Source organism: Motacilla alba, chromosome 5 (assembly GCF_015832195.1).
Source record: "Motacilla alba alba isolate MOTALB_02 chromosome 5, Motacilla_alba_V1.0_pri, whole genome shotgun sequence".
Lineage (NCBI taxonomy): Eukaryota > Metazoa > Chordata > Aves > Passeriformes > Motacillidae > Motacilla > Motacilla alba.
In genome coordinates, this window is record NC_052020.1 from 24145367 (window position 1) to 24216148 (window position 70782).

General features: G+C 48.8%; 2 protein-coding genes across 3 annotated transcripts; both read right to left on the bottom strand.

Annotated features, from left to right (window-relative positions):
• Nucleotides 1–2235: 2235 nt before the first annotated feature.
• Nucleotides 2236–25085, bottom strand: CRY2 (cryptochrome circadian regulator 2). 2 transcript variants are annotated; one of them, XM_038137876.1, is made up of 12 exons: nucleotides 24849–25085; nucleotides 21920–22028; nucleotides 18259–18401; nucleotides 11171–11355; nucleotides 9773–9861; nucleotides 8576–8716; nucleotides 7767–8078; nucleotides 6556–6707; nucleotides 6226–6428; nucleotides 5659–5748; nucleotides 5017–5155; nucleotides 2236–4527 (listed from the first exon to the last, which is right to left on the bottom strand). In XM_038137876.1, the coding sequence occupies exons 1-11, from the start codon at nucleotides 25037–25039 to the stop codon at nucleotides 5019–5021; spliced, it is 1752 nt and encodes a 583-aa protein (XP_037993804.1). In that variant the 5' UTR covers nucleotides 25040–25085; the 3' UTR covers nucleotides 2236–4527; nucleotides 5017–5018. The 2 variants fall into 2 exon arrangements, with proteins under 2 accessions (XP_037993804.1, XP_037993803.1); XM_038137875.1 differs by having other exon boundaries at nucleotides 5017–5158; nucleotides 24849–25084.
• A 130-nt stretch (nucleotides 25086–25215) lies between these two features.
• Nucleotides 25216–29674, bottom strand: SLC35C1 (solute carrier family 35 member C1). Its single transcript, XM_038137877.1, has 2 exons — nucleotides 29030–29674; nucleotides 25216–27290 (listed from the first exon to the last, which is right to left on the bottom strand). Exons 1-2 carry the CDS (start codon nucleotides 29571–29573, stop codon nucleotides 26731–26733), a joined length of 1104 nt encoding a protein of 367 aa, XP_037993805.1. The 5' UTR covers nucleotides 29574–29674; the 3' UTR covers nucleotides 25216–26730.
• Nucleotides 29675–70782: the final 41108 nt, after the last annotated feature.

Consider the following 70782-nt stretch of genomic DNA (forward strand, 5'->3'; position numbering starts at 1 on the left):
AGCACAAACTCCACCTACCAAAATGTGATTTCTCTGCAGCATGGCTGTTATTTGCCCTCTGACCTGGGGCAGAAGGTAAGGATGCTGCCTTGTCCCACAGCCAGATCACCGCCACTGCAGCTCACCTTCTGCTTGAATGCCAAGCACCAAAAGCTCACCCCTTAGTGACCTGACCTTTAGTCAGGTCACCAGCCCTGGCTCAGGCTGGCCTGGTAGAAGACCTAATTTGACCTTCCTACCTGCACTACGGTCAGTCAGGTCTATTCCTGAGATTCACAGTAGAGCACAGGGCCCCTGGGACAGTGCACGCACATCTGCTGCAAATTAAGAGACAGCACTTCTGTCCCAGCCAACATCTCTGCTCACAAGGCATCTGCTGATTTTTCTCTTTCAAATTGTCCAACTGACTGTCAGGTTCACTTCAGACCAACTCAGCCTTAAACAAAACCTGAGGAGAGGTTATGTGCTCAGAGAAGTTCTCCTGCTCCTCGCCCCCAGCTGAACCACCTGGTCCCCACCCAGATGCAGCTGTGATACCAGACTGCTCTCTTTCCATCAGCCATCCTTCTCACTGCTCTTTCCCCCCCGTGCCTCAAATGGCCACATTTCCAGCTGCATTTCTTCATATCAAGGTGTGTTTTCTATTTTCAGACCTTTCAGCCAGCTCCTCTTGAAGCCACTTGCGCAGAAAGAAGAGACATGGAGGAAGGGAATTTTCTCAAGCACCAGCACATGGAGCAGGCAGTTCTGCTAAAAATCCAAAGTTAGCCATTTCCAATCCTGAGTCACATCACCATCATTCCTGTGACACGTGAAACAGATATCCTGGCCAGCACAGAGGAGGAGCCTCAAACCCAGTCTCTACAGCTTTAATTTACATTATTCTACTCGGGCTAGAAAAAGCTGGACTGAGTTTACTGTCATTCTGGCTCGTCATCTTCTAAGGCACAGGCTGCTATTTTCAAAAGGTTTTTGCCAAGTGTGAGCCACCCCAAGGACTGGAGTTTTATTTTTTTCAAGACTAGAAGGTCCTTGCCATAAACAAGAGAACAATTCGGCAATACCATGAGCTGAGGCACTTCTGTCCCAGATCAGCCCCACTACTGAACCTCAACAAGGAACTGCATGGCTTTGTGCACGTCCTAAGTCCTGCTGGTTACTAAGAAAAGTAATGTATCTCATGGAACTCTGCAAAGATAGAGGTTCCAGTAAGTGGGTCTACACAGGAGCACCAAGGAGGATGGCAGGAAGCACAAGAACTTGACTCTGTGTCCTTGCTAGTTATTAGATTGCTAAGTCTAGTGTATTGAATACAAGCTCATGACTTAGCTTGGAAGTCATTAGCCAAGGGTCCGCCACTGACAGGAGACCCAAGTTGAACAATTGTTCACAGCTCTGTAGGACTTTCTACCCCAGTATCCACCCTCAGTTGAAAGGAGCCTTCACGCCACCGTGGGGAGCACCCCAAAGCCACTGCTCTCAGAGCATCAAAAGGCAACTGCTCCCTCTGCCCAAGCAAAGAGCTCACACTATGCCCGTGTTGGGGGTGCCTGTGTCAGGTCAGGTTGCCCTGAGACACAGAAACCAGGAAACAGAAACCCCCAAACTGGCATCCATTTCATGCTACTTTCTTTACAACAGACTCCAGCAGTCCTCTGCTGCTTCTGAAACAAAGATGGTATCTTTACTAATGGTTACTGATAGCTGCTTCTTTCCCCACAAACTGGCCAAATCTTTTTGAACTCAATTGTTAGCACCCACAACTGAGGAAGAACTTGTCACGAAGCTAGGCAAGGCATAGACTCGTTCAATCTGCTATCTTGCACTTTAACCAAGCATGCCCAATTCTAAATATTAATGAAAACAATGAACAGTCATTCCCTACTTGTCACACAGTTTTACTCACCTGTATCATTTCAGCTGGGAAAAGAGTGGATGAATCCCAGCCTACTAACAAGGTTTCTTAAAGGAAGCTTTTCCCTTATCTTTCTTTGGCTGGCCTGATGTGTGTGTGTGTCATTCTCAGTGCTACTATCTGAGCGGCAGCCCTTCCAAATAGCACCATCCATATCCCAGATACTGACAGAAACCTTGCAAATGTGATCCCCCTCGCCTCCACAAAGCCTTCTAGATCACTTAGGAGATGCAGCCTCCCCTCCCTTTGAATCTTTACCCCTGGAGATCCAGCCCCAAAAATTCCATTTACCAAGTGAAATAATTGGATGACATCAAAAAGAGGGTTAAAGACATTTATAAAAAGTTTTATTTACAGACCATTGCCTAAGCATGAAACTCTCCAAATGACAGAAGTCACAATTTCTGTAACCTATGTGTACAAAGTACATGTCTTTCCCCTTTCTTCTCTCTGTAGCAGAAGATGGGGGTAGGGCAGCATCTCCTTTTGTTTATACCTTTCTGCCGCCAAGACAATGGGAGTAACAGCTGGGTCAGACTGAAGGGGACAAGACCTGTTGATGACTGGGCTATCCACCAGGCAGACTAAGAATAGTAGTTTAGAATAAAGTAAGGTTAGGAAAAGTGACTCTTTGTTTACTTGTTCAGTCTGCCCAGTGGATTCTCTGTGGAAAAAGAATCTAAGATCAAAGCCCCGGGGAATGGAAAGGAAAGGTTATTCAGCTATTCATTAAATTTATTCACAGACTCAATTCAACCACTTCAGGTTTCCCAGGTACATTTGACTCAGTTTCTATTCATGGCCCTGTTGCTCTGGGTTCAAACACAGGCTCCAAAACTGAATCTGATTATCCCAGTGGGAGACAACCCCTGTACTCCCCAAGCAGTTAGTTCCATAAGCTCACATATAGCCCCACACTATCTGTGTCAGGCAGGGATGAAAGGTTTTGGACAGCAAATGAAAACAGTGCCAACAGCAGCCCATTGCATGGGATGAGCTACTCAATGTATTTCGTCTTGGAAACAGCCTCAAGAGAGAATCTCCTGCAGTGCCACCCACCCTTGGACTCTTTGGGGGCAGGCAGAGGTGCTCTGCCAGCACTGTGCTGACCTGACAAGTAACAAGACCCAGCAAGGAGTGTATGGTTAAGAGCCAGGAAAGCTACACAATCACCTCGCTAGGCTACAAAGCACCAGCGTGAATGCAAGTGGCAAGGAGGAGCAGTGGGCAGGTACAGGAGTTCACTGTGTGGAAATTCAAAACACAGATGCCAATACAGAAGAGAGCAAACAGAATGGACGCTGAACTCTGAACTCGAGGAAGACTCACTTCAAGGAGCTGATGTGTAATACATCCTCTATCAGTATGAGGCACTGCACAGGCTACACACCAGACACAGACTCCATTTGAGAGCTCTCAATCAGGGAGAGAAATGCTGTAGAGTGCTGGGCCCAGGTGTAGCTTCCTTTTTACTTGGATCAGATCTATTCTGAGATACTGTTTTGCTCATATGAAGGCATGATCTTATTCTCTGAAGAAATCCTCCTTCTCAGAGTCACAGAATTAACTAGGTTGGAAAAGACCGTTGAGATCATTGAGTCCAACCTATATGACCTGTCATCAATATGTCAACTACACCATGGCACTGAGTGCTACACCCAATCTTTTCTTAAACACGCCTGGGATGGTGACTCCACCACCTCCCTGGGCAGCCCGTTCCAATGCCCAACCATTCTTTCTGTGAAGAACTTTCCTCAGCCTTAACTTCCCCCAGTGCAGCTTAAGACTTTGTCTTCTTGTCCTGTCACTGGTTGCCTGGGAGAAGAGACTAACCCTCACCTGGCTACAACCTCTTTTCAGGGAGTTGTAGAGAGTTCCTCTTCCCCAGATGTCAAAAGCTCTGAAACCACCCATTCCAGGCAACAGCACTATGACTCACCTCACAGTGGCAAGGTTCTTTTGCAGGGAAAGTTTTAAGTGCCTTTCAAGTGTATCTGCTCTTGTGCTACAGCTGACCTTCATTTTGTTTCCATCCTACATAAGCATCACCTTGATTTACCCAGAAAGCATTTCCTTCATTGTCAGCCTAATGAAAGAAATACTGAGTTTTCCCTGTTCTCTTGTAGGATGGGGACTCTATTTTTGACATTGTAGCAGCTTCCTTCTTAACTCCTACTATAATTTGAATTAATCAGCATACATCACTACCAAGTACTATTGCTGAAAAAGGATGCTCACTATTTCTCAGATGTGCAGATGCTGATTCCTACATCAATGCATCAACTCATACGCACTGAGCCATTGTCAGAAAAGAAAGATACACCTGGAGTGAGCAAGCTGACAGAACGTTCTTGCCCTCTTTAATGTGGGCGGATTTTGGGCATGGCTGAGAAGAGATGTATTTGGCTCTCTGGAGACCAGAAAGCCAAATATTGTCAAGCAGGAGTAATGCAGTGCCCTTCTGTGGCAGCTATTGGAATTACACAGTTATATGAGACCCTGGATTTTCAGTTGCAGATCCCAAGTTCCACTCCCTCTGTGACAGCAGCTCCTACTCTTCTGGTCACCTCTTCAGCACTCTCTCTCTTCACTTGCAAGGTGCTTGTCGCTGGCTGTAGGAGAAAGTAAAAGAGAGAATTTGCCTTGACCTCCCTTGTCATATTGAAAAGTTGGCAGAACATGTGACCAGCTCCTTGCCTCCCGGGATCTGGAGCACTGCAGGCAGATGACTGGACCTGCCTGATCTCCTGCTCTAGCCCATACCCTCACCAGATGGGAGAACCCAGCTGTGAGCCCACTCTGTGGAAGGAGAAGCAGCCTCACAAGAGCAGATGCACCAACAACTGTGCTTTGTGACAGCTCCAGCAGCAGGGCACTGCTCTCCACCGGACAACGGAGCTAACACTGTGCTACACAAAATCCAAACGACCGGCAGGCAGACCAATGCCATATTTCTGGGCTGTGGAATTACACTTAGGAGCCTTACACATCCCTCCACAAGGCAGTCCATTTTGTTCATTAAAATGGTGGGAGTAAAAATTGAGCCTTATTAGCTTCCAGAACCAGCCAGTTTAAGCCAGATCACACTAGGAAGTACTCACCATCACAAACTCTTTCCAGAGATCTCTGAAGTGGGGAGACCTGTCACTTTGGCTCGTTTGTACAGCTCTTCAGGGCATGGCTCTTCTGCTCCCTCGTGTTTGCGTTTTGGAGAAGCCTGGTCTGCTTGGGACAGCCTCACTGCTGTAGAAGGAAGAAGAGTCACTGCAATGGTTCCCCTGTGTTTAGATGGCCTCACAAGTACACCCCTGCCTAACCTGCCACAGACCTGGGAAAAAGAAGCCTGCACAAGCACAGAGCCATTTGGTCACAGCCTCCCTGAAAACTTTTACCAAAAAAATCTTTGTTAAAAGCAGAACTAAGTCACCCCAAACAAACACAAAAGTATCCTCCTTTGACAGAGGACAGCTTAATTATACCTGATTAAACCTACAGCGATCTGCACTTCTCCTTTAAGTGGCTGCATATGATCCCATACAGGCAGTAAAAGATTCACATTAATGAACTCTTATTCTTCAGCCATTTTAGACATGAAGGCTCACTAGGGACTTCTGAAGAAAGTGTAAAAGAATGTGAATGTTTTCCTAGCTATACAGCCTCTTCTTACTAGAAAAGGATCCTTTCCTGCCTATAACCTTTAATGTGACATGCAAATCAAAAGCACACAAATAGCTCCAACTCACCTGTACTGGTGCTGCAGCCCTGCCCTGAAGACGAGTCTGTGACCGGGCCACTGAGATCTTCCACACAAGAAGGGACGGATGCCAGCAAACCTAGAGAATGGCAAGAGGATCTGAGTTAAGAAACAAAACCCACCTGGGCTGGGAGAAGCTTTTCACAGAAATACCTTAGTGATCACCAACCAGCACATCCATATCCCAAAACAGGAGGAGTTCAGAGCTGCACTGACACAGTGCTGACTACAGACACACACAGTGCTCCAGCTGTGCATTTATTTAGAGTACACTGCTTAGGTTTTCTTACAAAGTGAAGAATGGACCATTGGTGGTATATAGATGGTGCCATGCTATCATCAGCTCTCAGACCTAAACACTCCACTTCCATTCTTAGCTGTCTGAGAACATAATGGAGCTCCCCCTGGAAACCAACTGAGCAGATTCAGCAGGCACTGCTTCCTCTTGCAAGGACAGGCCAGAGAGGCAAGTAATACCTATTTTAAATCACGACCTTTTCTCCCAGCATTTTATCTCCTATTAAAGACACAAACTTTTGCAATTGCTGGTACTTACAGAGGCCCCTATAGCGTGACAGCTGCTGGTAGATCTGCTTCATGCGCTCAATGTTCAGTCGGCTGGTCTCTGCATGGTTCACCATGGGTTTGGGGTAGTCCACCCCAATGATGCACTTGGCTGCCTTCTGCACAGACTCTGGGGCATTCCACGGTTCATAGATATATCGTGAAGGGAAACCTTTTAGTTTGGGCAGATACCTCCTGCAACACAAGTAAAAAGCAGTGTAGCACACACAATGCACAGAAAGTGCCATGCACCTGTGAGCCACTGATTGACTTCAGCTTAGAGATGCAGAAACAAAGATCAGCTCCAGTTAACATCACTTACTTCACATAGTCACCACTGGGGTCTGTGCGACGTCCAAAGCCCACAGGACAGTAACAGTGGAAGAACTGTTGGAAGAACGCGCTGCACGAGAGCCACATCCAGCTGCCCGCATTCACGCTGAAATCTGCATCCAGCAACAGTTCATCAAACACCTGCAGCAATTGGAGGAAAAGGCACTGAGACCTTCCCTGGGGAGGACTTTGTGGCAGTAGGACCCAAGATGCTATTTCAAATGGCAGGCACTGAGCTATGAGAACAGAGCAGAAGCACAGAGGTGATCTGCTGGCTGAAGTCAGTTGGCTGGTCAATGCATCTCACTTCCTGACACTTTCACTTAGGGAGGCATGGTCTGCTCACGCTGATAAAGTGCTGGCTTATCTCTCATGCAGCTACAGACTAAATCACTACCTAGTGCTGCAGCAAGCTTTGGGTATTGATCCTAGCCTGGCAGGCGTAACAAGTGTAAAGCATGAACCCTGGGAAGGAGAAGATGCTGCACAGAAGAACGTGCACCAAAGCAAGAAGAAAGAACCCCTCTGAAGGTCCCAGAGCACACTACCACCGAGAGGCAGAAAAGTTTCAGCAGTAACTCACTCACATCCATGCACAGATGCTGCACTTTAGGCAACACTTTCAATTATGCTCTTTGTCAGCTTTGTGACTAGACGCCCCTGCCTCCACTTTTTGTGTAGGGCAGTATGTACACTGGGTAGGTTCAAGCTCTCTGTCCTTTCAGATGGCCCAAGAGGAGGGTCTTTTACCTCTTTCCTTGAGAGACTCTAGACACAGATTTCACAGTCATGGAGCACTCCCTGACCGGCACGGTGATGGATTTTATAATGAGGAAAAAGGTCAGGTTAAGAAGTGACATTAAACTTGCAAAGAAAACAGATAGACTGAGAGAATTTTATACAAACCCCCCCCCCAAAACTAAAAGGCCCCCAAAACCTTAGTCTGTATTTACCAGTGGGTCCCAAACACCTCTAGTTATGGTTACTTGTAGCTTGTCACACAGTCAGAGCCTTGCAGTAGAAGGCAGAAAGAAGTCAGGCTGTTGCCTGGCCAAGAGCCTGCTAGCAAATCCTCTCTTCCATGCACCTTTTACACGTGAAGCAAAAGCCATACCTGTGTGCCCATCCTTGCAGCAAGTGCCAGGGAGACTTTGTTTTCCTTATGGACTCCTGCAAATATCTGAAAATGCCAGGACTCACCCTGACTCCTGACTCCCAGCTGATCCAGAGGTCACCCCTGGTCAGGAAGCAGGCCACCGCGTGTCTGGCCAGATGGTGGATCCACCCTTCTTGTCTCAGTTGGGTCATGATTGCATCAATCCAAGGGAAGCCTGTCTTGCCCTCTGCCCACTTTGCCAAGGCTTCAGGGTTCCTGTCCCAGGGGATTTGTATGCAGATGGGATTCCCCTCCATGCGATCAAACTTTGGGTTGTTTGTGGCTGCTGTGTAGAAGAACTCCCGCCACAGCAGCTGTCCGTACAGAGAGAGGGGCGGTGTGCTGTTCCGCTTCACCTGTGGAGATGGAACACGGGCGTTCACAAGCACAGAAGGACTGGCCTCATGAAGCTGAGCTGCGAGGCACCCATGCACTTACACACGTTTCCCAAGTCAGCTACTGACCACTGCCATAAAGGAGCTCAATGCCGGATCCCCCCTTATCAGAAAGCCCAGATGGTAAAGTCAGAGCACTGACAGAGGTCACTCAGTACAATGACAAGTGACTGGAACGATGTAAAACTAACTGTAAATGGCTCTACATGGCTCACAGCACAGAAGTCCAGACTGAAGAACAAGGTACCACCAGATTTAAGGCCTGCGTGAGTACATACAGGAGAATTACTTTCTTACCCAAAAGCCTCCTCTTGTAGTAGCAACAAGCTCAGCCCAACAATTAAACGCTAGGGAGGCAACTTATTTTTTGCGCCAATTCTGGCACACTGTCTGGCAACCAGCCTCATGCTATATATGCTCAAACCCCACCCACCCTCCAGGTGAACCTTTTGTCTTACCTTCTTATACAGCTCCCAGAGACGATAATAAAACAAGCGGCAGGACAAGCAGCCAAAACGCAGGTAGGGACTGAGTCCTGTAGGGCTGGCCAGCAATGAATTGGCATTCATTCGCGGTCTTTCGTAATTTGCAACCCATGCCTAGACAGATTCAGGAGAAATGAGCCAAAAACCCCTTGTATTTGTGGGACACTGCTAAAGGCGAGCCTCTGTGCAGGTGGTGAGCCCACTCACATGTGACAGCACAGTCTCTTTTATTTACTTCCAACTGCTGCTGGGGGGGATCTCCAGCAGGCAATCCCAAACCCATGCCCCATTCAAGAAATGCAAAATCTTTGCTCCAGGATTTAAACCAGTCAGTTATTTTGCCCAAGAGGATTAATTTGTTTTGCATACAGGAGCTAACAACCTGGACAGTTCCTAGGGATACAAGCTAACAGAACTGTTTATGTCCAGGTATGTCTATCTCATTTCACACACTGAACAAGTAAGCTGGGGAAATTCAGACCCTTTTGTGGAGCATTATGTTGATAATTAATTCCCTCTTCAGCATAAGTATTTATGCTTTGATTTCCACAACTAACATCAAGCCACCCAGCTTGATGGAATAAAGAAGTACAAAATGGTTAAAACTGAGCCATGCTTTGGCAGCTGGGTCACCTTTCATTACTTTGAAATTGTTTGCCTTGTGCACTATAATCAAGAACACCAGCCCCATTGAAAAAAAAAATCTGATTATTTCAACAAGGGGCTCTAGGAATGCCAGCCAGTGAGACACCCTATTAAGATGCTGATGGACAAGGGGAAGGCATTCTTTTGCATGTACTGGCACTAATACCTAAGGTAAAGACAAAAAGAAATGGTGTGCAGTAGGGACTGCACTATTTAACAAGAGAATTTCCAAGTTTGCACTCCTCTAAAGGAAACTGAGAAATAGAAACAAGAAAGAGTCCAATGTGCTTCAAAGAGCAGCATATATAATATACTGCTCTAATTTTTTGAACCTGAGGAAGCCTGTGAGGTTCCTGCTCCACACAAAACCTAACATCACAGGAATATGCCAACATTGCATACACTCCTTTCCACAGGTGAATGCTATGACCACTGCTAGGAAGAGCAGGAAATGGGGTAATAGGCAACACTACATTTTTCATTTGGAGGCAGTCTGCAAGAAACACCACTTAAATAAGGGGTTACCTTTCTTTCCAAGTGTTTATCCAGCCGTGCCAGAGCTTCTGTCTCCCCTCCTTGCCAGACTGCAGGGGCAAGACCATCTGTAGGAAAGCCTGAGAGAAAGAACTTTGTAAGATTTGAAGCCATGCCTAGACAAAGGACATAGCTTTGGGATTATGCACTAATAACAGCAAGACAGTACACACTAGAGTTGTCTAACGTGGCTTACTTGCTGCTCTAATCCTTGTACAGCAGGCAAATCATGTGGGATATGGGGAGAGCCTGCTCATGACACTGCACTTCAAGGGCCTCTCCCTGCAATGCTACAGGCAGCCTTATGGTGACTTTCCCCATTGCTCACAGCCAGCATTCTCTCTGGTGCGTCAGCACTACCCACAGGGCTCTGTGCTCCAAAGGCAGAGCAGCTGGCAATGAAACATCTGCTCCACAGCTCTGCCTTACAAAACACCTTGCCATTGACATCAGCATTTCACTAGATAGCCCAGCTGCTCCTGGCGAGTCTCCTATTCTGCTGAGGCTGGTGCTGGGGAAGGCACTGGATTAGTGCAAAAGAACCACTGCAAAGGGGGAAGCCATAATGCAGTCCCCCTGCAGTGCTCTGGGCAGACAGAGGAGCCTCCCCAGGCAGCAAGCAGAGCAGTGTAAGGTTACAGGTAGTCTCACATTTGGTTAGACAATAAAGAAAGTAGGTCCATGCAGGACTGCAGCCCTTAGGATACTCCTGTTGTGAAGCCCCATGCTTTTACTGCTGTGCCTTAAGGTACCAGTAGATACTTCCTATAAAGCTGGTATGGAGTCTCCAGTCACAGACACACAGACAGTATTCTGCATTGGTCCTTTCTTCCCTTGCATTTAGATTCACTGCCCTGATGTAGGTCTTGCATTCCTCATGCCTCAGCTATTCATTCTCCTTCTTCAAGTCTTACAGAACTCTAAGGCACAGCAGGATGAGTGAAAGAAATTTTTGTAATATCTTTTGTCTTGCTAAGTTCCCAAATTAGTGTCCCTCGGGAATAGCAGAATGAAATTATCTAAACCTGGTACACAGTTAGTTTACCTCTTCAGGTCTGTTACACAACATGCCTGAGACTGCAGTAGGAGGAAAGCAGCTGGTGAGGACATGAGATCCTAGTACAGTGCTTACATGCTCAGTATAGCAGAGAGCACAATGACAGATGCAGAGCACTTCAGAGCAGTGCTAAAGGGGATGCTGGGCATCAACAGCAGTGCAAGGGACGCCAGTGTGTTATCACAAGGTCCGGCACTTGCTGAAAAAAATTAGGCCATGCTATGGCTAGAGGCAGCCCATGTCAGGTGAGGACATGTGCCAGCCACGGGAAACAGTTCCACTAGATCCTGTTTCAGCTAGCAGTAGTCCTTGCCTTCACTCTTGACACATACCCAGCTCTTCCAGGGATGGGACCCCATAGACATCGTCATGGTTTTCCTGGATGTCCACTTTACATGTTTCCATCTGCTGACTTATTACAGTGCTCACTGGCTTCTTTGGGAGCTCCATACGGCTAATGATGGCCTGGAAGCGTTTGTAGGTGAGGGGTGGCTTGTGGCCATTCAGCTCAATTATTCTGGAGATAAAATAAACAAGTTGAAATAACACAGCCTCACTACCATAGACAACACAAGGAAACAACATCCAAACTGGACCCTGCTATCTCTGCTCAGGATAGCCTTTCACTCTGCATACAGAAATCCTTACAGACCTAAGGCTCACTTGATGCATCTCTCAAAGGGATATTAAAATCAACCAAACAAAATTCTAAAATACATCAGAAGACAAAACATTATATACTTCCTCTCTCTATAGTGAAAAAAAAACCACCCTTAAAACAGCTCCAGCTGAATCAAGCTGAGCATCACATCTCTCTCCTGGAGCTCCTCATCAGACCCCTTTCTGTCTTCCCAAGGTGCCAAATCTTATACCTGCATCTGGGTCCCCTGACACCTTGTGATATCCTAATCTGATTCTGACTGTACTTCCTTCTTGTCTGACACAGAGGACTCAGCCTGTTAGTGACCCCTCCTCCACCTATCCTGGATGAGACAAATCCCAGTTTGCATCATTCCTCTCTCCCTGTGATTAGAGAGATCACTATCCTCCCTGCCATAAGGTCACGAGCAGCCCTTTCTCATAGTATTGACCTGTGTCAGATCACACTATGGAAAAAGACAGTCAAGGTTCTCCATTCCTCTACTTCACCAAGCATCCACAGCCTGCCGGGGCCATGCAGTCTCATTTTTCCTGGGACAGAGAGCCTAGAGAAGCCCCCTGGGCAAGGCAAACTTTCCCAGGCTTTTCCCAGGCTGAAAGATGCCATTTTTAACCCCTCTCCTGTAGGAGTAGAAGGAGTTAACAGCAAAGCCGACAGCACAGGGATCGCCAGCATTACATAAAGCGGAGGCAGGCAACCCCACAGCTCACACAGGAGCCGCAGCACAGCAGCCTTCCCCACCCATTACAATCAACAGCTTATGCAAGGGGGCGGGCTTACAGCCGAGCGTTCCGGCGGCGCCATGTGCCGCCCCTTCCCCGGGGCCGCACGTGTGGCGGGGCGGAGCGACACGCCGGCGCCGGGCGCTGCCGCACGTGCGCTCCGCGGTGACCCGGCCGCCCCGCACCGGCACCGGCAGCGGCAGCGGCTCCGGCCCGAGCAAGCCCTCCCACACACCCCGGCCGAGGCAAGCGGAGCCTGCCCCACGGGCAGCACGGCTGAACAGATTAACAATGAAGCCTCCTGCAGTTTCCTCCCTGTTTACTGCTTTAAAGTTGTAAACACTGGGAAATAAAGACGTTAACGAACAGGGCGAGGAGGGACGGAAGGCCATCGGGATGTGCACAGAGTGCAAGGTGCTGTACATTTCTAGTGCCGGGCTAAAACAGACATGGCCACGGTGGCACAGCATGGCCATAGGCACGGCCACAGGCAGAGCACTCTGACATAGACATCGCCACAGAGACAGATACATCTGCATTTGCCTTACAGCCAACACATTCTGTCCTGCATCACCACCCCAGAGCGCATCTCCTTTGCTTTCCTGCATGCACTTTTTTCCTGTCTGTCTCCATGTTCAACCCCAGAGATGGCAAGAAATGACAGAACTCATGAATACTACGCACCACATTCTTCTCTGTGGCTGCTTTGTGAGTCCCCAAACAAGACCAGCCAAAGATCCCCAGACAATCAGTGTTTCCACTGGATAAGAAGTGAGGCATTTCCAGTTACAGCACTCTAGAGAGGCTCACTTGTTTCCATAGGAATTTAGAGCTCAGAAGAGAAAATGTGACAAAGCTGCACCATGTTTGTCCTGAGATGCCTGTGATGGAGGCAGGGAAGCTACTTCTTCCACACTGCCTCTTTTTTCAATCCTGCTAAAGCTGCTGCTGAGCCAGAGATCCGCACTGTTGTACAAGATCCACAGCTAAAACTTCTGTGGACAGCTAGCTACTTGGAGCAAATCCCTGTGACTAGCAAATGGATGCTAGTGTCTGTACTTGAAATTCTCAAGGATGTGAATATGAGTGAAGTTACCTAGTACCGCTCCTGAATTCCTAAAGACTTATTGGATCTGGGACACAAATATTTTAAGATAGGACTAGGACAAGTTGCACATTTCACAGCACCTGACACTGGCATTATGCACTAAATCTGGACCTTTCACAATACTGTCAGGAAAAGAAGTTAGATATTGCACAATATGGGATATTATACTACACTTGTACAGGAAGCTCCCCAATCAGGAGTCCTTTCCTTCTTTATACTGACCTTCTAATCCAGGTCATACACTTCACAAGACCTTCAATGACAAAAAAAGGGAGGCCCCTCCCCAGGATTTAATACCCCCACTTCACCCATCTCCCCCAGCCCAATTTGCCACATGCAGCAGTTGTTCTAGTTTTCTTCAATTGCAACAGAGAATCACTGTATTCATCACACAGAACCTAACCTTAGTGAGCACACCCAAAACTGGCTGTGCCACCAAGCTAGCAATATGCTGCCCAGCACAATCTGACAGTAGTACCTTGATGCCAGAAGTTATGGAGGTCTGTTTGACCATCAGTCACGCTTCACCTCAGTAAAGCAGGCAACCCAAACCTTACCAAACAATTCCAGCACTGCTATGATTATAAGATATCCTACAGTCAGTCACCTGTGACAGCAGAATGTCTGCAGACTTCACGCCCTCACAGGTGTCAGCTTCTGAATCATCTCCACAGCAGTGCCCCTGCAGGATGGCTAATGGGCTTAGGAAAGCTGCTGGCCTCAACCACCTGACACCTCAGCTCGCTTGCAAATGACAACGCTGGCTTCTGGCAAGGGACTCAATGTGCTCCCCTGCTTCCTTGTGGGAGGAAGAGCTGGCTGCCAGCACTCGGCACGCAGGCTGCCCAAAGCACCCCAGTACCAATTCACGCGGACTGTTTCGTTAGCCTTGCCAGCTTATGCAATTGCTCTGATCCAAATCCCCGCTCCAGAGAGCTCACGGAGGGCTCTGTCTAGGAGAACAAAGGCTATTTCTACGGATTCAGAGAGGACATGAAGAGATAACTAACTGATCTGTCCATCCAATAGATGCTGAACTAAGAACAAGCAGTTCACTTCCACAGAAACACATACTGAGAAGATGAGAGATGAAGAAGTGACTTGATGACAGGCTGGGTAGCGGCAGTGGGGGGAAAACACCTGACACCAGAGCACTGTGCAAGACAGGAGAGGATAACAAGATGTGGCAGGCAGAAGTTTGAGTAAGCCTTCCTAGAAATAACCCACCTTTTTGGCATAGTTTACTGAACTGCAAAGGCACCAAGGCATGCACGCTTCCCCATGCTTGGTTCATTTAAGTTAGCACGTGCTCCTATGAGAACACATTCGACTGTCACTTCAGCCTTAGGCTCGGGTATTTGAGGAGAAGGTGATCCTGATGTGTGCTACAAACACACAAGATCACAGTGTTCTTTTCTGACTTAAACCACACCCACTGAACAACTCAGCCTGCCTGGGATTACAGAACCCACAGTGCTGACCATAAGTAAGCACACTACAAAGGATTAGATCCTAGGGAGGAGAAAACAGGCAGATCCAGGGAAGAGGCAAAACAACCTGTCATCTGGAAGTTGTCAGACAGAATAATTGTCAAGTAAAGGCTTATGAGCAGGCTAAGCTGCTACCCAAGAAATTATCTTTTCTGTCTGACTTCTACAATCTGAACATTGCTCATCTTGATTGGGAATTCCCAGATTTTCTTAGGAGTATTTACCAGCACTGAAGTTCATTTTCTACACCCCTCTCCTTGTTTTGGGGAAGAAGAGGTGAAAGATGCTCTGATAATCACACAGCTATGCTGGCAGTGCCAACAAGGGGCAAATTGTAATCTTCCTACTGGGTAAAACTGGTCAAATTCACAAGTTAACTGAACAGGCTCTTGGCAAATGTTTAAAAGAAGCTGGGGAAGGTGGTACCAGGAATACACTGCAGGGGACAAGAGAAGTGCTGGATTCATTATGTGGGAGTGACAGATTAGTCTAAATTGTTTGAAACTGGGCTGACAATCTTGTCAGAAACCTGACTGAAGAAAGATGAGAAGTAGGATGCCACCACCAGGTATTATTACCACCTGCTAATTATGCAGGAAAACATTAGGGTGAGCAGAGGGACAACACATACCAAGAGTTAAAAGCTGGAGGGAGAGACAGTCTGAGACTTCCAGGAGAAATACACTATCAAAAACTGTATTACCACCTGCTGAGAAATCTCAGAGATGCCAAGAACCAATAAATATCAGAGTAACCAGACACCTCAAGTACATCCACACAGACTGGGTCTCTATTGCACCCCATCACCTGCCAAAACCCAGTTTTCTAGTTGCCGTAAATGACTGCTCCATGAAACAAGAAATAAAGAACCCACAAGAAGTGTTAATTCATTATTTAGTTTTAGACAGTGCTAAGGTATAGCTGAAAATGTTAGTTATCACTTGCCTTCCCTAACTGTGACTTTCGCATGCATCAAATTAACACCCTTCCAGGAACAACAATACCATAGAGATGTGAAAAACTATTTCAGAAAGATCACAAGAGTCAAAACAATTAAAGAATAGCATCAGCTAAGACAACAGAGGCAGAATCTTTTGGAAAAAATGAAGACAAAGATAGAAACCCACCAAACTTTGGTAGGATAAATTAAAAACCACAGCCTTCTTGCATCTCCTAATCGAAATCAAACTTTGAGAAACCTTTTTAAAAAAGTGTACGTAGTAAAAGAAACCTAATCAAGACCATCCCATTTACAGACACTCCAAGATATTTATAGGCCCAAGAAGTGATCAACTCATTAAAGAAAGGAGACTAAGAACACAAGAAAGCCCCTGCACGTATTTTTGCAGGTGTATTCACTATGGAGGTATCTAGGGAGGTTATGACTCTTGGTTTTTTTTAACGAAAATATTATCAGATGCTGTGACAGATTGGGAGACCAGGAAAAAGTGCCAGGTGAAAAAAAGTGCACAAAATAATGCTATGCTTGAAAAGTTTGCCAGGGCCACCAAATATGCACCCAGAAATTGTAAAAGACATCATGAAATACACAAACTAATAGCTGCTTGCTGCATGTAATATAAAACTGTCCAAATACTATGGGGGAAAAAAGAAAGCAAATACCACTCCAGATTTTAAAAGCACTTCAGGGGCATCAGAGGGACAAATGAATAGACTGATGTGCACATTAGGCAGATGGGTAGAAAACACTAGTGGAAACAGTGAATGCATGGATAGATGCAATATGTTGGAGGGTTAATTTGGCCTTGGTAAAAGGGAAGTTGTGCCTGAAAATCTATTAGAGACATTTGAGCCTGGGGCAAGGGAGATTTAGTTGTTATATCCTCTGTGAATTTTGAGAAGCCATCTGACTAGATCCCTCACTGAAAAAAATTAAAGAAACCACAATAATTTTCAATAAAGGAAAGGGTCCATGCAGACAGAAAATTCTTTGACTTACAGAATTAGAGAAGAAAGAGAACTGGCAGAGAAATCCTACACAGAGCTGAGCTAGGGCTTGTGCTGCTCAATATTTTTTACAAAATATCTGGGAAGGGACAAAAAAGAGCATGATGATAAAGATTACTGACGCAATAAGCTATCTAGGATAGCTATAGATAAAAGGCAACTTAACAATTTCCCTACATACCACATAACCAGCTGCCAAAAATATCAGATGAAATTGCAGTGTTGGTCATGTTGTTTCTCCATATGCAATCTTATTTATACAGTAGCAGTATCTCAAATAGCTATGACCATTCTGGAAGGAAGCCCTGAGACATCAGTTTAATGTTTAGCAGCAGTCAGAAAAAACAGAAATAATGCTACTGTTAGGAAAAGACAGGACATATTATAGCACTCTAAAAATCCATGTTGCTTCTACATTTTGCACACTCATCATTTTCACCACTGCTCTCCACCTCAAGAAATACCTGGAAGTATAAAAAAAGGTGATAAAACAAGAGATTTAGAACAGATTCCACCTGAAACTCTCCACTTTGGAAGAGACGTAGGTGACATGAAGAAGAATGTGATGGCCATTGACACTGGAGGGGTGAGGATATAATAAACTTTGGTAATAAACATGGTCATCTAATGCAGAATTAGAAAACAGCACCTGCTCATGAGACAGGTTCAAGAATCCTCCTCACTTCAGGGACAAACATTTCCACACAGCGAGTGCTAACTGCAAAGCTCCTTCCCATCGGAAATTATGGATGTGAAAGATTTATAGGAGAAAATCTACATTCACCATTACCGGCACAAGTCACATCAGAAAGGAAAGGGAAAAAAAGGGAGAAAGGAAAAAAAAGCAAGCAACCTGTAAGAATAGTACTAAAACACTGTACTGACTTTGAAGTCAAGCATACCTTAGAGTCTTAGCTGAAAGACTGTCATCACCATTTAAAATCACATGTATATAGAGGGATTATACACATAAGTAAACATATAAAAACTCAACATCAAAACAACAAACATAGCAAACACACAACAAAGACAAAGCATTCAGGTTTTAGAAAAAGGAAAGTTTGTTCAATCTACCTTGTTTTACTTCTTCCAGCTGTCCTGACACATCCATCAGTTAAAAGCCCTGCTTTCATAACCTGTTTGAGACAACAGCTCAACTACCTTTATTACAATGAAGTGAAAAAAAAGCAGTCCATATACTCAGGACATGCTCAAGGAGAGCAATCAATAGGACACAGCTGAGCAAATTAAATGACACTCAAGTACAGAATTTAATAAGCTTGAGGCAACACCTTTCTGTACATTCACGTCAGTGTCAGCACTTTGACGTGTTCTAATAAGAATTGGAGTGTGCCAAGTAATCCTTATAGGCTCACTCAGTGATCAGTGTAATGGAACAGACTGAAGTCTTTGCAGACACAACAATCCCAGCCTAGCCCGGACAGCACCTCTGCCCTTTCTCTTCCCGTACCTGTCCAGGTCATAGAGGGTGTGGGAGTTCTCTATCACCACCTCCACACCAGCCTCCTTGGCCAGTTTGACAATTGCTGCATCCCTCTCCTTTCCAAACGGCTCCGAGTCATATTCAAAGGTGAGACGAGTGACTCCCCATTCCTGCAAGAAAAACAATACACCCAGCTGTCAAACAGAAGACTATTTCTAACCAGCACAGTTACAAATGAAGATTTCAGAATTCCTGAGCAGTTTAAAAGTTCTGGAAGCTTTGAGAGTGTTGCTGTGAGGAACAGCAGTCTGAATTTGAGATAAGCAAAGAAGCAATAATTTTATCAGCTCTAGCAAACATCAGATCTGCTATGCAAATTTGTAGGTGTCAGGTTTAAAACACATCAGAGGAAGTTCAGTTCTTGTCTATTACTGTTCTTAGATTTCAGCTCAGTTCCCGAGCCTATCAATAACACGTTTTGTTGCACATGCTGTCCTGAAGTAACCTTAACATCCTCTTCCAGCATTTGCAGAAAAAGCATTTCAGAAGACTCTTCCAACAGAAGTTCTGCTCAATCCCCCATGTTTTTATGTGGCAACATTAAGTAAAACCAATACAGTCTAAATTTTTTCCTGATATTTTTTTAAAGACATCACACAATGGGAAACCAATGTCCATCCCAAACAGAAAGAAACAGGAAATTCCAGGGCATAGGATGGCAACTGAGTGAACCTTTCTGGTGTGCACAGTAAAGTATGATACTGCAATTCAGATTTAAAGTCCTGCCCTTTTGGAGTTATTTTAGAACTGCAGAATTATAGAATGGTTGGAGCTGGAAGGAACCTTAAAGATCACTTAGTTCCAACCCCCCTAGTCAAGCCGTGCACTTATTCTCATCTTCATAGCTATAATAGATCCCTCACAAATTACATGGCACAGGCCTTATGAAAGAGCACTCAGACTCTTCCAGGCTTTTCTAGAGCACAGATTGTTCTCAAAGTCTATGGCCTAGTTTTTCTCAGAAAATGAATCCTATGAGAAGAGGTTTAATGGTTTCCACAGCGACTCTCCCAAGACATCTATCAAGCAGAGCAGCAGCCCACAGATTTGTTTAGCAAACACAACCAGAAATCTATAGACATTTAAAAAACACCCTAAAACAACTAAGAACCACATTTTCCAAGTGAGACAGTCTAAATCACCCCTGTATATACAGGATACTTTACCTGCGAAAAAGGAGCAAACACAAAGAACAAATGTGGTAGTTCCCTGAAGACCATTAAAAATAATGCCAACTATGGGGAAGGGGATTTTGAAGCAGAAAACAACTGTACAAGCCACCTACATTTCCAAACTTGCAGACTCAGCCCTAAAATTAATTTTAGGAAGGAAAGAGAAATTAACAAGTTATGTACCAGTGAATGTACATCTCAAAGAGATCGTCCACCCATTTTTCAAAGTAAGAACATGACAGCATCCATAACTCAGAGCAGGGGTCAGACAGACATTCCAGGCCCTGCTCCTATGTGATTTAACAGCTTAATTTTAAACTTTTCTTTCTTCTATAAGAAAGCCAGGAGCAACTGGAGAACTTGGAAAAGATGGTTTTGGTCTCAAAGGAATACACATTACTACCTTGAAAGAATGGAATGGAATAAAAAACCATTAGGCTTACAGGGACTTAAGGTAAGCAGCCAACACTTTAAATTCGGGTATTTCCTACAGTTTTGAGAAGACCTCTGCTCTGTGTGATGCAGTAGTACAAAGGAAGCAGAGCACAACCAACCAGAAAACCTGTTACCTGTACAACAGTAAGTTGCTGCAGATATACAAAAGTCATGACTGATGACTTGCCTCTTAGTATCTAACCTAGAGCAAAGAAAAACTGTAGGGGAAAAAGCACCAAAGGAACTGTGAAAACACTTCAGTGAACAAACAGTGCACTTTTACAGAAGAGGTAAAACTACAGATGTTTATTCAGAAGAAGTGAAACAAAAAACTTCTGCAAAGGTTAACACACTGCTAACAAGTACACTTGTCATGGTATCCATACACAGCAGTGCCTCTGTGGTGACTGTTAACGACAACATAGCTCAGCTACTGGCAGAGAGAGCAGAAACTACATTAGGCCCAAGTATTGCAGTAGCAAATGTGATATAACTCTCGTCTTCACAAAAGCTGACAGCAAGGTGTGAGCTGCTGCTAATTCTGTGTTCAGCAGCTTTGGAGAGGCCTCAATCCCTACCAAAGCCATACATTTAGCATGTAATAACATCAACTTCCCTCTACTTTCTTCAGCTCTGTTATAGCACATCTGAGATATTCATCAGCTCACCTACCCAGACAAAACAGACTGCAGCAAAAAGCAGTTCTAGCTGATTACACAATCAATCTCTCCAAACTTCAGACTCTGCCAAGTAGTTTTTGTTCTTTAACCAAATGAGCATTTTTCTCTGATAAAATTTTAATTATCCTGTGAATACCCTGAACTAAAGAGAGCATGAACTACTATTAGCTGGAACTTACTTGCAGATTAAAAGATAAAAATAATCCAGACTCTGAAAAGGCTAAAAGCAGCACATAGTTTGTGTCATGTGTGTTAAGATGCAGAAGCCAAAATAAGTATCAGTGCCCCTTCTCATATGCACAGTCCATTCCTCCCCACTACTGACTGCCCACCTCCACAAAATACACATCAGAACCATTTACAGAAGGAGGATACATATTCAAGTTCACCTCTCCTTCTCTGGCAGCTGGTCTATAGTAAGATTTGGGGGACACTAGTTCTGTCAACCATACATAAGGCACAGCCCACATGACACCCCCAACTCATTTGACTATTAAAAGCCACAGGTTTTTTTCATTTAGTTTTGTAACACTATCAAAGACATTATCAAAAAGCTTCAACGACTTTGGGAAATACAATCTTAAGAGCAGGGTAGAGAAGAATGACACTGTATGAGATGCCCTGATATTCAAGGAGATGCTCTTGTTAGCCCTGACATCTGCAGCACTGACATGCCACATTAGAAACGCACCCCACTAATCCATTATAGATCACCAAGGTAACTGCATATTCCACTTCCTAAACAGTCCATCAGCAGGAAGCTTGGACCCAAGCTATATCCTGCTGCTGAGATGACTAAACTGCAGTCTTGAACAGAAAAAGAAAAGGAAGGTCAGCTAACATAAAAGCTCCGAATTTTGAAATTTTAACACAAAATCCTACTTGCAATTCACATAGAGATCAGAGTACTTTCTTCTGCTGCCTGTAAAGGTCTATGGACACAGCAGTCTTCCTAAGTAAAAACTGCAATAAGCAAATTGCCACAAGGGAAGAAGCTCTCAACAAAGAAGGGTCTGTGTGTCACAGTGCAGCCCTGTGAGAGGTGACCTAGAGAAACAAAGCCCAAGACCACCATCCAAAAAGAGAAGATTGAGCACCCTGATAGTAGGTTATACCCTACAACTACATTTCTTTGCATTTCAGGTGCAGATTTGGCTCTCAAACTGTTCCTTAGAGATAGCAGTTAGTTCGTTGAAGTTAAGGAGGCAAGTTTGTTATAGTGAGGAACTAGTTGTAGTTAAAGAGATGCTGAGGGAATCACCAATTATTAGGGAGTGAAAGCAAGTTTAGCACTAGGCCACCAATTTTTCTTCAATATGCTCCAAAAAATTATTCTCTTACTTTAAAGAGTCTTGGGAAGACATCTGTTGGCTGCCCTCGCACCACAAACAAGCGAGAGTTCAGTTTCCTTAAACTGTTGTCCAGATCTTCCAGGGACTGGAGAAGAAATCTGCAGAGAAGAAACAACAGCAGTCAGTGTCAATCAGATGGGTTACAGCTAAAAGGCAAATGAGAATTTGCATGGAACTCCAGCAAACCTGCATCACCAAATCAAACTGGAAGTTTGGAAAGAACCAGAAAACAAGAATCATCCAGGACCATCAGAAAGACGTCCTGAGCTCCGACAATTTACCTCTGGTCTGTCTAACAACTTTTATGAGATTGCAGCACCAGCCAGGTCCCATTCACTCATATGCAATTTGTGCTTGTCCAGATCCAAGAGGCTTCCAGGATATTCTTCTTACTGCAACCCACTTCCCACATTCTCCCTCAGAGGTGGGAGAACACCCTTGTCACTTCTTCTCTCCACATTACACAGAGAAAGCATAAACCATGTAATTCTCTACTGTACAGGTTTTGGGGCAAAAAGGGATTTTGCATATGAAGCAGAAAAATTTTGATGCATTACTCCAAGGAAAGTAATGAAATACTGCAAGAACTGTGCAGGTTTTGCAGTTCTAGCTATAAATACACCATGTCACACCAGAGAAATGTACTCTCCTAACTCATCAGTAGCACAAGACTGAGCACCAAGATCCCCCGAGGCAAGAATCATCTGTACTTTGAATAATTGCAAAGAGAACTGCACTTCACCTTGCACCATGAAGGCACAGAGATGACAGACATTCTTCTATTCCCTCTCACCCCAAAACTCTATCAAGCTATGTAAGCGCTTTCTGCATTTAATGGTATGTCTTACTGATGCCCCACTAAGCTATAAACCACCAAATGTATAAACTTGCTTTCCCAGTCACACATCACCCCATCTACACAGTAACATCACTTTGTTTTATTTAACTCTGCAAAAGACACCAGCTTTAAAACTTTAATGTCTCCTCAGCACCTGGCAGTGCTGGCAAACCCACAAACCTCTGTAAGTGAGCCTGCCAGCCCTTACCTTTCCCTCCACCTGCGTGATCTGCCAGAGCCACCTCAGCTCCCTAAAGACCCCCCGCAGCCCAAGAAAGCCGAGCTACTACAATTGCACTGCAAAGTAGCAACTTCTCTCTCCTGAGCTGCACCGCCCATAATGTGAACTGTGAGCTTCCAGAACAAATTTGATCTGCACTTCTGGAGGGAGAAAAGGGTGCAGGGTTCACAGAAAGAAGGACACTCTATGACAAAGGAGAACATTCAGAACCAGGTCCAGGTAACCCAAACAAACCACTCCCTGAGCCCCAGCCCACTTTCCATTTATTAAGTATGAGCATTAACTGCCCGAGGTGTTCTAAAAACTTGAACAAGCATTAGTCCTATATGGCTCACACATGCTGTGCAGTTAAATAACAAGAGTTTTTCAACATGATAAATTTGTGAGAACTAGGTAAAACATAGGCATTTGCCTTTGAAGAACAGAACTCTGAATACAAACATTTTGACATTTGGATTAAAAAAATTAGCAAAACAAAGCCAAGGCTCACAATGGGAATGAATGGAACTTTGGCCAACATAAGTAACTCGCTAATATGTTTTTTGCCTAACAGCCAGTGGTGCTCATTTCTGACCTCTGCAGTAGTTCCACACCTCCAAGAAAACATTTTTAAAAACTTTGCTTGCTCGTATATTCCATGATTACAACATAAAGAAGACTTCTAACTGTTTCCCTCCCTTCGCAATGCTGGTGGAAACAAACAAGGATTAAACAGATCAGGAATTAATCTGTTGTGCCACCACTTTGGTTCTTCCAAATGAGGACAGTCAGCAACAACAGCAGCACGTGAAAGGCATTTGTGTCTGCTGCTGCCTGCAGAAAGTCTGCTCTATGGAAAGATCAATTCAGATTCCTATAATAGAATTCACAATTTTCTGCACTTTGAATGACTACACTGAAGTAACTTCTGCACATTTACAATTTTTAAACCGTCCTCCGCTGTGGGATTCTAGAAAGACACAGATATGACCCATCCAATCCCATTCCTTGAAATGAAGCTAAAGTGCACAGCAGAACAATCAATTACAACTACAGTTTCCCTAGTGCACAGCCACGTGACATTTCCAAGCGCTCTCAAAGTATCTTTAGCCGGGTGGTTGTCTGTCGACTCCCTCTGAGGGGGTAGTGGGAGATCTGCTTCACTTGTATGCAGGGGAGTCTTGCCCGGGAGAATCCCTGTCTGGATCGGGATTCCAAATGTTTAGGTTGCTGAGACCTGACACAAGAGCATTATGTAATGTTACTGGCTACAGGTACGTGAGGTCTTGATCTTTGCACAGACATGACTCACGCTATACGTTTTTCCATTTGCAGAGATGAGGAAAATCCCATTCAGCTTCATCTCTAGTTTCTTAGCAGCAGCCGATGTGCATTTCCCTAAAAAATCCGAGCGACGGGAGGAACGCAGCTGCGTGCGCACATGCCTACGCGCGCCCGGCAGCCCAAGGGCAGAGGGGAGGCGTGGTGCAGCCACGGAGCTGAGGATCCTTTGCCCTCGTCTCTAAATTCAAGGAAAAGGGTTTCCCAAAGCTAAGCGCCCATCGGTTGCTGCTCTCATACACTCGCCCCGCTGATAAAGTCTAATGACATTATATAAAGTTGAAGGCATCCTCCCACACAGGCAGGCAGCACGGCTGGGAAAACCGCGGCGAGGCCAAGCGGACACGGCACAGCCGCTCTCCCGCAGGAGGGCCGGGCCGGGGGGAGCACTGAGCGGGCCCGACACGGAAGCGGGTGCTGCTGCGGCCGCACCGACACGGCCCACACCGCGCCCAAAGCGCTCCGCGCCGCGGGAGCCTCGTCCCGCACGGAGCCACCCGCAGGCCCGGTGCCACTCACCGCCAGCGGTTGATGCCCACGGCGGAGGAGGCGGCGAACCAGGGGTCCAGGATATAGATGCAGCGGAGAGACGTGGCATCCCGCAGCGCTTCCTGCAGCGCCGGGTTGTCGTGGAGCCGCAGCCCGCGGCGGAACCAGTGCACGGAGCGGCACAGGGCCGGCGCCGGGCCCAGCGCGGCCGCCGCCGCCATCGCCGCCGCCCGAGCCGCGCTCCCGCCCCGCCCCGCCGCGTGATTGGCGCGCGCCGTGGCAGCCAATCAGCACGCCGGGGCGGGGCGGGGCGGGCGGCGCGCCGGGGGCGCAGTGCTGCCCTCCAGCGGCCGAGGCCGCAGCCGCCGCCTGTGGGGCGGCGGGGCCCGAAACCGCCCCGGAAATAGCGCTGCCACCCCCAGAGAGCGACCCCCGAATTCAGTCAGCAGCGTCGGTCGCCACAGGTCAACGTTGAAAAGAAAAAAAACAAACAAAATATGCCCAAAGACCCCAAATGGCTGCCTGCATCGAAAAGGTACCTGTGCCCATGAACCCTGGAGCAGGAGCCCCTTCCACCCTCCCAAATTCAACAGGAACATATTTTGGGCAGAAACAGTGTTCTTCGGTAGGTGTGGTCAGACATCACTCACGGGACATGGTACATCATGGAGGATCCATGGAGCAGGGTATGAAGCAATGGCATGGACTGCCTAGGATCGCTATCAGAGTAACTTTATGTTTAAAAGGGCCAGGGATTTAGAAAGCTGGCGCAACATCACAGCTCAGGATGTTTGCTGCTGCTGAGCCCAGGAATCAGAAATCACAGCACACGCATACTCTATTGCATAGAACCAGACTGGGGAGGTGGGGTGGGTTGGGCAGAGATTTCTGCAGATCTGTTCAGCAGCAAGTTCCAAGCAAAGGAATTGATTCAGTTGAGCAAAACTCATAGCATTGAAGAATTCACAGAGGAGATACAAGTTAACATGGAACAAGCCCCCTGAAACAAGGGAATGTGTAACAACGCCATTTTCAATACAAACCTACCCCCTACAAAGAGGGAAAGGAGAAGTGTTGCAAACCCTGGGAGAACTGGGAACCCCACAGCAGCAAGTGTTTCAGAGTAACTTTTCAATGCCTGCGTGTCACCAAGCGACACAGAGGCCGAGCTCACTCCTCCGTAAGAAAAGCCACTGCAGCGAGCATGCTCTCCCTCACTGGATAAAGTGCAGAGAGAATGAGAAGTTTAATTCCTGACTCTTACCATGCTTCTTCAAATTAAGAAACCAGGTGTAAAGCAATACAGGAAAAAACCTCAGAAGGATGTGATAGTGACTCTTTGGAAAGGCGTTTTGGAGGCGCTGCTGTGGCTTAGACTTGTACATAGCCAGAAGGGAGAGAATTTCCATCCTCTGCACTGAATGGGGCAACAGGAAGAACAGCTGTTGCAAAAACCTTACACAGCAAAACAGTTTACTGAAGTCTAACCCAAACAGTCTGGCTACTTGCCTCTTCCTTGCCTGCAGGTTCAGGATTTTATAACTCCAGATTGCATTCATTCAGTTAATTTTAGATCCCTAACTACACAAAGCTCCCATTCCAGTCTTTGTCTGATATGAGCCCACCCCCCAGATGCAAATTTCCCAGATTAGGTAAATAACAACATCCATTTTAAAAAACAATCACAAAAAACTCCCAACCCAGTTATCTCCACAACACATGCTCTCCCCAACTCTGACATGGGGTGAGATAAAAACATGATCCAGTCAGGTTTTTGGCTCTGGTTCCTGACACAGTTCCCCATACACTTTGCAGGTGCATTTTTTCCTGCTCCTTGCTCTTCTTCTCCTCAGGAGGAAAGAAGCACCAAAGGTTATCCCCCCTGGCCCAAAAATAGAGGTGCTGGAGCCGCCTACACACCAGTCTCATTTCTTTCACCGCTTTTGACATTAGGATCCTCTTGTACCTTTCTCATTTCCAGTCCTTTCACCCACGTGTAGGCAAAGGAGCCCCCCAGAACCATCAAGTTACTCGTCCACCACAAGAAGCTCTTTGTCTCCTCAAAGTAGATAACAGCCAGCACTGTTTGTGCACAGGCCTTGGCTGTCCCAGACACGTTGTGGGTGAGTGGGCTAGTGAACTTAATCTGAAGTCCAGTCACGTACCCAATGGCAAAGCCAAACACTCCCCCCAAGGTCATCATGCCCCAAAAACTGGGGCTCCCCAGCTTGTCAAAGTGGTAGAGGGTGCGGAACTCGCCCAGCAGCACCATGAGGGGGAAGAACAGGACACAAGCGTTGATGTTGTTGTAGAAGGTCAGGCGCCAGATGCTACCATCCACCACAGGCAGCACTTTCTTGGTGTAGATGGCATTGAGAGAGACACACAGGCTTGCTAAGATCCCAAAGAATATACCTGTCCATGACAGAGTGCCCTCTGCTCCTTCCTGGTCAACACCCAGCCAGAAGCCACCTGCAACCAAACAAATCAGGCATCATCTGAACAACTGCTGAAAGGCTCAAAACATACAGTCAAAAATTCATCATTTACTTGATAGTGAGCAACAACAGCAAGAGACAGGCTTAAGGGCTTCCTCCTTCTATTATATGAACCCACAAAATGCCATGTCTGGGAAGACTTATTTTGCAAGTGCAGGAAATTTATGGTGGGGGTAATTCAACTGCAGAGGACTAATTCCCACTCTGAGCAGGCAGCAGTTCAGAAACTAGTATTTCAGCTAGCCTTTGCATATAGGTAATTTTCAGGAGAGCATTTTATTTTTGATTGAAAAAGATGAAAATTGACACATGGGTAGAAAAAATATTCTTCAAAGTTAGAAAAAACCCAACTTTACAGACTTTGCTCTGCTGTTAACAGGAAGGAAAATATAGGTCAGAGGAGACGATGCAAAGATAGTAAAAACATGGATGTAATATTAAGCATGATAAAAAAAAAATCAAAAGGCAGAAACTGTGTGCAGTATCTTCATGTTAAACTTTGATGGGCAAAGCACTGTCTAACCACCTCCAAAACAGGAGCTACAGGCTTTGCATCTCCAGGGCAGAGAGGGAGACCTCTCCCCATCCAGCTCATAAGCAAAACATAAAAGGGAGATGAGTTACTGAAGGAACACTGCACCACATTTTCATTACCTGCTTCTTGTTGGAGGCTGTCTGGGAAGTTGCCTGCAAAGCAACCTAACAGGCTTGAAACTAAGCCCAGATACAAATGGGTTCCACGCACCGACAGGAGGGGCTTTGTGCCAGGCCACAGAGGAGGCTCAGCTGTGCTGCTGAAGGCACACAGGCAATGCTCTCACAGCAAAAGGAGATGGAGCCAGGAGGACAGGGTATTAACCTTAGAGAAACCCTGTCAGGCTGCCAGGCACCACACTCCTGGGCAGGGCCTGAACAAAAGATTAGCTGAAGGCAATTGCTTGCATCACTTGTAGAAAAATACAGTAGCCCTGTTCCTGTTCACCTCTTCCATGGAGATGAAAGTCTCTTATTTTCATCTGACTCCATCTGGCCATCTAACACTAAGTGAATGCATGCACACCTGGAACCAGACTGAAAGCAACAGTTCACCATTCTTGGCATCTAAATGGCCCTTCAGTGGAAGGTAGCTTTTGGGATTATTTTGCCTTTGGAATGGATGACTTATAAGCATTCCTGTTTAGCCACTCAGTGCCTTACCCCACACCCTAACTATACACCCAGATCTTCTGGTGGTGTTTTACGCTTGGCTTGATCAGCTAACTCTTCATCACATGCATTCAGCCTATTGTAAAAGCCAATTGGCTGACTCTATTGTATGGTTCCAGCAGTGCTGACATAAATGTCATTGTTACCAAAGTTAATAATCAACAAGAACTTGGGAACAGGGAGAAAGCCACCTGCTATTTTATGGCCTGTGAGGGGGGAAGAAAGAAAAAGGTAAGGCAAGTTAAACTTCATTAGAGGAAGTTTACTGCTCAAAGGAAAAACGGAGCTGTGTCAAATGAGAGCAACTTCTTCTCTTAATGAGTCACCTACATCCTCCAGACATAAATTTAGTTGCCATAGATCGAGCAAGGCACGAGCCGTGAGCTACCCCACCTCACCAGGGAGCTGCCATGCAGGTGGGGATGACTTCCCAAGGGAAAGGCACCCCACCACCGTCTCTCCGGGGCCGGCTGTTGGGTGGGAGCAGCCCTTCCTGCTCCCCCTCACCTATGATGACGCCGCAGGCCAGAAGGGCATAGAGGGAGGTGGTCTGCTTGAGGAGGAGGTAGGAGAGCAGCACGTTGAACACGGTGGTGAGGGAGCGCCCCACGTTGTAGAAGGCCACGCCGACATGCTTGAGGCAGAGGTTGTTGGAGGTGACCATGCCGATGAAGACGGCGGAGAGGGGCAGGACGCTGCGGGACACCTTGGGGTCGAGGCGCAGGGTGGGCAGGCCGGCGCAGGGGGGCCCGCAGGCCGCCCCCAGGCTGAGGCCCAGGCAGAGCGCGGCCGTGAGGGCGCACTGGAAGAAGGTGACGAAGAGAGGGGCGTCGAGGCGCAGCGAGGGGCTGTCCAGCAGGTACTTGTTGAGGAAGACCATGGCGATGGAGGTGAACCAGTAGAGGCAGACCACCACGGCGATGCGCAGCGCCCGCAGCAGGAAGGGCGCCCGCCGGCCCCCGCCGCCCTCCGCCGGCAGCAGCGGCTCAGCGCCGCCGCCGCCCAGCGCCATCCGCAGGATCCCCGTCCGCGTCAGCTGCGCTCTGCTCATGGCGGGCCGGGCCGCCAGCGACGGCCGCCGGCCCCCGCCTGCCCCGCTCACCCGGCTGCGCCGCCGGCCCCGCGCCTCCCGGAGCGCCGCGGCCCCGCCCGCCGTCCTTATTCACGCCCCGCGGGCGCCGCTCGGCACCGCCCCGGCCGCGGCGCCATGTCGGGGGAAGGCCCGGCCCGGCCCGGCCCCCGCCGCCCGCTCCGCCCCGGGGCAGCGCGGCTGTTCGGAATATGAGACTTACTAAAAAAATTCTCAGGAAAGGATGCTCTTTGATATTTGAACTTTGTGTACTTCCAGGCCGAATCAACAAGATAGGAGATTTAATCCGTGGAACAGAGAGCAGCGAACAAGCAAGCTCTTAGTGATGCTCGGGTGTCGAAAAGAAATTACTTGTCGGCAGAATAGCCTTGATAAAGTTCAGGTCTCGACCCGTTTCAACGACCTCAGACCCAGGTGGAAGTTAGCAAAGCTTGGGAGGCAAGCTGACAGGATACACAAAGAATGTAGAATTTACAGGTCCTAAGGACATTTGGCAGGACCCTTAGGATAAGGAAGAAACTAATAAAGACAACTCAGACACGGTGCTGAGATCAGCTCCGACTGGGTAAATGGTAATTCCAATAAGGCAAGGTTATAACCACCAACTCACTGACCACCAGCTCAGGAAACCCAGTGACCCAAAAGAAGAGAAAGACTGAGCAAGTGGACTAATAACCATAAGAAGCAAGAAAGTAATCTGTTGATAGAAGATAGAACATTAATCAACAAAAAATCTAGGTAACTTGTAGCCAATGAATTAGCTTTGTTCTATAGCAAACAATGTCTTTGTTTGTGAAAATGTGTGAATAGTGAAAAGTTTTGGTAGCTGTCACACTGGCCCTGTGGATTTAGCGCCTAGCCCCCCTTTCTGTGCAGAACTGTAAATAAATTAAATACTTCAACCCTGTATGTGGATTTCTTGCATACCGTAAAAGAACCTATTTTGGGACAAAAGGGGCAGACAGGAACTGGGGCAGTTTAACGAGGACCTGAGGATGGTCCTTGGGCACCCTCCACAGCCAGGAGGGAGCACCTTGCTGTGGGACTGCTGGGGAGGGGCTGCCACACTCACAGATACTGATGGTGACCAGCACTGTATCCGCCTGGCATCACTGGGCAGTGGCTGGCAGGAGGGGACTGGTACTGGTCCTTGTGTCAGGAAAAAGTCTGCTCTGCAGGCTCGTGTCAGCGTCCTTCATGCGCTGGCTGGAGCAAGTGAGATCTGGGTGTTGGACATGCAGTGGTTTGCTAGCATGGATTTTGCTCACATCCCATCAAAAGCACAGTGTGCTCTGCTGCCTAAAGCTTCTACACAGAAAACAGGTTTGCATTTTGTGGAGGTAAATAAAACCTTCCCAATACAACCTAAATGAAGTAGGCATGGTGACATGCGCAAGCAAGGACAGCACAGGCAAGAGTTGGTTGCCTAGTTCCCATTCCTGCGTCAATAATTTTGATATCTAACCAGGAGAATGTTTCTGCCAATGCCATTTACCTCTCCAAAACTGAGGTGCAGCCTGTGCTGACTTGTGCACTACCCCGCTACATTGGAAGCAATGCAGGGGCTAACTGCTTTCAATGTAGCCTGGGTGTTAGGCTAGGCTGCACACATTCTCCTGCTAACTCATCCCACAGTCCCACATCATCATTCTAGGTACAAAACACCCATCTGCCCATAATCACATGCCAAAACATCCCAAGTTCTCTTAATGGTGCTTTATGATAAAGAAGCCTTTCGATAAGAAACTCTAGCATGTTGTGAATTCAAACTGCTGGACAGGATGAAATAAATTAGAATTAATGCCAGATTCCATGTGGTGCGGGAGGCAGCACTGAGCTCTGTCAAACATTGGTCAGTGTGACCCTCGCTTATGTCAGCTGAGACTGCTGCATAGTGTCTGGTTTGCAATGTCCTGGGGCCCAGCAATTTGCACAGGGCATAATTAAGAGGATTTTGGAAGCAAAGCCAGCAGCGTTAATTGGCCCCCACAGCAATCTTTGCTGCTCTTACAGTTGGGAAGGATGGAAGCATAGTAGGGGTTTGGGGGAGAAAAGTACTTAATTAGGCCAGTTGGTGCGGCTGGAAAATGTTTCAGGCATAGCATGCTTTTCTCAAATCTCTGAAGTCACTTGACTTTTTTTCTCCCAGGTGCATCAGTGGGTTTAGTAAATGATGCTGCCCTTCCTCACAACCCTTGCCTTCTAAGCAGCTTCTGGGTCCTGGTGGGAATCATGTTCCCTCTGGGCAAAGCAAGCTGGTGCTGGTATGCTTGCTTTGGACTACCCAAGAGCCCTGCAGGGTGAGGGAGTGTTCGGGGTTGTGTTCTGAGCAACATCTCTCAGCACTGCACCTTGTGACAGGTGCCTGATAGAGTCCTTACAACCCCAAGTGAGTTTAGCCTGCTCACCTCACCCACCTTCCCGCTCTGCCTGCACAGCTGGGAGAGCCCCCCCCCATGCATGGTACTTGCCCGAGCTCACATGGGGTGTGACATCCCCTGGATGCAGGCCTGCAGCTCCTGCCATGGAAACAGCAGACTGGGACTCTGCAGAGGGGCTGGCATTAAGGCAGGGAAAGTTGTTATTGAAATGACCAGCGGGTGTTCCCTGTAGCTCAGCCATGCTTTGATCTTCCTGCTAGAAGTCAGCTAGCATTTACTCATTACTTCATATCCTGTGTTCCTTTCATCCACCTTCTTCCAGTGCCTGTCCCAGCACTCCTCTCATAAGTGGTGTCAGTCAAGGAAAAAAAGAAAGCAAACAGTCTCTGTGTGAGGCACTCGCTTGGTTCCATAGGTCTTTGTGGCCTGTTATACATACCTGTGGCTTCAGCATCACATAATTTGGCTTGCATTTCAAGGAATTTCACCTCTCCTACCACTTATGTTGCAAGAATGACAGTGCCTCTGGCAGATTCAGAGTCAGATATAATTTTTTTCTTCTCTCTGCCACTTGCTAGCATTGTTCAAAGTGCCTTCTCTAAACTAAACACAGCAGCTGGAGAAGCAAAAACCCCCTCCCCCTGCATCTTGTCCACTCATTCAGTACACAGAGGATTGCTTTGGCCTGCAGAAGTTTGAAATATCCCAATCAATAAAATCCTTGTTGCTTCTCCTGGGGGATTATCCTACAGCCCTATCACACATGCATGGCACGTCTGCATGGGAAAATCAACCAGAATAACTCTCTCACCTCTGCCAATATAACTCCCTGGTGCTGACAGTGTATTCCAAACTAAAAGTGATTTGTTCTTGAATAATGAGGTAGCTCTGTGAGAGTTGTGCTGGTCAGTCTCCCTAGGCAGATCTTGTCTACAGCATGGCAATGGTTTGACAAGTGCTTTGAATAAAGGCTTTCCTTGGTGCAAAAACTGACCAGCAGAATTACTCTGCTGTAGCCCTGCCTGCCTACCTACCTGCCTCACAAGGGTGCTTTGCTTTGGGGAGAAGGTGGTTTGAAGTTGTAGGTTTAGAAATTTCAGAGTAAAGGTAGGAATAAGTAGGTTTAGACAATGTAGCCTGGCCTCCTGCACAACATCAATCTTAGGCTTCCCTGAATTAAATCTTACTTGAATTAAACCTGATTTTCTATGAGAAAAACAAAATCAATTTTGATTAAAAATAATTCCAGAGACTGAATTCAATAGGGCACTAGCAATGTTATTCTGATGGCTGGTTCTTTCCCACTAAGTAATGCACACTCCTTTTCATGCTTGGCATTGCCCGGTTCAATGGATCTTGTTACAGCTTTGCTGACTCTTTTACAAGCAAGCAGTTACAGGCAGATGAAGTTACCTTTTAGACTTGTCTTTAGAGAAGATAAATAATTTTAACTTCATTACAGAGCGTGTTTATTATGCTACAGCAGCAAAGATTCACTTCTGCACGCAGATGAGACCTCAATATTTTCCTGCCCTGCTGCCTGGCTGTGTATTAACATGGTGGCACATATTGTGAGGAGCCAGCACAGGATTATTCCTGGCTTAGGAGTGTGCTGCTCCATGTTGCCTGAGTGCTTACAAAACAAGCAATTATCACTAGTAGAGGTCTGAGGCTGGAAAATAAGCAGCTTTGACAGGTTCTTTATGTAGGGAAATCTGGCTGGGAGTGTCCTTGCTCCCATGTCTTGTGAGGTGCTTGCACTGCTGCTGGTGTCTGGCACACCTGATGCGCTGCCTGCTGCTGGTGTGCACACTCACCTACATGCACTCCTGCATCTTATTTACTTCTTTCCTATGTGATCAGAAAACCTTTTTAAGTATCAGAGGTGTGCTTCTCTGAGGGGAGAGCTCTCCCCTTCCCACTAAAATTAGGTGACCTACTTGAAAGCATGCAAATCAGCTGATAGCCAGCAGCCTGTCTTATAAAACAGCAATGGGCTTTGGGGTGTACATCAAACGTGGTGGTGAGACAGCACAGATTGCATTTCCTGGCCACACAAGAGACCTGGACCTATTGAGCAGCGTGTTATTGTAGGAATAGGCCCTCTGTAAGTCATGTAGAAGAGCAAACAATGCAGCAGAAAACATTGCCAGTTTTGTTTCTGGGTTTGGGGTTAGAAATAGGACTCATTCCACTACCTAGAATGGGACATGGGAAAAAAATCCACTCAGCAGAGAGTGTTATTTAAGCAGAGACTTAAATCCAGTGTATTTAAGAATGTATTGTTCCTTACAAGCATGGATATCTGATTTCCAGTTAACACAAACATTCTTGATGCTGACATTTATAAAGTATGGAGCTTACAAGTTAAGATATCAATCCAGATTCATACATGTATCAATAGACACATATATACAAGCATGTAGGTATATTTATATCTGTACATATGCATATGTGTGTATGCTCAGACTGTGTACAGGTGGTGTGGTGCCACAATGGTGTCCAAGCAGGGACCAACAACCCCGGAGGGCTCATGTGTCACAGGAGTATTACTTTATTGTGACAGGGGTATTACTTTACTGGACCTACTGGTGATTCCTCTGGTTTGCTGTGTATCTCATTAAAATTAGCTTGAGCTTTTGAGGTTTCAAGTTTGGACTGCAGATATTGCCTGGTAACAACAGGTCTCAGCTGTCATACCATCATTTAGCATTTGCTGACAATCAATACAGGAGAAGAAGGCTGATGCAAAATCTAAGATTTATCAGATCAGATTAGCTGAATCAGGTCTCTCTCTGCTAGGGTAGTAAACATGAATCAGGGGAGACAATTGAGTAATCTTTTGTTATTGTCCTCAAACAACACCTGTTTTTAGCACAAATGGGTGTTTCCCATTACAATACAGCTTCTTTCCAGACTTCCCCCCCCCGCCCCCCGTCTGTAGGAGAAATGGCCTTGGCAGAGTTTTACTGCTGTAGCTCTCCTGCTGCTGTAGCAGGATAATAGATCTTGCTGCAGTTCCATTATGGAAAAACATGGAACTCTAGGGGGGCCCAGTGCAGAGGAGGCTTGGCGTCACTGCAAGAATTGGAACAGTTTTGGTCTAGGGGGATTTTTTTAGCTGTGGTTCTGTGACAGCTTTGTTGGCCCAGACAGCTGCTGTGAAGATGCTTTGGTGCCACCCCCCCATGCTATCCTCCAGCAGCCCGGTGACACTAGCTGGAAAGTGCTTGGCTCCATCTGCACCCAGCTCAGACACCTTCCTGGAGCCTAGAGCATGGGGCACTCACACAGAGTCTGCTGGAGCTCAGCCCAGAAGGGCTAACTCCCAGCTGGATCCAAACTAGCTTTGAGACTGGATCAAAACCAGCACTGCCTGGGCTCTTCCATCTCTGGATGTCTGGTGCCAGGTCCCTGGAGCAGTCATGCTGACTCAGCTCTTAGAGAGGCAACAGGACATCTACAAGGGCTCTACCACATCAAAGCAGCCCTGAGCTTTGCAAATCTGAGCCGTTCCTGGCAGCAGTGCAGGTGTCCCATCAGCCAATAAAATTGGCCACACCTCAGACTCTGCATCTGGGGCATGCTGTATCCCCAGCCGGGACGGACTCGCTGCACATACGTGGAAGTGCATAAAAAAGAGGTAATGAAGGTTTCTCCTGGTTGTCTTGTCCCCTCCTGGCTTCCTCAAGTTTTGAAATTGTGGGTACCTGCTTTGACCACGGGCAGAGACTGGAGGTAAAGGTAGCAAGTTCCTTCCTCCCCAAATTACAACATAATCAGCTGGCAAATATCTGAGTGTCGCTCCTTCTTCCCCTCTCCTGCTCCCCTGAGGTGAAAGCCAAGCTCTGTTTGAAACGGTCACACCGAAGTCCCGACTGCACATCCGTACCAGCGGGGCTGGGGGAATGATCTGGATTACAAGGAGCGGCTGCGGCAGAAGTGACACTAGAGGGCAGGGCTGGCACACGGTTGGAGCCTTCCCAGGCGGGGGTGGGACAAGCCTGGGGCTGGACTGGGGGGCAGGTGCAGACTGCTTTCTGGGGTGCATGGGGATGCTAAGGCATGGGGCGCATCTCCAGCTGCCCATGCTAGCCTCTGTCACCACCCAAGAACGGTATGGAATCAAGCCTTAAATGCCCCGGTGACAAATTAGAAATCACCGCGTGACACAAACCAGCACGGATTTAATACATTGCCCAGTTCCTGAATGTTTCCCGGGCACCTCCCACTATCCCCCTCATCCCCGTGGGCTGCAGCAGCCTCTGCTTTCCACTCATGCCAGGCAGGACCTGGCAGGGACCCGACTGCCTGTGCAGCAGAAATGACTGCAAGGCAGGGTGAAAACTGGCAGCCTACAGCAAAAAAGTGTGAAGAAGATGTTCCTTTGCCCCTCTGTCTCTGAAGAAGAGGGGATAGCCTTGACGGAAGGTGGTCAGCATCCCAGGGTGACCCCTGGTTCGAAAGGGTGCCTGGGGATGGCTCTGCTTGCCATGGCTCGGGAGCAGCCTGGCTGCAGTCATGCTGAGCTCTCTGCCTGGAGCTGGAAATGCCCCAGCTGCCAAGGCCAGGTCAGGTGAGGGAGCAGTAGCCCAGCTCCTTAGGAGCAGGGCAGGCAGGTAGTGGGCTGTGATTTATGAGGCAAGCCCTTGGAAACTCTCCAAACCCAGTGCTTAAGTGCTTCTGAATGGCAGCATTAATTGCTATTAAAAACATACATTTATATCTCTCTCACCTGCTTTAAATCCTGTGAAATTAGATTTCCTACCCAACCCTTCCAGCCTTCGTGGCAGCTCAGGGTGTTTTATAGCCCTATAAAGCCCCACAGTACCTGCTGTCTACATGGGCTCTTATTTATGAGGCCTTTAAAAGTCTTCCTGGCTGCACCATCTGAGCCCCCTGATCATTTCCTTTCCATGTGCCCTGGGAGGAGTGGTCCCTTCAGCCACCCCAACAGCCATTCCTCCCCACAGGGACTGGCTGATTCACAGACCCAGGTACCTGGCGTGGGAGTGAGGCTGTGCTGGGGAATCCTGATGAACCCTTTCCAGCTTTTGGGCCAGCTTCCCTGGTTTTACGTAAAAAAAGGGATTCAGTGAGACGAGTGCCTCATGACAATATTGTGAATGTCCTTGTTTGTGTGTCTTTTAAAGCAAAGTCATGCCAGGCATCACCAAAAGCCACCCAGAACCTCCCAGGGCTAGGCTAAAACCCCAGATTTACTGAGCACAAGACAGTAGTTTATAGACATAAAAAGAAAATATAATTCCCATAGATTAACCTTTCTTTTGGATGCAAGCTATGTAAAAGTATCTTAAAATAGCCAGCTTTTCTCTAATGGACAGCAGCCATTTTGCAACTCATCCTATTCTATTTCAGATGCCTTGACAGTGTGTTTTAAAATGTAGTGTGCCTTAGGACTGAGATGTGAACCCCATTTTCCTGGGGGTCCACTTGTCCCCAGGTCACAGAGGACAGGGCAGGATGGAGTCAGGATCTGCATTCTTCTCCAGGTCTCTCCTACATTAAATCCCCACTTGCCTCCCCAGCACTTCTGGGTCTCAGATCTGCTGGAGACCAGATGATGCTCTGGGGAACTGGCCAAATTTGTGTGCCTGTATCAGCCTGCTGGGGAGGAAGTGATAGATGTCTCTGCCTCCTGACTCCCAGGCTGAGCATGCTAATTTATAGATTGTATCTGTCACTCCTGAGAAACGATGTCTTACTTCCTTAATGCCACCTTCAAAATGAGTTTTTAAGGCTAGGTCAGGTGGAGAAACCAAAGGGTGATTCTGCTTTTGCTCTGCTCTGACTTTGTTCTCTGCAGTTGGGCTGAAGTTGGCTTTTCAGGTAAGATGTGGATCTGTTGTGGCATCTGCTTTGCTGGCCAATTGGGCCCATTGTCTGCCCCTAACTGGGCTCTGAAAACTCCTGGCTCCCTCAGGTGTTTGGTTTGTTCTGATGTGTTTTTGGAGAGGGCCAGCCAAGGCACCTCCCTCCTCATCCTGCTCCATCCAGCTCTGTTCCCAGTCTCTTCCAGCACTGCTGAGCTGGCTGAGATGGTGGAGGTGGACCCAAGGCTTTGCCAAAGAGGGTGTCAGAGCCTGACCTTCTTCAGGAGCACAAGGCATTAACAGAAAGCTCCCAGCATTGGCTCCTGCCCCACGATTGAAGCCAACAGTGTGCCCATGCCACTCTTCAGAGAAGAGTGGCATTTTCCTTTCTCTGCACATTTCAGGTGGGATCTGCTGAGCATTAATTTCTTAAGGGGTTGTGTTTGAATGAGCACAAGCAAAGCTTTGGTGAACATTCTTCTCCAGCAGCAGAGAGGACCGTTTTCTGGAGCACAGCCAATAGCTTAGAGCTGTACATACGTGAGCAGCTTTGTTCCTCCTCCAGGGAGCTGACTAACAAAGTTAAGAGGTGGCCAAGCAGGCCAGGATTAAGCATATCATTGCTCTAACCCTCCTGGGGTTACAGTGGTTAAAGGCACGTGAGTAAGACCTGTTAGTCTTGTCATTATTAGGCCCTGAATATTTTTTTCCCCGAGAAAAGAGTTTTTTTGAAGCTACCTTTTTATGCCCTTTATGCCTGAATGTCATGGCAGTAACACAAAATAAATCAGCCCAGTGAATACCTTCTACAGGTGATGAAAGAACATATCAGTAACACCTCACAGAGGCAGTAACCTTCTGCCCAGGGCTAGCTCTGAACCTGGTAAACCATCATCCAAACTACATCACAGCCCTTGCTCAATTTCTAGCAGCCACAGCAGTCAAAATTTCCCTGCATAACAATTACAGCCATTTGAGATCACAAATCCTGCAGCACATTGGAAACTAAAAATGATGGAGCTGGAAACAATAAATGGAATTTGAACTTCCAATTAAAGAAACACAGAGGAGATGGCTGTGATTTGATTCAGATTTAATTCAATCCAAGTTTCTCCCTTTCACGGTTTGTTTTCTTTCCTCCAGCCACTGCAATTCAAGCTGCAGAATAAACCTTGCTGTTGAATTTAGGTCAAGCTTGGCTGGGAATACACTGGGCCTTGGCTATTATTAAATGAATATGTATAGCATGAAGACCACGCTGCAAATGCAGGAGCGAATGCTTTAAAGCCAGCACCCAGTTCTGTACACCTGAAGGACCTGTGAGCAATTAGGGAGAACAGGAGCTGGCATGGGGCACAGGGGATCAAATTGGAACTCTGTCCCCAAAACTAATAAGCTGAAATCCTCAACCTCCCTGTAGCCTGGGGTCTTGGTACGGTGGAGGCACTACCCTAAGTCAATAAAAAGTCCTGGTCAGAGGAATCCAGGGCAGAGTGGAGGCTGACAGCAAAGTTCTCTCCCGCTGCCTCCTCCCCTGCCATTCCACTTGGCTAAGCAGGAGAATTTTCATGACATTATATTTGTGCTTTTTAACCCCTGGCTCCTGTTGACATGATGTTGAACATTTTCACATCCAGAATATTAATAAGAAGATTGAAAGACCCACAGGAGTCCAGCACTCATGAATGGATGGGAGGAAATGGGGCAGGGAACCCTGATCTCCCAAACTTCTTGGAGCAGCAGGAAAGCAAGTGAGGGCTGCCCACAGGAAGGAGCTGCTTCTCGATGTCCAGCTGTGTTTAATGCATTCTTTGCCTCTATCTTCAACACAGATGAGGGTCCAAGGGTGTCTCAGAGCCCTGAGCTTGGGGACCATGACTGTGAGAATGATCACCTCCCAGTTGAGCCTGAAATTGTGCAGGATCTGCTGCTCCAGCTGGATCCCTACAAATCTATGGGGCCTGATGGGATTCATCCAAGAAGCCTCAATGAGCTGCTGATGTCATCACAAAACCTCTCTCAATGTTTTTTGAGTAGTCTTGGGAATCCAGAGAGGTCTGAGCTGACTGGGAGCAGGTGAATGTTATCCTGATTTTCAAGAAGGGCAAGAAGAACTCCAGAAACTACAGGCCTGTACATCTCATGTCAGGGCCCAGTAAAGTTACGGAGAAGATTATTTTGGGAGATATTGAAAGACAACCGAAAGACAACACAGTCACTGGCCACAGCCAGAGGGCTTCATGAGAGGAAAGTCCTGCTTATCAAACCTGACTTCCTTTAATGACAAGGAAACCCACCTGGTTGATCAAGGGAAGCCAGCTGACGTAATCTTTTTGGATTTCAGTAAAGCTGAGCCCTGTGTGCAGTTTTGGGTGCCACAATATAAAAAAGATATGAAACTATTAGGGAGTGTCCAAAGGAGGGCCACAATGACGTTGAAGAGCCTGGAGGGGAAGCTGTATGAGGAGTGGCTGAGGTCACTTGGTCTGTTCAGCCTGGAGAAGAGGAGACTGAAGAGAGACCTCATTGCAGTCTGCAACTTCCTCATGAGGGGAAGAGGAGGGGCAGAAGTTGATATCTTCTCTCTGGTGATCAGTGACAGAACCAAGGGAATGGCCTGAAGCTGTGTCAGGGGGGGTTGAGATTGGATATTAGGAAAAGGTTCTTCACCCAGAGGGTGAAGCTGGGCACTGGAACGGGCTCCCCAGAGAACTGGTTCCAGCACCAAGCCTGACAGAGTTCAAGAGGTTTGGACAATACACTTGGACACAGGGTGTGACTTCTGGGGATGGTCCTGTGCAGGGCCAGGAGTTGGACTTGATGGTCCTCGTGGGTCCTTTCCACCTCAGCATCTTCTGTGATTCTGTGTGAATAGAAAGGTAAATGCAATTGAGGAGAAGCCTGTGTGAGGCTGAGAAGCAGGCTCAGGCTGGGCATGGAGCCAGGAAGGTGGCTCAGTGCTCCTGCTGTGGCGGAACTGAAACAATCCCTTTTATCTTTCTGTGTGTATCAAGAACGCAGGATATGAGCAGCAAGAGGGCTGCTGACAGTGCTCCAATGCACAGCAAGTTGCAGCCTGAATTATTCCATGGATTAAAGCATAGAAGGGCCAGTTTACGCCTCACAGAGGAGCTGTTGCCTACTGTAACGTAACACAGGAGCTGCAGGGCTCCTTGCAGCAGCTTGTATTCTGAAAACAGAAGTGCATCTTGTGGCACGGCCTCCCTGCTGCCCTGTTCTGTGTGGGTCCATATAGTAAGAGCCAAAAGGCAGGAACCCCTTCCTTGCTTCCACTTATTTATCAAAGGATATTCAAAGGGTATAAAGATAATGCCCAAGAGCTCACAGAACACAAGCACTCACATAACTGCTGCCCCACTCCAGCTCTGTCTGATCTCCAGTGTTACACTCCAGGATCCCCGGCTGGACAGGCAGACAGGCTAGAGAAAAACAAATACCAAAGGCTGGAGGGGAATTATCTCATGGGCACAGCCAGTTCCACATAAACTGGTCCTGATGCAGGTGCCTGGGGGATGACAGGGAGAGGAGTGAGGTCTGTTGGTGTGCATCTTGTCCCCAGCTCATCCCTTGCTCACACTTGCCAGCACACTTGGAATGGCATCACCCTGATCCTCCCAGGATCACTAACCACACTCTTTGTTACGCACCCCGTGCTGAGCTCCACATTCCCCAGCACGTGGGCTCTCATATCTCATTTTGTGCTAGTGGGGCTGCTGATGTGACTCTGATTGCCTGATAAATGTAACTGAAGTGAGTGGTTTACCCTGGTGTTATTACCTGGAGCTGCTGGTTGGAGTTAACAGTAGCTGGAATGCAGCTGTGGTGCCTCCTGCCTTTGCAGCAGCACAGGGGACTCCTGGGCAGTCAGTGCCATGCTCTGCATTACTCCCCTCCTGCCTCCTCCGAGCTAGGAAAAGGCTCTGCCACCCAGCCCTGCTGTATCCAGCTAGCTCAGACACTCCTTTAAGCTGCACCTTTCTGGTTTTGTAGAATCTCCCTCACACACTTGAAGGAAGCCCTTTAATGCACTTCTGGTTTATTACTTGTCCTTTTCAATATACCTCTAGCCTGTTGTATTTTGTGAAGCCACACTCTACTGCACCACTTGCCAACAATATTGTGCTGTGGCAGACAATTAAACAAAAAAGCCTCTCAAATAACTCTTCAGGTAAGGTTACATCTCAAAATCTATTGGTAAAAGTGGAGACCAGAGCATGTGCAGGACTATTGCATCAGGCATAAAGGAGAGGAAGTATGTGATTGTAGAGCATGGATTTGGGAAAGTGCTTGTTCTCCAGCATCCCAAGGGGCTAGTGGCAGCATTAGGAGCATTATTCTGCATCAGGATCGTTTGAGTGTAGAGTTTGTTAGTCAACAAGCTAAGCAGCAGTGTTAAAATAAGGCATGGAAGTCCAGATTTCTGCAGAGAAGGGGTTGGACAATCTTCTCCTGATGTGGATCCAGGCACTATAGGGGTTGTTGATCCCCACCAGGGAAGTCAATAATCCCTCAGGGGGTTATTGACTGATAGAAAACCAGTGGCAGTTGCAGGGCCAGGACTCTGACAGCTATTGTTCCTCCTTTTGATTGCAAGCTCTTTTCTTTGAAGAATGACCACGGATTAAATTATATCAGCTAAAACTGAGTGCATCCCACACTGAGGAGATCCAGGAAGCAAAGGCTATCTGGGACATGTCTTTTCATCTGTCTCATTGAACAATTCTTAAAGATTTGGAGCCCCCATGGTTTTCCAGAGACTCAGAAAGTTCCTCCAGCCAAGATCTGATCAGCATCAGGGCACTTCTCCTACCCACCATCCTTCTGCCCCAATCCCGAAGTAAAGAAAAGCCAGTGCTCACCGTTTCTAAGCAAGCAAAGGCAGGCTTTGTTTTTAGGGTGGGACAACCATAATGGTGCCTGGTAAGGGGATGTGTGAGGGCAGTGATAAAAGCAGAGAAAGGGGCTGCAGTTCAGCACCAACTAATGAAGTTCATGACTCTAAAGCCAGCCCATGGAGACCCATTGCTGCTCACAGTGCTGTGTGCCAGTCCCTGCTGCAGACCAGGCAGCAACCCCACAGAATGAGGAAAGGGAGCCCAAGACTTATGGTCACACAGTAGGGAAAGCTGGGGCAAATTTGCCTTTGAAGAGAAGAGGGGAAAGAACACAAAGCAGGCTGAAGGGTGCCCAGTTGAGGTAACCTCCCCCCCAGCACACAGTTCAGCCAGGATCAGGGCCAAATACAATTTTGTCAGGAGCTTGTGCCCTTCCAGGAATGTCTGATTTTTCTCTAGTGAAGGGGTGTGTGCTAAGAAGAAAGAAAATCCTTTTTGTCTATGCTTGCAGAGTTCCTGTAGCACCAGAGCACAAATGGCACAAAAAGAGTTCAGAATTGTGCAGGGTGGACCTGGTGCTTGACCACGCTGGCACCATGCCATGCCATGCCATGCCATGCCACGCCAGCCCATCCCCACACAGAGCAGGCTGTCACTGCTGCTCCCACATGGACAGCTGGCCCTTTGCGGGCACATCAGCCATGGCCAGGCTGCCACATCCCTGTCCTCAGCAGGCAGTCACTCTGCATGCTCCCAGCTGCAGTGTTGACCCAGAGCTCACCATCTATAGCCTTCCATCTCTGGAAGGTGCAGCGCTCAGAAGCTCTTGCAGCAGGGAGGTTGTGAGGTTGTCCTTCTCTGGATAGGGAAAGCAAGGCTGGAAGAGCCAGAGCAAGAGCACAGGCATTTCTTGCCCCTCAGCTTCTTCTTGTCATCTTTACCAGACTTGGCCACCTTATTAGGCAAAGGCCCACCTAGCAAAAAACCAGCAAACAAGGGGTGGAGGAAGGGGGCATGACACAGCCCCCAGGCTGCAAAACTCTGCCCCTCACTCCCCCTTTGCCTTGTAGGGCTAGCCCTATCCCCTCCCAGGAAGTCCCAGGCTCTTCACTTAGCTCTCAAAGCACCTGAGACAGCTCAGCTCACAGAAGTCCCCACCTCTATGGAAACCTTTTTATTATTTTTTTAAATTTCTGTTTTTATAGAGGCCTTTGAAGATGCTTGTTGCCATGGAAACATGCTTTAAAGAGTGCCTTTTCCCTTCCCTATCTTGAGAACTTCTGTTGCCATAACAGCTGCATCCAGCTCCTCCCTTCTCCCTGCCAGCTGCCCCACTGTGGGATGCAGTGAGGTTCTGCCTTTGGGGTCCCTGAGCCCCTGGTGGTCACGGCCAGAGGAGATGTTTATACTCCTGCAGGTGTTTGGTGTCTCTCCTCAGGCCTCTATGTGCTGGGTGTGGAAGAGACAGCCTGCTGAAAGAGCATCTCTGGACCATGCAGTGCCTGCAAGCCCCTTTCTGACACAGGGAAGGGGCTCTGCCCTCACCCTTGGCTCTCACATCCCACATCAGTGACACTGGCTGGTCTTTTGGACCATTTCTCCTAAAGCCCTTGACTGAACCATTCCCCTACAGCTCAGTGGGCAGCATTGTGGCTGAGCTGAAAGGAGCACCTGTGATTAGGGTGGCTCTGATCTCTACAGCACACAGTGCTGGGCAGCTGCGTCTGTTTCCTGGCCCCCATACAGAGCAGGGTCCCTCAGCTTGGTGACAGCCTTCCCTGGGCACTGGTGCATCCCCGGTGGATGGGACACACTTGCTTCAGGAGCATCCATCTCCAGGGCAGCCCAGCCCATGACACACAGCAGGGAGGATGGCACAGGTGGTCGCTGGCTGCTGCCCATCTTCTGGGCACCCCGTTCCAGCCCTGCTCATCTCATTGTCACTGCAGACAAACCACAGCAACTAACCTGTTTCTTTCCAGTTCACTTTGCAACCATTAGCTCCTGTGGCCACAGCTCCCAGCTCCTCCACAGTGGCAGAGCAGCCTTGGACTGTGCTGTGAATCCTCTGGTCTGGCAAGGCCAGGCTAGCCCAAAGCATCCCTGCTCTTGGATAGCAGCTTGGCTGGGTGGCCCCAGGCAAGATCTGAGGCAGTAGGACCTGAACCACATCTGGCTATGCTGTGCCCCTCTATCCTGCTGCACCTTCAGCCAGCCAGGTCTGCAGCCATTCCCCAGCTCTGAGAAGCCAAATTTCTGCCTTGACAGCCCTGAGCTCCCTCTCAGTTCTGTTTACACCCCTTACTCCTGGCCTGCATCGCCTCCCTCTTCTCCCACTCTCACGTGTTCCATGAGTAATATCTTCCTTTTTCATTTATGAGTCGTTTGGGAACAGGGTGCTGCAACATCCCCCCAGGGCCTGCAGTACCTCCAAGCACGATTCTAGAATGGGTGGGAGGAGAGGGGGCGAGAAGGGGGGCAGCAGATTGCCCGCCCCTCCCTGCTGGGCACGCACATGCCTGTCACAGATGGCTGCTCGCCTCCCACCCTGTGGCTGCGTCAGCCACTTGCATCTCCTTGGCACGACTGTCCACTGGCAGGGATCCCCCAGTGCACATCAGCAAAGCCACTTCCAGTGCTGGATAAGGCACAGCCACACCAGCGAGGTGTGAGCCGCAGTGAGTGGCAGAGGTGCAGCTAACAATGCTCGGAGTACCCAGGGGGAGACAGGTTTCCCATCTGCCCCCTTGCAGTGCCTTGCCTGAAGCATCACTGTAGCCAAGAAGACTGTCCCCTGTTCCCCTGTCTTTCCTGCTTCCCCACAGGCTGCTGCAGAGCCAAGCCTGATGGAGAGCACATTGCTGGCTGCTGTCATCTCCATTAATGCAGCCCTGCTTGCTTTAGCAATTACCTGCCAGTGCCTCACAGCCTTCCAGCTCCAGATCTCCTGCCAGCATCTACAGCTGATGAGTGGAAGTCGGTAGCAGATATGGAGTATCTTCATCCATGGATGCTCTGAGGGCTGGATGCCCTCTCTGCCAGAGACATCTGTGTGCCCAGGACACAGTTCTGGGACAAGGACAGGGACCAGAAGAGCCAGAAGAGCTCTGGCCACCAGAGAGCTCTAGGTGAGTGCATTGGCCCCTGGCCAGACTATAAATTAGACTTTGCATTAGCAAAGTCACTGTGGCAGAGAAGGGTGGCAAGTCTCTCAGCACAAGTACAGCTTCTGTGGCTGCATCCATGCTTGTGGTAAAGCTCTACATCAGGAAAGGATGTCAGTGACAGCGGTGCTATGGTCCCCCACAGCCACTAAGGGCTGGCTGGCAGGTGACAGCATTCATCAGCTACTGGGACAACTGAACGTCCTCAGGAAGGCGCACAAAGGCCTCACTGACTTCTTCTGCACTGGCACCACAACTCCAAATCCCCCAGAGGCACTAGCCTTGAAAGGAAAGAGGAAAAAAATTTCTCCTGAATCAGGGCAAGAAGGGTTAGGAGATTTCTGGGCTTTTTTCTTAAATGTGATTTTTTAAGTTAGAAGAGAAAATGCTCTTTTTATTTACTTCTTGCTTTCTGAGCTTTTAGGGTGCATCAGGGTCAGGTTTTCAAAGTGTTTCTCCGAGCAGTGAGGGATAGAAGCTTATTTAAAAGTGAAGTGAGGTGAGAGAGAGAGAGAAACATGCTCCTGCCATCAAGAACTGGGTTGGCAGAAGGAACAGCAAGTCCTGAGAAAGGCACAGCAATGGGGTCACCCTTTACAGCTCTCCAGCTTGCTGTGGGTCTCAAAACCTCATCCCCGAATCCTCATATTTTTCCAAGTGTCTCCCACTACCTTCCTTCACCACGGCAGCTTGCCCTGCATGGCCCAGTGTGTGGGGGGCAGCACTTCAAACCCATCCCAAAACCCCTTCCTCCTCTGGAGCTCAGCTCTCCAGTAGCCCTGTGTCAGCTGAAGTGCTCATGCAAAATAGAATCACAAACGTTCCAGGAGAGGGAGAACTGTCTCCAGCCTTCCCCGGAGGGCAGTAGCAGTGGACATTCAAATAGCCACAATGTAATTTCCCCATGATGTTGAAAACTCTCTCTTGGCTTGGGCTCTAAACTGAGCAGAGCTCTTTACACAGCCTCAGCCCTTGCTCTGCACCGTAGTGAGATCTCGCCACACTGAACTCGATGGGCGCGGCTCCCTGTGCCTGTGTGCAGAGAGCCAGACAAAGCACCTCTGCGGCTAAAAACTATTATTGCCCCCCAAATCTTTTGGTTTTCCTACTGATCACCATGACCAGGAAAGCTTAAAGAAGAGGTTTGGTGAACCTGCACATCCCAGAATACCTCTGTGCCATGACATTCCATGATCCCTGATCCAGTCTGCAGGCTGGGGAGCAGCTCAGAGCAGGCTGCTGATGTGCTGTCCTACTTCCCCCATCAGACAGGGAGTGGACTTTAAGAAATAGCTGTATTCTCCCCAAAAGCTGTCACAAGTGCATTAGGCAATAGCTCTTTGCACGGTGATGTCAATCAACGCTTTCTAGCTTTATGGGATGGTGCTCCTGGTGCTATACATCTGCTTTGGGGTGGAGGACAGTGGGTGATGGGGATGGGTGCAGTCCTGAAAGCATCCTTGGTCCCCTCAGCCCTGCCCTGGCACACCAGAGAGTAAAGAAGCTCCACACCTGGCTCTGGGGATGTAAGCCTTCAGCAGCAGGCATGGATGCTGCAGAAAGGAGCCTCAGAGTCGGTGCTGGCAGCCTCCATCCTTCTGGCCAGCTCCAGATTCACCCAGCTGCCCTGGCCACCCATGACAGAGGGACCCATGACGGCCAGCCCAGGACCTGGCTGTGCCCAGGTGACAGACTGTCCTGTGAGGCTGTCTTTAATCTCTGCATGTTTGGAAGGCATTGTTACCAAGCAGCTGGTTTGTCCAACCCCAGAAGAAGCTGGAGGCATACCAGCCAGGCTGCATCAGGAGAGGCAGCAGCAAGGTCCTTTGGGATCACTGTGCCCTGAGTGGGGAGCTCCAAGCCACAAGCATTGGCAGACACAGGGATGCTGCTTGTGATTGCTATGGCACATGAGTACCAGGTGTTTGCTATGGCACATGAGTACCAGGCCCCTCACACAGACCAGAGGTGCAGCAGCTGGGCTTCCCGCAGCAGAGTTTGGCTGGAAGTCCCAGGAGAGCAGTTTACACAAGCACCTGGGTGCTTTTCAACCAATAGGCATGCTCTGCGCCTCCTCCCTACCTTTCAGCATAGCCAGAAACTAAACCTGATCATAGACCTGAAAGAGAAATGCCAGCTTTGCGCATTGTGGGGGAGTTGATGCTTACCACTGGCAGTGCAGTGCAAAGCAGTCCCTTGTGCCGAGGGCACCAGGGCTCCGAAGGGGTGGATAGCAGGGGACCAGCTGAGAGGCACCTCAGCTCTGGCCGGGGCTCACAGGGCAGCCAGCTGGTCTGTCAGGCTGCGTGAGGCCAGAGGGCCAACCCCTCCAGAGCCAGCTGGGACTCCGAAGAGACTCATCTCCTGCTCTGTTTACCACATCCTTCCTGCCAAGGATTTTCTTGGCCAAGCAGTGGCCGGGTCTTGGAGCAGCTGCCCAATGCTGCTTGGCTGAAACAGAGCTACCCTGAGAGGGAGGGAGGGAGGGGGCCGGGCAGCGATGGATGTGCTTTGCCAGCCTTGCCGGGCAGGCTGCTGAGTGTGGGGCTGCATCTGACGGGCCCGTGCTGGCACCAGATTGATGTCCTTTTTGTTCCTGATAAGGATCCGAAGTCTCCTCTGGGTTCCAGCAGCAATTCTTTTATCCTTCCTGATTGTGGCATCCGCACTCCCGGCGTCCCCGGAGATGCATCAATCGCGGAGCTGCAGGCGCTGCGGCTGCTATCGGCAGAGATGATGGAAAAGCTACAGGAACAGCTGTCATTTCTCCCTGTTTGCGTTTTGTTCTCGACTATCAGTAGGATGTTTTCCACCAGACACCTATCAATCTGCCGCAGTGGAGCCCAGCCTTGTCTGTGTGCCTGCCACTGCCAGTGTCAAAGCCTGCCTGCAGCCTCCTGCCTGTGGCCAGCCTGCCACCATGCCTTCTCTCCTGCTTGGGAGCTGCCCGTCCTGCAGCACTGGGAGTGCAGGGCTCCATCCCGGGGCCAGGGCAGCAGGTGAGGCATTGGCATGCAGTCAGGGACCTCTGTGCCTGCTCTGGTCCCTGGCCTGCGCCCATATGGCACTTGCTGCTCTCTTCCTTAGCGCTTTGTTTCAGCAGCCCCCTGCTTTGGGCTGGCTGGGGTGTGCCCTGCAGATTCCAGGAGATGAGGACAAGAAGGGGCAGAGGGGCACTGTGGAAGGCAGCACTGTAGGCCATGTGTCAAGTGGGATGGCAGCCTCTGAGACAAGCTCTGCAGAGCCCAGCATTAGGGCTGGGTACTCAGGGTTACACTGGGGATTGCTCATCCACCCTCTCCCACTCTGGACTCCCTCAGAAATACTGCCCTGGGAGGAGGAGCTGCAGCCCTGGACAGGGTGAGTCAAGCCCATCCCTGTGACAGCAGGGCTGACAGCACCAAAGGAAGAGGTTCACAGGGACATAAGTGGCAGTGGGCACATCTTTTAGCTCCATGTGATGAGATAGAGTACCTCATATGAAGAAAAGCTTTGATTTGATTTGACTTGTTCTTCCTCAAATTCTTTTGAATTGAGAAGGTACATGAGAAGAAGCTTTAGTAAGCCAAGGTTACAGGACCTCCAAACACATTTCCTTTCAGAAGGGACCTTCCAGAGCACCATGGAGCAAAGAGGGCTGTGGGGTCTGTGATGACCCCAGCCCCTTCTGCGCTCTGCTGCTGGCATTACCTGCCTCCAGACCAGTAAAGGCAGCGGATCCCATGGCCTCAGTGCTCAGCATTTATGTCACCCACTCTGTGATGGCTAAAGACAAGATAAAGACAGGCACCAAGTCCCATTTAATGCCACTCTCTATCCATCACTGAGCTCACAGGCGTATCGTGCCTCATTATTTAACATCCTCAGCCTGCTCCTGCCCTGTACAGGAGTCAGCACCAAAAGCAACACCTGCAGTAATCCAAATTTTCCGGCCCAGCTGGTCAGGGAAGGTCACTGTCCACTTGCTGCTCCCTGAAAATGGCCAGAGGAGGACACAGTTCCTATTCCACAGCCAGCAGGCACCTGCCAGCTGGAACCTCTGTCCCTTGCCATCTGCCCTGTCCCACTGGTGATTTCACATCCTTCTGTACTGGGCTTTCCCCTTCACGTAGTTCTGTCTCTCTCTCTCTCTCTCCAGCCTCAGCTTTGCTTCTTGCCCCTCATCAGCTCCTTGCCATGGTGTCCCTCAGTAGCTGTGCCCAAGCCCAGGGTCCAGACTACCACTGCTCTGCCAGCAGTTCTGAGCAGATGTCCAGTTTCTTTCTGAGGCTGGAAACACCTGATGTGGCAGACATCTGCAGGTTTTTTAAGGCATCTTCATGTCTCTTGGCTGTTGGTATAGCTGACGTGCAACTGCATAGCTGGGCTGTCAGTGCCACCACAGAGCAGCTGGGAGCATGTTGCAACCCCAGCTGGATGACCCTGTCCCTTCTGATGCAGCTGAGGCAGCTCCTGGTTTTGCTCTGAAGAGTGTCCTTGTGTTTGGGCTGGCAGGTGCCAGTTGGCATCACCCCTTCCCTCCTGCTCCAGGTTGGGTTGGGGTGTCTTCAGGCAGAGACTAAATGTTCCAGACACTGGCTGAGAAAGCAGACTATTCTAAAGACATGTTTCTTTCTCTCTGGATTTGTTTGGGTTTTTTTTGTTTTTAAGTCTCACTTAACTCAACTGAGTGACATATGCTGCTTTTGGTGAAAAACCACTGTTTCCTGCCACACTTGGGCTGGGATTGCAGATTGCTGTGATGGCCCCTAGCTTTTCTTCCTCAGGCTAAAGCATCTTCTATCAAAGCCAAGAGCTGATTGCCCTGACAGTGCCACATTAGAAAGCCTCTTCTGGCTCCTCATGCAGGAGTGGCTGAGCTGTCCCAATGCAGCAGTTCTTTGGATGCAGCCTGTTCTCCTGGGATGCCCAGTGTCCAGCTCTGCATTAGTCTGACTCCCCAGTGAAGCTTTTCCATCCAAGCCTGCAGTGCTAATTAAACAAATACATCTCAATTCTGATTAAAATCTACATGTAAATTGTTGTGATGTTTCACAGCGGGCTGCATTCTAGCAGTTGGCTCTGCAACTTATGCCTCCTCAGAGAGTGCATGGTCAATGAACCTTAGTACCTTAGTGGGGGTTGAAACCTCTCAAGCCCTCCTGCTTGGGAGACAGGACTCTTGCTGTCTTCATACCCTGCCAAACCCAGCTCTTTATCCTTGCCTCCCTGCACAGGACTGTGTGCCAGGGCAGGGACTGTTTTTTTCCTGGGCACCTCATTGATTAAGTCTTGCTTTCTTTTTGTGCAAGAGCAGATCGACTGCCTCTTCAGCGGAGATGAAAAGTTCAGGTATGAGGTAAAGGCTGAGCCGTGGCACTCAGGCCCCATCTGCAATGCCCAGGACAGCACAGGATTTTTCCACTACACAGCCTGACTGAACCACACAGTGCTGCATCTTGTATTATGCTTGTTTGCTTTCCTCTCTTCTCTGGCAAATGGAACAGAAAGAAAAGAGAGAGAGAGAGAGAGAGAGAGAGTGAGGCAGAGAAGGCTTTTTAACCTGTTTATAGACTCAAAGTAATTATAAATAGAAAGGTTGCCTGCCTTTTTTGGTGAAGATAAACTTCTTGAGAGACAGCCTTTTTGCATATTGAGCACTGCTCCTGGAGCTCTCTCCCTCTGCATGGGAGGGAGAGAGGACGCACACTGCACATATCAAAGGCACTAAATACGGCTGAGATGCTACAGGGGGTACTATGAACTACACCAATGACATTTTCATCTTGGGGAAAAAAAAAGAAAGAGTGGAAAAATTCTGCCTAAAACTTCTGCCTAAGAAGATGAATTTGCAAATGGGTCTGATCATGAAAGGGAGCTTTTTGGGGCACTGTCCCCTGAGGTTAGCCCCTGCCTCTTCCTACCAGCACTCCAGCTGGGCAGCAGCAGTTCTGAGTCTCCTACTCCACCACCAGCTCTGGTCTCTTTAGCATTTAAATTCTTCCTGCAAATGCAGAGCTTGGGTGATGAAAGGCTAGTGGGATGCTTCTGCTGCTGTTTGTCCCTGCTAAACCACCCCAAGCATTCCTGCTCCTTTCACCAAGGTTGTAATGAGGTGGAGGTTGGTCTCTTCCTCTAAGTAACAAGTGATAAGACAAGAGGCAATGGCCACAAGCTGTGCCAGGGGATGTTTAAGTTGGATACTAGGAAAAATTTCTTCACTGAAGGGGTTGTCCAGCATTGGAATAGGCTGCCCAAAAAAGTGTTGGAGTCAGCATCCCTGGAAGTATTTAAAAGAAATGTAGCTGTGGCACTTAGGTATATGGTTTAGTGGTGAACTTGGTGGTGCTAGGTTAATGGTTGATCTTCGTGATCTTTTCCCACCTTAAAAATTCTGTAAGTCTGTGGTTTCCAGCCTGCCCTCACCCTGTGGTGGCTTGGGAAGCTGTCTGCTGCAAGCTGTTTGTCAGCCACACGTGCTGGCTGCAACCACGCGCTGACTGACAGCAGCGTTGGAGCAGTTGGCTGTCATGTGGCAGGGTGTTTGGGCAAAGGTTCTCCAGCACAGCGGGGCTTGAAACCACTTGGCCACCATTGCTGTGCCAGAGCAGGACCCCTCTGAGGACCAAGATCCCCAGCATCAGCACCACTGAGGTTCTCCCCTGCTTTGCCATGTTACCATGTTGCCTGTTGTAGGGCCACGGATTTATCTCTGGTATGTTTGTCCTATCCACAGTCTGTACGAGCAAAAGCAGCCAGAGCAGGGAAGAGCCAGGGCTTGTGCCAGAATGGCACTTCCCTGCTCAAGTGGCTTCTGGGTCTTCGCCGTGTCTCCAGCTGTAGCTGGCTGGGACTCCAAGCAGAGGCGATGGTCCCTCACTGCTGCTGTGCACCTTGCTCACAGCAGTCACAGGCAGTGATGAGACTTGGCTGTGATGAGATTAACTATGTAGGAGCTGTCTCTCCACTTTCTTTCTCCTCCTCCCATCACCACTTATTTCTCCATCCTTGTGCTCTAAGTAAGGAACTTCATCTCTTGCCAAATCCCCCGTCTGTGTTGGGGGATTGGGGTGAGCCAGGCGTAAAATGAAAATAAATCACTAATTCCTCCTAATAATGCCTGATTTCCTGATTTGATATCCCACATTAATTCTAATTACTCACCCAGAGTCAGGGCATTAATCAACACGTTAAAACTTCTCCTCGCTTAGCAACACTGACGTGCCAGGCATCTGGCATGGCTGGGGCGCTGGGGATTTGTCTGTCACACCGGCCCCGTCTGCAGCAGCTCTGTGAGGGGGTGGTGAGGAGGAGGCCCTCTCCTGGCTGGGCACACGGGGGCACAAGGGTCCAGCCACAGCTTTGGGGTGCTTGGGGACCATGGCCAGGCACCCAGCATCCTGCTTCCCTCCTTGCAAGGGTGAGGACCTCACGAGGGTATTGCCAACCACGCAGCTCCATAGCATGATCCAGCAGCTGTGGCATCCTAGGTTAAATGGAAACGCCTTGCTCAATAATGTCTCTTTGGTAGAAGTACTGATAGATGATCCACTCGTCTCATAGCATTCTTTTGAAAAATATAAACTAGATACAACACCTCTCTGTGGAGAGAGGTGAAAAGGTAGTGAGGGGGAATCACACCTGCCACAATCCCTGATCTGCCACCATCATAGTTTTCCTCACCAAATCGCTTCCAGGCAAGAAGGATGAATTTATTTCAATTCAAGTTGATCTAAATCTGTAAACAGGAAGCCTTTAAATAATCCACTATAATCTTGTTTCACATCTGAGCAACTTCCCTGTTTTCCTGAAGCAAGCTGACTGGTGCTGGTCAGCAAAACCCAATGCTTGCTTTTTGCCAGCTTCCACTGTAGTTAAACCAGCTTATTAGAGCTATTATGTAATTAACATTTCTTCATATCTTTTTTCACTTTGTGTTGAAAGGCTTAATATTGCATTTATTCACTAGATGATTTTTTTTTTAAATTCATCAGTTGAATAAGCTTTAATTTGGATGGTAATTAACCGAAACATGTGCAAAGTCAGAATCTGTGCTTGGTTTTATGATCCTGCCTTACCTGTCCTAGATACAAGACAAAAGAGGTCTCTCAAAATATGTTTGCATTTAAAAGCCATACAATTTATTAAAGACAGCATTAGAGGCAGTTAATGAACTCGGCTTGGTTTCTGGCTGTGGGGTCCTTGTGGATTTTCAGCGGTATAGATTTCAACCTTGCAGATGTCACTGCCAGGACAAGGGTGGAAAATGAGCCTTTCTCCTTTTTGGTGTTTGCAGCAGACTCTCAAATGTGACCAAGCTCATCCTGGAGCCAAGGACAGTGCTTTCCTGCACCTAGCCCATTGCTGCTGCCCTGTTCTGGTGCTGTGTCTCATTCCAGGTTTGGGTACCTCCTGAATTCTTTGCTCAGCGTTAACTTTTGAGCAATAAACATGCATTTTGTGAGTACTTACATTTACATGAGGTTTATCAACCTACAGTTATTTTATGCCTTGACTTAGAGTTTCCAATCAAGAGAACTAATTTTTAGGAGAAATACAGACCTAAAATACTCCCAATTAGCAGTAATATTTAAATACATCCTGCTCTTAGGGCTCATGCAATAGCAGCCATCTGAGCTTGAGGAAGAAGCAGAGTCCTCCCACGCTCAAACCTAAAACTGGGTTGTTGCTTGATGGCATCAAACCACACTTGCTTCTGTCTCCTGGCCCAGGCTGAGACCCAGTGGTTGTCCTTCCACTGAGGGCAGCCACCTCACCTCTGAAATTTCCCTTTAAAGAGAAAGCAAACATTTGTGGTCAGAAGATAAACTGAAAACCATGCTGCAGACAATGAGCCCAGCGTGTGCCGAGCCTCGTCCTGCGCCAGACCCTGGCAGGGACTGGGACAGGTGCCTGTTCCCAGCATCTCAGGGACCATGCAGCCCTTGGCCTGACGGTGCTAGGTTTATACTGGCAGGCAGGGGTTTCTAACTAATAGCCTGCCCTGGTACCTTTGGAGTGCACAGCTTTATCTGGGTGGAAATCACAGTGCTGCCCTCTCATTTCCCTCCCCTACAAGCTGCAGGTCGGTGGTTTACAGCAGGGGGTCAAGGGATCTCAAGAGTGCTATGGGCTATTTCTAACAGTAAGAAAAGTGAGCCTCTTGTTGGCAGCCTTTCAGTTCCTCTACAGGAATTTGTGACTCTGTGGGAATATTTTTAGGAGATATACAACTGGGAAAGCTCACAAAGCTCAAATCAGCATGGATGCATTCACCCAGGAGAGTTTTACAGCCTTCATATTCAAACTCCCCACTGCCCCCTGGGTAGTGCACAGAATTAATTATACATCAGCAATGCTTGGACTGCCCTACAGCAGCTCAAGTGCCATGATCCAGCCCATCTGGACAAATCCATACCCCAGAGCCCCTCACTATGTGCAGAAGGATGGACCAGGCTCGGTCCCACCAGGCACAAGGGAACTGGGGACTTTGGCTGTGGCCCCGCCCAGGTGACAGCACATGAGCGCTAGCAGGGGCTTCATTAATGTGCACAGCCTCTCCTCGCTATCTCGAGGTCTTTGCTTGCCACTAAATCATCTGGTTTGGAACAAATTCACTGGGAAGAACTATAGCAAGTCAAGCAGAGGTCTTGGGCACAGGGAACAACGGCCCATAAAGCAAACATGCAGCAGTGTGCTCAGCTGCTGGGGATGCTGCTGGCACATGTACTCAGGAAGATTAATATGCACTGAACAACCAGGAGTGGGGAGGGAAGCTCACAAGGTTCCTCTCATTAGCTCATCATTCCAGCTGAATTAATGACTCACAAGTTTTGCCCAGCCTTTGCTGGGTCTGTTAATAAATAGCACCACAGATTAGTGGAGAGTTGAGTGCATGCCTATGTGAGGGGGGCTTAAAAGCCTCTTAGACCCTCTGTGGGGAGAATGAGGGAGAGATGCACTCTCAAGATGCTAGAATCAAGTGCAGAGGGGGGGGGAGGAGTGCCATAGTCTGCCAGCATCCTTCATTTCTCTCTTCCCTCTCATGCAGGGATGCAGCCGTAGAGTCTGTGTGCCCTGAGCAGCTAGAGGAAATCACAGATGAATTAAAAATGAACCTGCTTCGGGCAGAAGAAAGGAAGCTTGTCAGAGAATATGCATATGGAAGCAGGGAATAAGTGTGGGCAGTATGGGAAATATGGGTATTAACAGCTGACGTATTCCCTGCATGTACAGAGAGACTTTTAAGGGCCTATTATCAGTGGCACCATACCTGCAGCCAGCTCCAAGGGAAAGCAAGGTCCCTGCTGAGATGACCCACCAAGACAGCAGAATCTTGGCTGAAGATCCTATGTCCTGCTGGTGCCAAGGGACATGATAGGAAAGTGAACAGAGAGTACCTGTATGGACACAGAGTGTGCCTGGAGGGCTTTGGCAAGGCTCTGGTTTCAAGGTGGTTTTATTGAGGCACAAATTACAGCACAGCAAAGCAGAACTGGGACAAAGCAGAGTCCTGCAGAAGGCTCTGGGATGTCCAGTGGGGCAGAAGCTTGTAGCTAAGCCAAGCAGGAGGGGTACTGTATGCCAAGGCTATTTTTTATACTAATGGTTGCAAGCTAAACCCAAGGAAGGAGCTCAGTGGGGATTAGGAATAATACATTTGCCTTGCAACTCAAGGCAGAATGTTGCCAGATCCTGCTCCAGGCCTGGCTGCTTGGCAGGTGCTACCCAGGGACAATGTGGGTGTTCATCCAGATAACCTGGAGCATCACTGTATCTGAGCAGCTCGATCCCTGTGACACTATGTGAGAAGCACTCCAGGGCAGGAGCAGGGACTGGGATCCAGGAAGCACTGGCAGAGGTGGCTCCCAGGATGAGGGAGCTATGAGTCCTTGAAGGGTGGGCTTGGGCAGCGGGGCAGGGCACAGGACAGGTCAGGAAGCCCTGTGGGTGGCTTTGTACGGCATTAGAGGTACAACAAGGTGCCTCACAGAACTGGGAGGAGGCAAAACTAATACCTCCTCTGCAAGGGCGAAAGGAGGAGGTCGGCTTGTGCCACACCAACTTACCTGCCAAAGGATCAAGGCATCTGGTTGGAAGCTCAACAAAGCCAGTGGCTCCTTCAGTCCTGTCCTGCCAAGTGCTGCTGGGCTCCCTGGTGTGTCCTAGCCCCCTGCAGCCCCCCAGCTGTCCACCTCCCCTTCGTTCCTGCTCACCTGCAGCAACTTGGGCTTTGCTTTCCAGCACCAGGCAATGTCCTTTGACTGCCTCCTCCTTTGGCTCAGAGAGGATCAGCCCCACAGAAAAGCCATGAGCAGATGTTCTCCCTTGTCATCCTCTCAGATATTCCTTTCCTGCCTCCTCTCCCCCACCTTCTTCTCCTCCTTTATTCTCTGACTCAAGAGCTGAAATGAAAACACCTCCTTCTCCAACAGCCCCCAACAACAGCAGGAGAGAAACCATCTCCATTCTCTTGATTTGCAAAAAAAAAAAGAAATACAGAGAAACGTCTTGATAGCATTGTATCAAAAAGCGGATGCTGTGCTGTGCTCAGATGTCTCAGGAGACCGGATCTCAGCTCCTTTGACTGTTTGAAGACTTGCTGAGTCTCCAGGGATCTCAGCAGCTCCAAAGCTGCCTCGGTGAAGTGAGAAAAATCAGACAGATCCACTGCTGGCAAAGGCTTCCTCTGCAGATATCAAAGGAGGCTGCACAGAACCAGCACATATTCAGTATGGCCAAGGAGCAAGAGGACTGGGAGGGGAACCTCTGGGAGTTAAACTTACACACTCAGTAACAGGGCTAGAGAAGTTATGACTTCTCTCTTGTTCCTGCAAGTATTATCCAAGGAACGGTCCAGAGAGAGGAGGGAGGGGGTGAGGTCAGCCTCAGCTGATCACAGGACTTGGAAAACTGAGATGGAAGCAAGAGGAAAAAGCCAGGACATAAGAAACCTTGACTACTGGAGGAAGGAGAGTCCCTCAAATTGTATGCCTCAGAAGCACAAAAACTGGGATGCTGAAATACATGGTGATGGGTAAATTGGATTACTTTCTTCCTCTTTGGACCATTCATTAAGAGAAGTCCCACTGTCTACACTATTTTCCCCATGTGTTTTCACATTGTGCTTCCTGGCCCTTGAGAAGGCAGTGATTCAGGGACATCATTCCTCTCATCTGCAGATTTGCTGCAGCCTCTGGAAAACTTTATACAAGAGTGCAAAAATCACCTGCAAAAAAATCCAGGGCAACAGGCCCTGTCCTATGTCCTATTTCTGGTGCTCTCTGCACATTCTTCCTCTGTCCAAACTGTAACCATTAATATTCAAAAGTCCTTGCTGAGATTTTCCTGCTGAAGAAGCAAGCCCTTTCCAATGTTTCAGGCTCCCTTTGCTTCTGACCTTTCCTGGGCTTAGTCTGCAGCACAAAGAGGCACTGGGTGTTTGAGCAGAGCCTTTGCCACACTCACCTTCAGCAGCCATGTGTCCTGGCAGCACACCCACAGTGCTGCCAGGTGCAAGGCTGTCTTTGAGAGAAGGAGCACAGGAAGAGGAGAGAATTGACTATCCTGACAAAGATTCTTCATCTTTCCCTCCCTGCTGTGAGCCCAAGTGTGCCAAGGTGAGCTTGGGATTGCTGCGGGAGAACTCCTGCCTTCTGTGTTGCCAGTGTGCTGTCCTCCTGCCCACATTTCCTTCACACATATTCTCCAGCCCACTCATTTTATTGCCTCCCAAAAAGGATTAAGTCCCCCCAAGACAGACTTATCAGGAACTCAAACAAGATACATTCCAAAACTGGCAGTTTCTTTACTCTGTGTATTCATGCAGAGTAGAGAGTTGGTCCAGGTGTAAGTAAACATGTAAGTAATCCATGGTGTCTTCAGGAAGAAGCTGATTTCCAAAAGATGTCCCAGGGCTGCTTGTGGCGTCAGAGACTTGCTCTCCTTGTGACCTCACTAGGACTAAGGATGAAAGACATGTATAAACAGGCTGGAGCAGCTCTCCTAGAGTGGACAGTGTCTCCTGACCACTGATGCTCAGCATGGGCTGGAGAGTGACCATGCTCACTGGGATGGGGAGAAAGTCTCCCTCCCTCAGTTCTAAACAACACCAGCAGATAACTTGGGATCAGGGAACAAACAGATGAAGAGAAGGAAAAAGACAAGGATGAAATGGAGCTGAGGGTCAGTGTGAGACATGGGATCACTCCTGCCTTGCTTCTGATCCCAGGCGGGAAACCAGTGAGGGACCAAAACAGCCACAGGCAGCGTGGGATGCTCACTGCGATCCCCAGCAAGGAACCAACCAGTTGTGCTGGAGGGAATGTCATGCTGAAGCTCTCCAGATGTTTCCTAGCAGGTGGGCTGGGCTGGGAAATAGGCTCATCAAAGCTCCCTCTGGAATAGTTGCCTCTCTGGAATAGTTTTCTCTTTCTGAAATTGATGTAGCAGCTGCAGGGGGGTGCAGAAGCAGCACAAGTCCATCCCCACCCTCTGCACTCTGCTGTCATGCTCCTTCACCTGGACCTAACCTGCAGAGTGGACTGATGCACCACATCACCTCCCACCGGGCCCAGAAGGGCAGAGACCTGATGGTTCTGTCATCTTTGGGAAGGATCAGTGCCAGAGGTTTTCCAAAGCTATGCTATAGTGATCTACCATTGTACACATGCTGTTACTGCTTTCACAGGCAAGAGCATCAGGTAATCAGCCACGTTCATTAGGAGCTCATTGGCTTTTCAGAAGCTTCCATCTCAGTGAGGACTCAGTTGTGCCTCCTTACAGACACATTACAGCGTTTGCTCTGCAAACAGCTCCAGCAAAAACGATAAGAGCAGCCCCATGGAAAGATACTTTGTGGCACAACACATAGCTCTCTGCTGGTAGAAAAGCTCCCCCTTGTACTCAAAACAGTCACCAACAAAAAACCTCAGCCACCAACATCTTAAATTACTTGAATGACTAAGTCAGCTACTGCTTCAAGGGCAATAACATTTCACAAACAACACATGGAATTCTTCGGTCGTCTTCATTGCACCAGCCGCAAGGCTTGCATTGCTGCTTTCTAAGAGATTCCATTATGTTTTCTTAAAATTCCCTCAAAAGCTGCTATAACACCACAGTTTTACACAAAACATAATTCTCTCTAGTGCTTTGATCTTTCCATTGCTCAGCTTTCTCCATAGGGCTCAGAATGTTACTCCCTTTGAAGCCATGTGCTTTTAACTTTCATGGGTGTGCATGTTGCAGCAGCTTCTCATGGACCAGCATCCTTCTGCTGTTGGCCCTTCAGATTCTCAAGCCTTAGAGGAGACCTCAATAACAAAGCTGAGCTACAAAGGGTGATGCTCTCTGGGACTCTGGGAGTCCTGGCTCTCTCTGAAAGCATCTTACAGTCTCTCCTGCTCCTCCTGCAAAGGCTTTTTTTGTCCAGAAAAGATCTAATGTTACACAGAAAGGGAGCAGGGAGTAACTTGAATCTTTTGCTTTGCTCTGTGGGCACCAAATTTCATACCAGGAGAGCTCTATCAATGCTGAGAAAGGAGTATACATTGGCTTATGCTGGGGTAAACCAGAGGGCACAACCACAGGGAAGTCTGAATGACTCCTGGGGGAGCCCTGCTGTAGGGATTTGCCCTGGCTGGCAGGAGCACAGGGAGAGAGGGAGGGAGGGAGCTGCTGTACGCCCCAGTGAGCTGAAATCAAATCCTTTCTATTTTGACATTTTTGGGACAGGGTAAAAGAGGCACATTTTGTGCATGTTGAGAAATTCCCTGCCTTTCTACTGGTGAGTGTCACAGTTGCTCCAGCATCAATGGCTCTCTCTCACATTACCACAGACCCCTCCATCTGCACCCCACAAATCACACCCTCTCTGGGTGGCTGAACTTCCCACCAGAGCTGAGCCAGGGGTGCACAGCTGGGCTAGTGACACCCAGTGAGGACAGCCTCAGCTCAGCCAGGCAAGTCCAGGCTCAAGCTGGAAAGCCAAAGCAGTGGCTCAAGGTCTGTGTGCTGGTGCAGGTCACAGCTGCAGCAGGGCTCATGCAGGAACTGAGGGCTGAGCTAATTTCAGGGCAGCTCTCTGCCTCCCTCCTCTCCCCTGTGCCAACCCCACTGTGGGCAAGGAGGATGAGGTGCTGGGTTAAAGTGGGGGCACACAGGGGGCTAAAAAGGCCTGGCTGTGCCTGGCATGGATGCAAAGGAGCCAGCTGCCCACAGAGCCACATGAGGCACACCTGGTTGACATGCTTAGCCACGCATTTGACCAGGATTAGAGAATGTGCTGCCAGACCCAAAGCACCATAATTCTGCCAGCAGAAAAACACTCAATCTTCTCTCTCGCCAGTTCACTCACTGCCACTTTACTGGCATGATGAGCCAAGCTGGGGATGCCAGCTCTCCACTGTTTGGTGTTCCACTCCTGTGTCCAGGGATGATGGGGGCTACTCCAGCCTGCCCCTCCTGAGGGGCAAATCCACAGGGAAGAGCTTCATGGGGCTGCATGCAGGAAAGTCTTCCCTGGTCCCTGTTGATGGCTCTGGCTTCTTGCATGCTGGATCAGGTGCTGTGCCTCTGCCCATCTGCTCTCCGGCACGGGGCCGGGGCTGGCCTCGGGGCGGTGGTCACGACCCGGGGCTGCTCTCGGGATGCTGCCTGTGCCGGAGCCCCGCAGGCAAAGCCACAGCCGTCCCGGCAGCCGCGGCTGCTGCTGTTGTTTCTCAGTCGCTGGATTTTTCCAGCACCGACATCGCTTTTCCTGGTGTTGCCATAACAACTGGCGTTAAGAGCTTGTTGACACTGCCCTGTTGTACTAATTGCACAATTTCCTGTCACTGTTACATGCCAGTTATTTCTTTAGAAGGGCTGAAATTGCTTTCGGCCACCTCGTCTGCTCCCTTGCTGCCTCCTTGGGCCTAGTTAGGAAGCTTGAGCGAGAGAGAAAATGTTCCTGAAATGCTTCAGGGAAGTGACATTTAACCCGGTCCAGAGCAGACAGGGACTCTGCAGCTGAAATTCAGGCAGTTTAGGATATTTTGCCTACACTGATGCTTTCACTGTTTTGCTGGCTGCAGGTACGACCGGCAGCAGCAGGAAAGCTCAGGGATGTGTGGCTGCTACGTGAAGATGCGGAACAGAGCTTGGGTAACATGCCATAACCACCCCTTTCTCCTGCCAACACCACTGCCCCGTGCCTCATATCAGGGGTGGGGGGAGCAGTGTGGAAGGGATGTGCTTTCCCCAGTGCCAGGGTCTGACCCTCCTCACTGCCCTGTGTCCCTTCCCGTGGGAGCATAAGATCTGGCACATCATGAAGGAAGTGGAGGTGTCACAGAGGTCCACATCCACAAGGATGGGAGTCCTTGGGCTCCTGGCTAGTCCCTGGAACACTGTGGAAGGAGGCTGATGGGTTTTCTGTGAACTCAGGAGTTCTGCTCCATGATTTGTTGGAGAGGAAATGATTAAGAGTATCAGTAGCATTAATCCAGCCCAGTTTTCAAAGGATGCTCAGGTCACTTTGAAATATTGTCCTAGTTCATGGAAACCCAGTCTTTCTCCAGCCAGTTTTCTTCATGGTTGCTCTCTGGCCTCACCTGAACCCCTATTTTCCTTGTCCCCAGCACATGCTGCAGACTGCCTGGGAACCCCTTCTGATCCCAGTCCAGGGTCCCTCACAGCGCTTCATGGCTCGAAGCAATCTCACTCTTCAAACTGAGGGTGGATGGGAGAAAGCAGCTCAGTCAGAAGCACCCCAAAGTTTGGCTAGGAAAAGTGAGGAGCCTCCTTCTCAGTCCTGTATCTCTATCAGTCCCACAAACCAAGATATCACCTAGGGATGCTGGATGAAGGGTAAGGGTATACCGGTTCCGACTGGTCCCGACCGGTTTGAACCGGTTTGAACCAGTTCGAACAGGTCCCAACTGGTTCCAACCAGTTTGAACCGGTTCCAACCAGTCCCCATCCAGCACTCCAAGACAAACAGTAAAGCTGCCCTGTTGTGTTCCTTAGTAGTTTATCACCAAGACACTCACTTTATAAATATTAAATGAAGGGCTCTATAAATTTTTAACATAGAAATAAAACTGCATTTGGTGGAGAAAAGAAACACCCCACTCCTTGCCCCTTCCTGCTGTCTTTCTTCCCTTGCCAGGCCTTGCAATGGTGGAACACAGTGCTGCTCCCATGGCTGCTGGTGTGTGCATGGAGCTGGTATTTCCACAGGGTGGGTTTGTCTGCACAAGAGCACAACGTTAGCACATCTACCTGAGCTGCTGGGTATCGAGGGGGTCACACTGCAGAGAGTCACGCTCTATTGTGTCATTAAATGTGTCACAAAAATGCTGTGTCCTGAACTGTAACCCAGAGTGACCCAGTGTGGCCTCAGCTTGTACCATCACCAATGCCCATGTAGCACTGGTGCTTGGCACCACTCTTCAGTTCTTCTTGCATCACCGCTGTCCCCCAGCACACACACCAGCATGTCACTGCCTGGGATCAGTTTTTGCTTGTCCATTCAAGCCAGAGCTTGCTGGTGGTATGCTCCTACCCCTTGTGCTGGGCCTCCCCATTCCTGCACCTGCGGACATGGGTGAGAAGAAGGTGGCCACCTCTGACTACAGCTGTGGAGGCCCGTTGCCATCTATTTCAAACTGGCCAGATAAGTGCTTTGAACCTGTCCCTTTGCAGGGGCTGCTGACAAGGGTCACAGCACTCCAAGCACACCCCTGGGAGCTATGGAAACACATCACTCCTCATCATCAGCCTGCTGCAATGAAGAGCATGGATGAATCATTAGGACAAGTGCTACTGCAGCCCAAGTGCAAATCAGGGAAGACTAGACCTTTGGCAAATAATAGCTCTTTGCTCAAGCATGCTACTCTTCTGTATTCAACTGTGGCTCCTTATGCTGACCTCATCTCAGGGGATGCATGGCAAAATGGGTCACAGTGCCACCCCTCAGGGTCCCACACACATGCCTCTGCAGTTCAGCTGAAACTCAGTCACCAGCAACAAAGGAGTAGCCAGTGGTCAAACTGGCCGAGAAGATGGTTATGTTGCATCAGACACTTCAGCATCTCAGTATTGTTATGCTGCTTATGGACCTTGGCTAGAGAAGCCTGATGCCAGATTACACCATGCCTCTTGTTCTCCCTGAAGCCTCTGTGGGACCCACTTTTTCTTCTCGCAGCTCTCTGTGAAGTGTGAATGCCAGCAAATCCCTCATCCTGCAATCATTAACTGCAGGGAGGAAAATAATGTCAGCAGCTTTCTGATTAGAGTGAATAAGGTAGATTTTGCCTGGACTTCCCTCAGCCAGGCAGGAATGAATGGGAATCCCACTGAGCTTTCTTCTTGCTGCTGAACGCCCTGGTGGAGTCATCGTGGACTCTATACTGCACAGAGACCCCCACTTTGCTGCCAGCTTCAATAATACCTGTAAGAGTTCTTTGCTGACTTGATGAACTCCAAAATTTTGGCAAAATGTTGTTGTTTTTCTGCAAATGAGAAGAATCAGAGTTATTGTTTACAATGCCATGTTGATGCAAAAGGATTAACTGCCCAGGAGCTGAGGAAGGTAAGTAAGACTGATATGCAACTTCCACTTGTGCCCCAAGTGCTGCCTCCTGCAGCCAAGAAACCTTAAAAGTGTGAATGATGCTGCATCCAGCACCTCTGGATGTCTCCAGGCTGAACCAGCCCTCTGCACCTGCCAGCCTCCCTGGGCCAAGGCCCCTGATCCCACCATGGGCTGCCTCCACCGTGGCTCTTCAGTCACCTGGAGCATCACCCCCGTGGCTGGGGTTGGTGGGGAGGACAGGGAAGCAGGCTGTGCTAGGTGCTCATGTCTCACTGCCTGGCATGTAGAGGAGGATTTCCAAGCCCCCAGCTGCCAATCTGCACAGCAGAGCCAGGCATTAAACAAAACAAAAACTCATAAAAGTGATTAAAAAATAATAATGACAATACAAGTTATTAAAATCTGCACTCAGCTGGGCGTGGGGCTTATTGAGTATTTTCCTGGCATTTTGTCAGGCTGTGGGATTGCCCCAGACACCAGGGCAGGGTGTATGACAAGGAGAGACAACGATCAATTTTTAATATTGCATATTTAAGCAACTTGGGCTCCAATCCATCATATCCCCTGGCTTTCCCTAAAATTAATCTTCAATAGCTTATCGAGAACTTCAGAAAATTAATATCCTACCACTTCACCTTAGGGGAACAGCACTTTTTCTGGCTGAATATGCATGCAAGAGCAAAGGAGCAAGAGATGAAGCGTCTCCCTGTGAAACTTTGCATTCAAAAGATGGTTTTAGCAGAGCCATCCGCCACCTTCACAGGGTTCCAGCTCTGTGGGCACTGCTGGAGAGCCAAGGAGAGATGCTGCAGGAAAAGCTGACAGAAAAGAGCATCCTGGGTGCCACTCAGAGCCTGCATTGAACTCACCACCCTGTGATCCCATGTCTTCTGTGGCCTTACTCCCACAGAGGAGGGATGTGGGGTGATGAGCAAGGCAGAAAAGACATGAACTTTCCCAGGCAATTCAGGACACTTCACCTTTCTGTTTCCTCTCTGGGCTCACAAATGATTGAATCTGCCCTTAGTGTCAGTCCAGGGAAGCGTGAAGAGGAACAGGAACAGGTTGTTTCCCTGTTGTCTGGCTCCAAGGAGCTGAACATCTGTGCTCTCACTCCCAAATTCAGTGGAGGGTAAAGGCTCCTGCTGGGAACTTGCAGGGCATGGCAGCATCCAAACCCCACCAGCCTTTCAGAGAAGGATGGTGGGGAGCCAACAAGGGAGCACAGTCTGCCAGTCGGGCATGGCTCCTGTCCCCAGAGGACAACACTGCTTGACTGCATGACTCCCAGGAACAACTTGCTCATGAATGAGTGGCTCTACAGCCACAGAGGAGGGTCGGAGTCCTCCACGGTCTGGCAGAAGCCCAGCAAGCCCTGGCAAGGCACCAGCAATGACCTCCCCCAGCCAGGCTACGTGGATCCCTCCCAAACAGAGAGCCCATCCCCAGGGAACGCTTGGAGCTGCAGACTGCTCACTGGGCACCCAGGGAAGCTGCTCAAGTGAACCCTCAGCAGTGTGTGTGTGTATCTGCACATCAGGGTCAATGCTTCCAGCCCCACTGCTCTGGAAATACAAAGGCAAACGTGTGTCAGCAGCAGTAGGAGCAGCAAGGTGGATGTGTTTCCAGCTGACCAAAGCAAGGAGGACCCTGCCCCAGTGGCTGTGCTCTGCTCTGGCCCTCGGATGAGCGGCCTGCTCACTAGCAAGGAGGAGAACTGTGGGGGAGATTTTGTACTGCAAACCTACCTGCTTTTCCACCAACTCTATTTCTGAAATTTATAACCCAAATTTCCTCCCAGCCATATCCTCACCACTGCTGACTGGCTGCTTCGCCATGCACCAACCTCCTTCCGGAAAGCTGGGACACGAGGGATGGCTGCTCTGCTCTCCTCTCCCCCTCCAGCTGCCTCCATCACAATCGCCCCTCTCCAAAGCAGAGCAAAGCTTGCAGAACTGGTGTCTAGCTCGTGTTGCCAGATTGATCACCTCACAGCTGCCCAGTAAATGTGCTGGGTCCACAAATGGAGCTGGGTCCCCTTTCCCTGCCTGCTCTTTTCTTTGGGGCTGAGGGTCTCTCTCAGCCAGCAGGGAGGAAAGAGAGCTGAGAAGGGGGAGAAAGGGGGTATGTCAGTGCCAGATCCATGCTGCAGGAATGGAGGAGGCAAGTGGGGCAGACAAAGAGCTGGGGCCCAGAGGGATGCCCCAAACCATTTCACAGAATCCCTCACCAGCTTCCCCATTAAACAAGTTCTGTGGCAATAGGATTAAGGGGTCAGGGAGCATGGGACCACAGCCGAGACTGGATTATCTGAAAAAGAATTAAATGGAGATTAACTCCAACCTAGCATGCATTGCCACTGCCAGGTCGCTGTGCTTTTTAAATCTCCCTCTCGGGCAGCCCCTGCCCCCTGCAGCGCTGGCAGCCCAGGTCCCCCACCATCACGAGGGCTGGATTTAAATCTTCCCCGTGTCTCTTGCCTAGGTTCAGTATGGGAGACTCAAGGGGCTACAAGCTTGTCTGTGGCTCCCTACGTCAGAGCAGGGCTGGAGGAATTTGTTATTAATAATTAAGACCCCACAGAGTATAAGCAGAGGAGGGCTGCAGCAGCCCATGGGACACAGAGCATCCCAGGACTGCGAGATTCAGAACCTCCTGGAGGAGGCCAGTGCTGAGCAGGTGAGCAGTGAGCCACAGATGTGGGTGTTTATAAGGAGAACCCCTGGCTCTGGGAACCTCTGGGGACAAAAATGCAAGGCTTGGATAAGGAGAGGATTTTCCAGGGCTGCTGGGGCATGGACAAGTCCAGGAATGACCAGGACTGGGGTCTGTGAGACTGGCACCTGGCCCCACAGGGAATGCCCCCCAGGTTGCAGAGCTGTTGGCCAGATGCAGACACCTCCATCCTGCTGCTTTTCTTTGCTTTGTTCCCCCATTTCCTGAGAGGAAATCGTGTCTCCTCCAGGACACATAGCCAACTGCCCCTCTCCTCACAGAGGGTGTGTCTGTGCCAGTCCTCTGAGCAGCCTCTGCCTCACACCAGCAGCTCCCTGAGAGGAGCAATTACATCTCTCTGTAAAGAGGGCACTTACAACACGTTCATCTTCCCCAGAACCTCCTGACTGCACTCTACAAGCACTAATTAATTAAGCTGTATATCTGGAGCTGCAGTGGGATCGGTGTCTGCCTGCTATGGCAGGGAAACCCAGGTAGGGTTACAGCAGAAAGGGTTTGGCTGCAGAGTGGATCACTGTGACAGCCCAGAATGGGTTTCACGTACCTGCAGCTCGGCTGCGGCACACAGGGGTACTCCCAAATGGGGAAATCAAAACCTTGCCTGGCAACAAGAAATTACAGCAGGTAACAAGAAAGAAAAAAATGAGGCAAAATGGATTTCTGGAGACCAGATGGCTGAAGGTGTAAAAACAAAAAAACAACAAGAAGAAAGCCTTCCCCCCAAAAAAACCAAACAGCAGATAGTTGGTAGCAAATGTTACACTGACAATAAAAATGAAGCCTCCAGGGGTAATTTGGGGAATTACAGATCAGTAAATTGCACATCTGCGTGCACCAAATTGATTGGAATGATAATTAAAAACAGAACATCTCATAATACAGCCCAGTGTGCGTGTCTCAGAGGAAAACCATGTTTCACTAATCTCCCAGATTTCCTTGAACGCATCAGCCCGGTGGCGGATGCAGAACAACGAAGTGGCTATTTATTTAGAGCTCCTCCAACAAAAGATTGTCCAGACTGCTGCTAAAAAAGCTAATTAGCCAGAGGGCAAAAGGCACCATCTTTTTCTTGCATGGGAACCTGGCAAGGAGTCCCAAGGCAGAGAGGATAAATAGTTTGGGTTTATAATGCCAGAAGATTAGCAGTGGTGAAGTCGGGACACGTGCTAGGCTTCCTGCTATGCAGGGGTGTTATTAACGGCCTGGATGGAGGAGCAGAGAGGGGAGGCAGGAGCAAGTGCAACATTTTTCAGGTGATTAGTGAGCACAGGACATGGCAAGGAGCATCAGAGAGTCCCGAAGGTACTCTGTGGATGGGTACTACGGTGACAAATCGTATTTGTCACCAAGAAATGCACTTTGCAGCACAAAACTTACAGGCTTTTGTAAACCCGGGGAGGATTCTGTACCATCCTCCAGAAGAAGCTGGGAATGCCCCAGGAACACCTCGGGCCACAGTCCCTGCTGACAGAGCAGAAGCAGCCGGTGAAGCCTCCATGCAGCCGGGACAGGTCGGGTGTTGTGCAGAGTAACACGGGACAGGCACCAGGCTGCAGGGTTACAGTGGGGACAGCAAGAGGAGGGGGACACCGAGGGATGGGGACCCCAGCTGCCAGGGAGGGGAGGCACTAGCCAGCCTTACAAATTAACAAGGGGCAGAGAGAAGATGTGAAAGCTGAGTTTTCCCTGTTGCCTAGCAGAAGGGCTGGTCAGTGAAACAAAAGCAGGGGTGAGGCGGGAAGACACCATTTCACCCGATGTGAGATTAAATAACAGTGGTTTTGACACAGGAAATAGCTGTTTGAGGCCAGAAACTCAGTGAGATCCGATGCTGTATTAGATAAACACGTAACCCAGAGCATCACTATTACTGGTGACATTTTGTGCATTTGTGCCTTGTGCTTGGGGCTCTGCCTGACTTAGGGGGCCAGGCTGCCCCACGTTTGCTGTGCCAGCCTTGCTCCTTGCTCCTTACCCCGCCCCAGGTCTGCACCCAGAGACGCAGAAGCAGCTCCTACCTGAACAAGCCTTGCTATCAAGAGTTAATACTGCGCTGCTGAACGGGACAATGAACGCACAGCAGGAGGGTGGCACAAGGAAAGCTCCCAGGAACAAAAATTCTCCTTCTTGGCACCATGCACCTGCAAACTTTTGACAGTCTTAAATCTCAGCACAGAGCATCCCATAGCAGGGGAACTGCCCCAAACGTGGCCTTCACCCCCCCATCCGCACTATCCCACCGTTGTCCTGGTCTGCGTGACAGCTGCGTACCTGTCACGGGAAGCCACTCCGAGCCCTGGGGAATGCCTCATCGGGAATATCTTCCATCTGTGCCAGGAAGAAACCTCCCCTGTGAGAAGGCAGGTAGCTGGCTTCAGCTCTCCCGCCTGCTGAGAGGGACAAAACCTTTGAACGGAGACAAAATAGGAAGTGGAAAGCCTTAAGGAAATGCCAAGCTGCAGGCTCACAGGCTCACAGGGCTGCTCGAGCTCCAGCCGGCTCACACGCAGCTCTGGGCTCCCGGCCGTGCCACCTCCTCCCCAGCCAACCTCGCACTCTCCTGGTTTTTCTCTCTCTCTCCAAAGAGGCAGCTGTGCTGGTGGGCATTTTTGGGTTTTTTTGATGCCCACAAACAGAGCCAATATTAAGTGAGTGAACCCTGCAATCGCCCTGCTGGGGGTAAAGCCCAGGCTCAAAAGGGGCTTGTGGGGGCCACAGGTGAGTGCATCAGTCCATTGACGGCATCTTCATCTCTCATGCCCTCCTTTGGAAAAATGGAAGTGGTTCTGGCATTTTTATTTGGCTCCTGTCAGCCACAAAACTATTTCCCATTGCAATGGGAAGATTTGATTTTCCTCTTTTTCCAGCAACACCAGCCCTGTGGCTCACCTTGCCACAACGTAGTGCAGGACACAGGTTATTACAGTGGGAATATGCTCCTCCAATCTCCTGGTGCTTCTTTCACGTGAATTTTTAATCAAGGGAGGAAAGAGTCCATTTCTGCCCCAGGAACATATCCCGTACACATATGTGTCTGTACCTTTTAAGAGCAAAGAAACTCTTCCCCTCCATTTCCTTCCCAACTTCTCTCTCCGATATCCATCATCATTAGTGACTATAAACATCAGACCTGCAGCCATTAGGCTGCTATTCCTAGATAAATAATGCTTTTCATATTTAATTTACAAGTGGTTGCGGAGCTTCTTTGGGGTGCATGGGGTTAATTAAGAGCTGAATTAGATGGAAATGCTTCTCCCTGAGGAAATGCAATTAAACTGTCCTGGACAAAAAACAAGGATGGTCAGGATTTCTCCCCAAAAAGTGATGCTGTGCCAGCCACCCCCACTACTATGTCCTCTGTGCCTGGGGATAGAACCTCTTCTCCTACCTAATGCCACATGCACATGTGCCAACACTGCTGATGGGAGCACCTGGCTGTCCTCAACCCCTTGGGAAAGGCAATGAGACACTGAAGCAGTGCAGGTAAATAACAGACAGTGAAGAGGGACAGGACTAAGGAGCACCCAGCACCTGCATGGGACATACACTGTAACAGCTCCTCCTTTTATGAGAGGCCCCCCTATTTCAGTCAGATATGACCGTGATGATGCTCATGGTTAATCCTTCCTCCTGCTTCACA

Excerpts from the sequence above, each read along its gene's own strand:
- CRY2 (XM_038137875.1), bottom strand. The coding sequence starts at position 25,039 with ATGGCGGCGGCGGCCGCGCTGGGCCCGGCGCCGGCCCTGTGCCGCTCC. Across the intron at positions 22,029-24,848 it reads GTGGGCATCAACCGCTGGCG|ATTTCTTCTCCAGTCCCTGG; the intron begins GTGAGTGGCACC and ends TCTTCTCTGCAG. Across the intron at positions 6,708-7,766 it reads GCTGGGAGTCAGGAGTCAGG|GTGTTTGATGAACTGTTGCT; the intron begins GTGAGTCCTGGC and ends CAATTGCTGCAG.
- SLC35C1 (XM_038137877.1), bottom strand. The coding sequence starts at position 29,573 with ATGAGCAGAGCGCAGCTGACGCGGACGGGGATCCTGCGGATGGCGCTG. Across the intron at positions 27,291-29,029 it reads GGCCTGCGGCGTCATCATAG|GTGGCTTCTGGCTGGGTGTT; the intron begins GTGAGGGGGAGC and ends GTTTGGTTGCAG.